Source organism: Siphateles boraxobius, unplaced genomic scaffold (assembly GCF_051911475.1).
Source record: "Siphateles boraxobius isolate OS27281-9 unplaced genomic scaffold, OSU_SipBor_1 7, whole genome shotgun sequence".
NCBI classification, from domain to species: Eukaryota; Metazoa; Chordata; class Actinopteri; order Cypriniformes; family Leuciscidae; genus Siphateles; species Siphateles boraxobius.
This window is the reverse complement of record NW_027509197.1, coordinates 4,204,353-4,276,441: the sequence shown is the minus strand read 5'-3', so window position 1 is coordinate 4,276,441 and position 72,089 is coordinate 4,204,353. Positions and strand designations below refer to the sequence as shown.

The 72,089-nt window shown below is 40.5% G+C and overlaps 1 protein-coding gene across 1 annotated transcript; it reads right to left on the bottom strand.

Moving 5' to 3' along the window:
• Positions 1-26,242: 26,242 nt before the first annotated feature.
• galnt5 (polypeptide N-acetylgalactosaminyltransferase 5) lies at positions 26,243-68,456 on the bottom strand. The gene is made up of 10 exons (XM_077215782.1): positions 65,917-68,456; positions 65,629-65,795; positions 64,980-65,099; positions 64,619-64,754; positions 63,229-63,348; positions 31,588-31,705; positions 30,924-31,253; positions 30,674-30,754; positions 30,433-30,576; positions 26,243-26,784 (listed from the first exon to the last, which is right to left on the bottom strand). The coding sequence occupies exons 1-10, from the start codon at positions 66,960-66,962 to the stop codon at positions 26,647-26,649; spliced, it is 2,400 nt and encodes a 799-aa protein (XP_077071897.1). The 5' UTR covers positions 66,963-68,456; the 3' UTR covers positions 26,243-26,646.
• Between the last annotated feature and the right edge of the window lie 3,633 nt (positions 68,457-72,089).

The window sequence follows — 72,089 nt, the reverse complement described above, 5'->3', positions numbered from 1 at the left end:
TTACTAACGTAACCTCGGTTCTCTCTAGAGAGGGAACTAGTACTGCGTAATATCTTACGCTATGGGGAAAACCTCTTTTCTACGAGATATTGAAGCCAAAAATTATCCTCAATTTTGAATTAATGTAAAACGTTGTGCAGCAGCATGCAGACATAGGCAAGACGGCTTGCGCGCCTATTGGCTGCCCTGCGGCAACAATAGCAGCCTATCGAGAGTGGCCCTGCGTGACACATATCCAATGGGGGCATTTTGCGCCCACTTCGTCACGTCTCGCCAGAAAGGGCGTGGTCTCGCCCTATAAATATAGCTCAATTAGGCTGGTACTATGGTTTTCATCGCCGAAGCGAACCAGAGCTGTGTATGCACGGCAAGATACGGAGTACTCATTCCCTCTCTAGAGAGAACCGAGGTTACGTTAGTAACCGAGTACGTTCTCTTACGAGAGTATCTCTCGTACTGCGTAATATCTTACGCTATGGGGGACACAATGCAAAACGGCGTGCGTACTGGGATCCAACACCAAAGTCCCAAGGGCAGTAGCCCGGCGCTCATATAGTGCATAATCACCATAGACTCACAGAGAGTCGGAGAAGAGAGGCTGCAAGCATCATTCCCCATGAAATAGCATCCTACAGAAGCTAGTTATGTTAACAGTGTTTCACACAGACAGGGTGAACGTGTTCAGCCTGAACTGGGCAATAGTACGGGTTATTCACCACGCATGGAGCTGTTTTATCGCTCAGTGAGCGATGCACAAGCAAAACTCAGCATCTGGGCCGGCACAGCGGGGCAGATAGCACTGAATTCTATACCGACAGAAGCTTGGCTTGTAAGGCAGGAACCTCTAGGTTATAAAACCTTATAAATGTAGACGGCGAGGCCCAGCCCATGGCCGTACAGATATCTTGCAGGGTAACCCCACTATACCACGCCCACGACGAGGCTACGCCTCTCGTGGAGTGCGCTCTGACACCCAAAGGACACTGCAGTGTAAGCCAGTCCTATGGCGTCGACTATCCATCTGGATAGGCTCTGTTTTGATGCGGCCAGTCCCTTGGACCGTCCGCCAAACAAAACAAAGAGCTGCTTGGTCTGTCTGAAGATGGCTTCCAAAACCGTAGAAAGGTCCCACACCGGGACTGAAGGAGGCTTTGGAGGGTTCAGCCTCCGAGCTCCCTTGAGGAATCACATGACTAGGTCGTTTTTCGCCAGTGACTGGCCAGACACAGGTTTTGCAAACGTTGCTATGGCCGCCACGTACACTTTGAGCGTGGATGGGGTCCTGCCCTTATCCAGCAGCTCTTGGAGGAAGGAGAGTACTTCCGTGACCCCGCAGTCTACGGGTGAAAAGCCCTGAGCTTGACACCAGGCAGAGAACACAGACCATTTAGAGGAATAGAGCCGTCTAGTAGACGGGGCCCTCGCCTGCGTGATCATGTTTAACACTCCCTCCGGGAGGTTAGCGGATACCCTCAACGGTATTGGCCACGGGGCAGTGCTGGTCAGCCGCAACAGGACTGGGAACCAAGTCTGGTTTGTCCAGAGCGGAGCCACAAGCAGCACTGGGCATCCGTTTTCCCTGATTCGTTCCAGCACTTGAGGTAGTAGCGAGACGGGGGGAAAACCATAGAGGGGACAGCGGGGCCAGACGTGGGCCAGCGCGTCCTTGCTCTTGGAGAAATATTTCAGACAGTGAGCGTTCTCGTGGGACGCGAACAGGTCCACCTGCGCTCTGCCGAATGTCTCCCATAGCAGTTGGATCGTCTGCGGGAGCAGCTACCATTCCCCTGCTGGGACATTGTCTCTGGACAGACAGTCTGGTGCCAGATTCAGGTGACCAGGCACATGCGCCGCTTTCAGTGAAAGCAGGTTGGGCTGAGCCCAGACCGGGAGGCGTTCCGTTAGCCTGTAAAGGTTTCGTATGTAAAATGCCGCCTTTATGTAAAATGCCGCCCTGGCGATTTATGTATGCCACCACTGACATGTTGTCCGACCGGACCAAGACGACCAATCTGGGGACAGAAGCGCCGTAGCGCGTTATCGACTGCCATCATCTCCAGACAGTTTATGTGTAGGAGCTTTTCCCGTTCTGACCACTGGCCAAAGAACGGTCTGCCCTCGAGCATGGCTCCCCATTCCGAGGTGGAGGCATCCGTTGACACCACCTTCACACTCGAGGGAGTCCCCAGACTCACACCTGACTGATACCAGCTGGTTATCTTCCAAGGTTTCAGAGCTGAAACGCATTTCAGATCGACCCGGAGGCGAAACCGACCAGCGGTTCTTGCCCTGGGCGGAACTCGTGCTTTCAGCCACAGCTGCAGTGGGCGCATGCGAAGCAGACCCAGCTGGAGCACTGAAGCTGCTGAGGCCATGAGGCCCAGCATTTTCTGAAACCTTTTGAGCTGGACTATCGAGCCGCGGCGGAAGGATTTCACGGCATGCTGAATGTCCAGTTCGCGCTCTGGTGACAGACGCATGGACAGCGAGTCCAGCACTGTTCCCAGAAAATACATTTTCTGGCTGGGAGACAGCGAGCTCTTTGCCCAGTTGACTGTGAGACCCAGATTCTCGAGATGCTCGAGTAATGTGCCCCTGTGTTCTATGAGCTCTGATTGTGATCGAGCTAGAATCAGCCAATCGTCCAAGTAGTTCAAAATTCGCATGCCCTGGAGTCTCAGGGGTGCGAGAGCCGCGTATAGAACCTTTATCTCAGGGGATAAAGAACCTTTATCCCATGCACTTCGTAAATGTACGGGGTGCCAGGGACCGGCCGAACGGCAGGACTTTGTATTGGTATGCCTGGCCCTCGAAGGCGAATCTCAAGAATCGCCTGTGACGTGACGCTATTTGTATTTGAAAATAGGCGTCTTTCAGATCTATTGACATAAACCAGTCCTCCTGGCGAACTTGCGCGAGGATTCTCCTGGTTGTAATCATTCTGAACTGGCGCTTCGTGAGCGCTTTGTTCAGCTGTCGCAGATCTAGAATGGGTCTGAGACCCCCGTCTTTTTTCGGTACCAGAAATTACCTGCTGTATAGCCCTTCGCTCTGACCCCTTTGCTCAGTATTTTCGCTATCTCGGCTCGAAATAAATGAGATACTTCGTTTTTTACCGTCGTTTCGACTCGCGCCGCGCAACAGCGGGGGTGTCGAGTGAACTGCAGCGAATAGCCTCTTTTTATAATATTCAGCACCCACTTCGATACCCTGGGAAGCTTTGCCCACACATCTGCGTGAAAGGCTAGGGGTAGAATGAAATCTGGGCTCTGGCCGTGGCATAGCGGCGGCCGGAGAGGTCCGGTGTGCTGAGAAATAGACACTGTGTTTGCAGTGTGTGAGGCGGGGGGAGCGCTGATCACAGCGGGCAGCCCGACCGCGCTCAGCTTCTCTCTGACAGGTTGTGGAGAGAAGGCGAGCGGGACGAGCCCCGTGGGGTTCGGCATGTCTGTGAGGGAATGTGGGCGCGGGATAGCGGGCACACTCGCTGCACTGAGAACACTGTCGGCTCGTGCCGACTGAAAATGTGTTGGTTTCGTTTTTCCAGAAACCGTGGGACATGCTTCGTGTAGTGTTTGTGGGCACTGTGTCGTGCGCACGTACACTACATTTATTGCACAGTCGATTTTATTTGTGCTAGCCCTGTATTGTGGCGGGCTGTGTCTGTGTGTGGGAATGGGCACTGAGACGTGGGCATTCTTGCAACACTCATAACACCTTCGGCCGTGGCCGGAACACCAGAAAATACACTCTTTATTGGATGTATCTGGGTAGCCGTAAAAACGGCTTTTGTGTGCAGGCAAGCGGGCAAATGGACCGGCTTGTTGACTGCTAAATACGCTGGAACAGTCATTAAGTAAATTAAAATATATCATATATAAAATAAATAGTTTACTAATTTAACTAAAGTTGAAAAGCATGTTGTTCATTTAAAATCTTACTAAATTACTGAAGTTTGAAAATCATGCCGTTCATTCAAAAATCTTACTAAATTACTGAAGTTGAAAAGCATTCTGTTCATTTAAAATAAATATTTTACAAATTTACTGTACAAATTATGTTAGATTTAGATAAAAATAAAATCTCCATATTGACCATTTAAAGTTGAAAAGAACCCCAGAGTATTTCTCTCTTTCTCTCTCTCTCACACCAGCGTTTGACAGTCAGAGTGGTGTGTTCAGTGATCAGAACCAGACTGTGAATGTTTTGCTAAATTTATTTCATAGTGTATAAGCATTAAAAGTTTGAAATAGATCTTTTTAAAAATATGATTTTAATTAAATTCAATGAATTCATAAAAAACAAATATGCTATATCGATGGTCTCTGGGGAAAACTTGACTATATTTATTTATTTATCAAGGTGCATGTAAAGAACTTTGAAATTTGCGGCTCTCACAAGTTATCTCACACATTGTGTGAAATGTTTAATAATTCCTCAAGTAGTATCTGTGAGAAAATCCCCACATAGGCCTATCTGTAGTGAGAGAGCAACAATGAAGACTTTTAGAATCTGTGTTGCCTCAGGCCGAGCCCCATTGATAGCCTGCTTATAAGCTCCTTCCGATCACCAGCACATCTTCAGAGAAATACGTTACTTTATAATAATGTTAGCTTCAGGATATAGGGTGACAGAGCAGATGAGCCTCTGTGCATCATGTAATGTTAGTCTGCTAACGCCTTTCCAGAGCCAAAGTTTTGTTCGTATTAAATTTATTTCAAAGCATAATCGTAAAAGTTTAAATATGATCTTTTAAAAATGAAAAGATTGTTTAAATTAAATCTTTACAGTTTTAATACATTCATATCTTTTAGAAGATTACTGTAATGATTTTTGTTTAACGGTGACCTAAAGTATATTTGTTATTAATATAGTCATAATGATTTTTGTACTGTAACAGCATATTCTTCCCCGTACACCTAAACACGACCATCACAGAAAACGACTCGGTTACTAACGTGAGCTTGGTTCCCTGAGAGGAGGGAACGAGGATTGCGTAAGTAGCTTACGCTATGGGAAAACTCCTTTTCTCGAGAATATTGAAGTCTTTATGTAAAACGCATTGCAGCTGCACAGCAGTCAGCAATGAGCGAAGCAGCTCGGTCATTGGCTGTGCTGCGGCAACTTGCTCGAACCAATGACGGGGCGACTCTGAATGCGCGACCAATGAGCGCGCCTCGCGCCCGTGCGCGTCAGAGCCCGCCAAGATGGGCGTGGCCAAGAGCTATATATTGGGCGCCCCGTCATGAGAGTTCTTTAGGTTAAAACGACTGAAGCGAACTAACCAAGCACAAGCACGGCAGCTTACGCAATACTCGTTCCCTCCTCTCAGGGAACCGAGGTTACGTTGGTAACCGAGTCGTTCCCTTTCGAGAGGTCTCTCCTATTGCGTAAGTAGCTTACGCTATGGGAACACCATGCAAAACGCCGTGCGTGCTGAACTTCGCCTTATGATAGCCAGAGGCAGGTGCCTGAGCTAAAAAGCAAAGTTATCATCCAACCAGCCGGCAGAGGCGAGCCTTATATCTGGGAAAAAGTAAAGAGCGGCCAGAAGGCGCTCAGTGTGACACAAGCACATACATAATCTAGATACGAACTCATAGTTCTACTAGCATCATGCTGATAGTACATTTGAATGCAATGTCGGGACCTGTAGGTTGTAAAACCTGATAAATGTGGACGGTGAGGCCCAGCCTGCCGCCGCACAAATATCCTTGATCGGTATCCCGCTCGACCACGCCCAGGAAGAAGGGTTCATCATGGCATGAAGGGTTCATCCTCCTAGCGCCCCTTAGGAAACGAATAATTATACTTTGAGCGGCCCGCCTCCAGAAGCCCTTGTAGAAAAGTGAGTACGTTCGTAATCTCGCATGTTTCAGGGTTCAGGCCCTCTGCGTTACACCAGTCACTGAACACTTTCCATTTCTGGGCATATAAGCGTCTCGTGTAGGGCGCCCGCGCCGTTGAGGGGCCATGCATGAAGGGCCCACAGATCGGGGCGGGGATGACCTCAGTGGAATCGGCCGTGGTGCAGATTGCATTTGCAATCAATTCTGGAAACCATGTTTGGTTCTTCCAGAGTGGGGCTATCAGGAGCACTGCGTTTTTCTCCTCTCTGACCCGACTGATGACCTGTGGCAGCATCGCGATCGGGGGAAAAGCATATAAGGGGCGGCTCGGCCAGCTCTGGGCGAGCGCGTCCGTGCTTTTCGTGAAGAAAAGAGAGCAGTGTGCATTCTCCTTGGAGGCGAGGAGGTCGACCTCCGCCGCGCCAAAGATTTTCCATAACCACTGAATCGTCAGCGGGTTGAGAGCCCATTCTCCTGGGAGAATCTTGGATAGCATGTCTGCCCCTTGGTTCAGCGTGCCTGGCACATGCGCTGCTCTCAGCGAGCGCAAGTTGTGCTGGGACCATAAGATGAGTATCCTGGCCATTGAATGCATGGAGCTCGACCTGAGTCCACCCTGGCGATTTATGTATGACACTACCGTCATGTTGTCCGTTCGGACCAGGACGTGTTCGTTTTTTAGATGTGGAAGCAGGGCTCTGAGAGCCAAAGCGACCGCTTTCATCTCCAGACAGTTTATGTGTAGGCGCTTCTCCGGGTCTGACCAAAAGCCGGAGACAGGCCTGCCCTCGTAAAGGGCCCCCCAACCTATTTTGGAGGCATCTGTTGTGATCATCTTTCTCCTTGTTATCACACCCAGACTCACGCCTGACTGGTACCAGTCGGCGGCTTTCCAGTGCGTCAGGGCTTTTATACAGCCGTGGTTCGCTCTGATTAAAAGGTGGCCCGAACGCCACGCGTGAGCAGGGACGCGGCTCTTGAGCCAGCGTTGGAGAGGACGCATATGCAACAATCCTAGCTGGAGTACGGCCGATGCTGAGGCCATGAGACCCAGCATCCTCTGAAACCGCTTGACGGGGGCCCGCGCGCCCGCCCTGAATGATGTTGCAAGGCGCCGGATGGTGAGCGCGCGCTCTGATGAGAGACGAGCTGTCATTTGCATCGAGTCTAGAACTATTCCCAGGTAAGAAATCTTCTGGCTGGGAGATAGTATACTTTTTGCAAAATTGATTCTTAGACCCAGGCATTCTAGATGGCTGATAATCCAAGATCTGTGTGTTATTAACTGACTCTCTGATTGTGCTAGGACCAGCCAATCGTCGAGATAATTCAGTATTCGCACTCCCCTTCGTCCCAAGGGGGAAAGTGCTGCATCCATACATTTCGTGAATGTACGGGGAGCCAGGGACAGGCCAAACGGAAGTACTGTGTACTGGTAAGACCTCGAAAGCGAATCTCAGAAAAGGCCTGTGATGAGGCGCTATTGGAATGTGAAAGTAAGCATCTTTCAGATCCACTGAGAGGAACCAATCTCCTGGGCGTACTTGCGCGAGGATATGTTTGGTTGTTAACCTTCTGAACGAGCGAATAATTAGTGCTCTGTTCAGGTGTCTGAGATCTAGGATGGGGCGGAGACCGCCATCCTTTTTCGGGACGAGAAAATAGCGTCTGTAAAAACCTGCCCCGCTCATAGAGGGGGAAACAGTTTCCACAGCGCCCTTTTCTATTAATTTGCGCACCTCGGTGCGTAGAACATGCGAACACTCCTTTCTCACTTTCATCTCGACCACAGTCGTAAAACGTGGTGGTCTGCGAGCGAACTGGAGCGAGTATCCGTGCATTATTATATTCAACACCCATTTCGGCATATCTGTAATGTTTTCCCATGCCGCGGCGTGTACAGATATGGGCTGAATACAGGCTAGGGGCGGGCCGCTGTGACGTAGGGACCCGGCCAGCGAATCGCCTGAGCTCGTAGCTCTCAGAAGCGCGGGCGCGCGCTGAGCAGCTGAGTGAATGGGCGCGTGTGTGATTACAACAGCGCGCGCTATGTCTGTAAGACTCGCAGCCTGAGCTGGGGTTGTGTTTGACACTGTAGGGACAGTGTTTATAAGTGGGGGTACATAGACAGTGGTAGGCACACGCGTCACTTTTATAATGTTTCCCGCTTTTACTGGGGATGAATTCATAACTGTGTGAACAGTGCTTGTGTGTAGTGGTGCGTACATGACCGTAGGCACGTGATCTACATTCATGGGGCGTGCAGCCTGGGCTGGGAATGAATTTGGCACTGTTTTGACAGTATCTGGGAATGCACACTTTGTGGACATGTGAACCCTTAGTGACACAGGCAGAAAAAGACTCTTTTTGTGTTTTCTGTGTGTCGCCGTAAAAACGGCGTTTGTTTGCAGGTGAGCGAGCTCTGTGACTGGCCCATTGACTGCTGTATAGACATTTCCAGCCGCCTGTACGGGGACTGGGTAATGTTTGAGATTTTGCAGAGAGAGTGGTCCGGCTTTTGCGAGACACGCACTCTCTCTTCTCATTCCTGTGGCTAGGAAGGCTTTCGAGGCTCAGGGTTCAACACAATCTTGGGCCGAGGACCCCGTCGCTCAGGAGGCGACTTGCGGTTGTGGGAGCGCGAGCGGCGTTGAGCATCAGTCTGAGGCGCGGGCTGAGAGGCGGTGGCGGCTGCTCTAGCCCGCTGCGGCTGTGGCGGCCTCTGTCTCCTCTGCGATGAGCTGGAGCGTTTAGGCAGGAAATGGCGCATAGCTTGTGAAGCATTCTGGGCCTCAGTGAAGCGTTCGGCAAAACTTTTAACTGCCAGTCCAAACAGCCCGCTGGTGGAGATAGGCGCGTCGAGAAACGGGGCCTTATCCGCGTCCTTCATCTCCGTCAGAGTCAGCCACAAATGGCGCTCGAGAACAGTCAAATTAGCCATGGCGCGGCCAATAGACTGGGCGGTGGCCTTCGTGGCTCGCAGGGCTATGTCAGTCTTGCTGCGTAGGTCCTTGAAGGCTTCGGGTTCGGGGCCAGACTCGTCCAGGGAGCGGAGAAGCTTGGCTTGGAACACTTGAAGTACCGCCATTGAGTGAAGTGCTGACGCAGCTTGGCCGGCGGCGGCGTATGCGCGACCAGCGAGAGCCGAAGTAGTGCGGCAGGGCTTCGAGGGGTGGGAAGCCTTGGCTTTCCATCCGGTGTTGGAGGGCGGGCAGACATGATTGGCCACGGCCTCCTCGAGGGGCGGCGTTCCCTCGTAGCCTCTTTCCTTCGCGCCGTCCACAGAGGAGAGCGACGAAGAAAAAGAAGGCTTCAGACGCGCAGAGTGGGGGGCTTTCCATGACTTGGTGAGTTCGTCGTGAACTTCCGGGAAGAAAGGAGAAGGCCTTTGCCGAGGGGCCTGCTGGCGCCTCTGCAGAAACCACTCGTCCAGTCGGCTTCGGGTTGGTTCTTCGGGAGAAGACCAATCGAGCCCGAGGTCCTCCACGGCCTTCGAGAGGATGCGGACAATCTCTGTATCCATAGAGGAGCCCCCACTCGTGTTAGTTAGCGTCGACGGGGCGGGGTCGAAAGTGGAGCCCGGCCAGTCGTCAGATGCAGCGTCGATGGACAAAAGAGTCATCTACTCCCCCGTCGTCCTCGGACGCGCCGAAAGTCACAAGGCCCACCGCTCTGCTTGAGGGGTGTGGGTCCGGCTGAGTGAACTGAACCGGCGGTGGGGAAGACAAGAGCGGCGGTGAAGCACGCGAAGACTGGCTCGGCGTGACGTCACTGAGCTCAGGTTCAGGAAGCCTCTGTGAGCGGCGCTTTTTCTTAACAAGCGGCTCAAACAGAGGGGTGTCGGCGATGGGCTCGCGCGCGGCGAAAGCGGCGAAGCGAGCCCGCAGTGCGGAGAGACCCAGGTTGTCACATTCCGGGCATCCGCCCTTGGTCAAAGCAGCTTCTGCGTGGTCCCGGCCCAGGCAGCGAGCGCGATGATGTGACGATCCCCGTCTGGAAGAAGGTCTCTGCACGACACGCAGGAAGGCATTTGAAACAACTCCTAAGAAAATTGCTCTTTTACAAATGTCGCGGGGCGAACAGATGTAAATACTTGCGTGTAGCGCGCCGGATGGCTCAGTAGGACGACGTTCTTGTAGCAATCCCGCTGGTATGCTTTTCCACGGCGGCGAAGGCTTTCAATAATCCGGAGGATCCAGCGAAGAAGGTGTTCGCTGAAGGAGATTAAATCTAAAGAACTCTCATGACGGGGCGCCCAATATATAGCTCTTGGCCACGCCCATCTTGGCGGGCTCTGACGCGCGCGGGCGCGAGGCGCGCTCATTGGTCGCGCATTCAGAGTCGCCCCGTCATTGGTTCGAGCAAGTTGCCGCAGCACAGCCAATGACCGAGCTCCTTCGCTCATTGCTGTCTGCTGTGCAGCTGCAATGCGTTTTACATAAAGACTTCAATATTCTCGAGAAAAGGAGTTTTCCCATAGCGTAAGCTACTTACGCAATAGGAGAGACCTCTCGAAAGGGAACTGTATTTTTAAATTGTTTTTTTACATACTGTTTTGCACTCTCACACACTAAGTTGGTTCCATAAAATCAAATAAAGTATATAACTCAATGTATAATGACAAAATCTATTCAAACAATTTAACCTTAGTTTTAGCTAAATTAATATATATATATAAAAATTATATATATAAATATAAAATATAAAAACTCCTTACATTTTCATAGAACTGAAGAAGTAGTAGAAACTAACAATAAAAAAACAAATAGTTTAAGATGTCATAAACAAAAACCCTCCCAGATCCTTCAGGGATAAACTACAGGGTGAGATGAAGCTTCACACCCTCACAGAGATGAGAGGAGTGACAGGCCAGATGAGCCTCTGGGGTCAAAATGCCCCAGCATATGCAAAGTTAGTCTGTTTTCCACTGTTTTATTCATATTAAACTCATTTAAAAGCATAATCTTAAAATTTTACATGAGATCTTTTCAAATTAAAAGGCCGTTTAAATCAAATCTGTAAAGTTTTATTAAAATCGTATCTTCTATTTATCTTCTACTTCTGTATGATATAAATGATTTTCATAAATTTAACCTAAGGTATTATTTTTACTAAACATCGTTTGTTCAAAAAATAAAATATTTTTTTTTATAAATCAAGAACTGTGCTTTGGCGTCTTAGATCTTATTTCAAACAGTATTTTTGTCCATGCGACATGAAACGTGTTGTCACAATGTTTTTGTTGTTTTAAAAGAAATCCCAGGACTCTACATTGCTCTTATTTAGATGAAGTTGTATCATTTAGAAAATCACCACACATGTTCAGAGACGCGATGTGCCTCTGTGGTCCATGACGCTGCATAAGTAAAGTTTGTCTTGAGCGAATATTTAATTTTACTTGTCTTAATTCAAAGCAAGATCTTACTTTTTCTACGGTAGCTATGATCTATTGTACGTATATGATCATTTTTACTTTTCTTGTATCTCCCAAACTATCCTTATTCATTGTGGAAACACACAGGGTGAACCCCTTTACTGAGAGTTATCTACTCAAAATATATGTAGAATTTTAAAATGTTATCATTTGTTGATGCGACAGTTTATCTGTAGGCTGCATGAACAGCCTTTGGGAGAGCTGATGATACTATATAGCAGGAAACATGTCCTTTGACCTACTCCATCTTGGAGGCTTTTTTGTTAAAGACCCTACAACTTAGTCCTTAAGCGGCTATAATAATTTATTGCCATGTGTAACCTGAAAAAAACAAGAGGTGATAAAAAATGTCAACATGGACCTTATGGCTACGGCGGTGAGAGGACCCGATGTCAATGCAGTGCTGAAGTGCCAACTAGCCTCTCCCTATGGAGGATCCCTAAACCACTCTACAGATAAAGCGCTGTGCAGTTTTTTGGTTCGTGTACCTACCCGAAGTGATAAGATAAAATAAAATTCTGCATCAAAATTTATAGACAAGACAAGTTTTTTGTTTAGGCATGGTTTGTAAGGAATTACAAACCTGCGCACATATATTCAAACGCACATAACTATAGAATCAATTCTTAATGCGCATGTGAACGCCATCAGCGTCTATCACAGGTTCGCGTTTAAAGTCTGTTTAGAGAGAACGGTGTCGTCTTAGCGGCCCCTAATTTAATAACAAACTATCATTTAGACGGAAGTGAATCAATCAAAACTAACTTTAGCTGGAAAAAACATTTTTCAAGAACCACTATAAAACTAAACCAATCTCTGTTACCTTAAATTATATGTTTATCTCTGTAAAGCTGCTTTGAAACAATCTACATTGTTAAAAGCGCTATATAAATGAGGATGACTTGACTCCATACTGAAAGAACATTGTGGACACACAGCTCTGACGTTTTCCAAGAGTATTTTGCCCAGCCTCTTCTGTATAAATAGCCAAGAAAAATCATTTCTGGACCAAAAACTTTTGCACCCTCACTCCTCTTACCACCTCATCAAAAGACATGTCTAAAAGTGAGTATTGTCTCTATAATTCATTTATTCTACGGTGTTTTATTTTAAAAGATTTTTTATACATAAGGAAAAGACGGTATAATTCATTAGTGTTTTAAACGTGCTATTGCTGTTTAGCTTACCCTCTAGCATGCTTTGTTGCTCTCACACATTGTTATATGTTCTATATCAAAAGTTTTTGGCGTCATATATGTTTCAGAAAAAAATATATATATTTCCCCCCATCCAATCACAGTTTACTGTAGTTGGCCGCTGCGGGATTTCCATAAAGGACTTTAAAATAAATGTTTTGGTTTTTTATTCAGTTTTAAATCTTATTTAGATTATTTTAGTCAGACATGGTTATATGTGCATAGGCCTATTTAATTATTTAATCTATATTTAATTCCTCTTCAGTTACTTACTTTTTAAATTTCGGTAGGCTACTTTTTAATTCTTCTTTTACTTTGTCTTTGATTTTTAGCACTTTACATGATACAATTGTTTAAAATGTAAGCTATAAATATGAATGGCACAATGTGATAACCAAAATATATAAAAGTTAAGTGAAAGCTATTTATATAGCCTAGGGTTTTTCACAATACACATTCTCATAAATTAGTTGTACATTCTTTCAGATGGTTCAATGTTTATGATATTATGCTCCCTTGAATGGAAAAGAACTGTAAACTTCATCAATGTACTGTAATGCACTGCGTTACTGCCTATAGGATGATTGCATGATTTTTTCCATTTAAAATAACATGGTCTTTCCTTTTCTCTCTCTCTATAGAGACAGCAAACACTGCAGGACAATCGGGCATCCAAATAACATGTTAGTGTGGTTTATATTTATTTTTAATGAGAAACATTATAGAGTACAACAGGCGTTTTCTGGAAGTAAAAACCCTTCCGGTAACCAGCGACTGTGAAAAAGGGGGCAGGTTCTCTATTGGGTGTATAATGAACAATTGACAGATGAACTGACAGATATTTTATGTAAACAGGCGAAATCTCTTCATCTGATGGTGGCCATGTGTTTTCGCCTATCATAACTGGTTTAACTGGCTCCTCCTTTGAGATCAACATGTCTTCTGCCAAATCAAATGTACCGGCAAATTGTAAGTGAAATAAGGTCAAAGGTAACAAGAAGGGGCGGAACTAGGTCAAAGGTAACAGGAAGGGGCAGAACCGGAAGGGGCGGGGCAAGGGGCAGGATCGGAAGGGGCGGGACCGGAAGGGGCGGGCCAATATCAAATGATAGCCACGCCCTCCTGTCAATCAATCATTTTTGACAGAAGGTGTGGTATTACTACTAATGAAGATCATGCAATCATGACCATGCTGATTAATATGACACAGTATGTCCCTCAGGCTTCCCTAATGTGATTAGTGCCATATACTGCGTACACAGTGCAGTGAAAGGGATTCTGTGAACCGAAAGGTGGATCAAAATGTAAATTTTTAGGCAAGTTTTCTATAGCGATTCTTAATATTCCATATTATTAATATTATATCAAATTTTAAAAAAAGGCAGTTGTCAGACTAAAAACTCTTAGATGATGTGTGACTATGTTCCATATCACAAATGTGGAAGCAAAATGGATCTGTGCATGACTCAATAATTCACATTACGCACATTATTTGAATGTGGTAAGGAAAAATATGAATATCAAGCTTTCTGTGTTATATACACAAAGGCAAACAGGTGTTTTATGACCCCATTTTCTAACCCAAACCCCAGACCAGTTACAATGCAGCTCTAGCCAGGACAAGGGCACACAATGAAATTAACCTTCCCCAACTATTGCACCTGACAGGGCCTGTGACATTGCATGTGCCATATTACACAACATTTGCCACCATCAGAAAACAAAAAACAAAAAACATTTCATTAACAAAAAAGACAAGAAAAAAATTGTTAGTTCCTCGATTTTTATTTCAATTGTTCATTGTAAAGAAAAGTTTCCCTGCAATAAGAGATATTATGCGAGGTCAGCAATAGTACTCTGTGTGATATAATATTAGCACTTACTCTGAAGTTCCTTTGAAGCAACTCTATCTCTAGTGCCAGTTTTTCTTTTTCTTTAAATTGTCAAGTTTTTTTCAAAATACTCTATTTTCTAGGGGTGGGGTGGTGGGGCAGGGGGGCTTGGTGTAAACCTGTCAAAGCAAGCCTTATGCAACAAACATTAAAAGGAAAAGTACAACACTGGCCACCTCGGTATCACTGCTTTGTGTAGACTCTTCTGTAGATGTGGACTCCTGCAACTCATATTGCATTCAGAAATAATAGGTAACTCAAGTGTAAATGAAGTAAAGTTATCTAAGCACTTACAGATACTTTCTCCAAAAGACAGTCATCTGTGTTGGTTTCTTCACTGTCCTGTGCATTGGGGAAAAATGAGCATTACAAAGTGTTGTACTTTCTTCCCTTTTGATGTAAAGTTAGAAAAAGTCTTCCTGCACATGCTTCAGCCAACACTTTCTTGGGAACAGATAAAAGTGTTGGTGTATTGTTTAAAACTGCACAAAAGAGGAAAACACAATTTCATTGTGATCAATAACTCATGGCAACATATATATTTTTTTACATTAACTACATGTAGTTTCACAATTGTTTCACAAGTCAAAGCAATTCATTACTACTCAACGTTTAACAGTTAATATTAATGGACAGCCATTGGGCTTATAGGCCTACTTAATTTAATTACTAACTAATTATTTTACAGTGTACTAGGATCATTTAATGCTCATTTACCAGTAATGAAGGTGTTGCTGCGACTGGCCTCTGGGTCTGAGGAAGAGCGGTCCCCAGAGATGCCCTCCACAATGGGTCGGTTCACATTTAACCCAAGGGCCAGCTCTTCTGCCTGGGTATAACGTGGGGGTGCAGGACCACCACCTGTTTGTTTTTCTTTTCATTTTTTCTCAGCTTTTTTCTTGGTTGCTTTAATAAACAGGCAAACATTTATTAGCAGTGCCTTATAAGTACAAGTTACCATTAAGTAGAATATTCTAGTAATTTACTTTTACTTGTTCCCATGTTCTAGTAGTGGGTGGGTGATGACTGACATTACAATGAACATAGTTATTAATTATTTAGATATTAAAATACAAAAATATATATGCCTACTTTTATAGGCTAAGTGATAAAAACATCTAACATGACCACTACACACTTAATTTGTTACTTTTTGCCAGCCCTCTCTCCTGGCTTTTGCACATTTGAGGTTAAAACCTTTAATTAAGTTTTCAAATTCTGCATATCCTTCAAGCAATAACTCTTGCTCTGCTGCGGTGAAAAACTGAGTGCGCTCTTTGGCCATGGTGAACAGCCAATAGCAGCGTTGCTGATCAATGTTTCTACTATCGATACATATCCCTTTTAAACCAACGCATGAACGCGCAATTATCTCAGATAACTCAATCCAGCGATACTAATCATAAACAACAGGTGTGTTCGAAAAACTCAATTAGCCGGATCACGATTAGCACGATGATATCATCTTGGATGTCTCATTTGATCTTGGATGTTTTAAGCAACGTACGAAGAACGGGCCCCTGGTGTTTGTGTAGCAAATATTTACAACCTTTTGTTCTGGTCTGGGTATTTAAAGGAAGGTGGCAGAGCAGCCATTTGGTAATCTGTATCCAGAAGACCCCTGTACAGTGTTGTCTTGAGTTTCTGCACTTAGAAAACTCACACACCACTGTCTCTGTCAGGTATGCATTTCTACTCATAGAGTCATCTTTGAGCAATTGATGTTATGTATCTTATTATTATTATTTCTAAATTGGCTTCTAATTGTTTAATTGTGTAATTGGCATGATACATTTTTACCTGACAAATAAAATGTCATATTTCATTTATTTTGTATTATTCTGAAATCATTATGACCAGTGGATTACAAGAACACTGGTGCTACCGCAGATCTGTATCCAGGATAGGTCAAATTAAAGGCGCATGAGTAAACGGAGCAGTAGGCACGTCATCTGAAGACCTATTGATTTCTGTCTATCACTGACTTGGCAAGTTGTACGGAAGTGGCTAAATTAACTACACTTTTTTTTTGTTTTCTTGAGTAAGCAGTAGGCAACCAACTAAAGAGGTATTAGCCAACTCTACACACTCTGAAGATCAGACTGAGTGAGTTTGTGTCCGTGTGATCCATGTAACCCAGGGTGTGTGACTCTGAGTGGCATTGGGTCCCAAATGAACAAATAATTTAAAAAGTATGGGATACCCAGAATCACCAAATATCTAAATTAATCAATAACCAATGCTTATGATTAGTTTCTAATTAGAAACACAATCTAGATTAGATTATCATTCAAAATTGGAGTCAGATTAAATGCGGAGCTACAGTTAAAGTGAAAATAAATTCTAAAAATGAAGTGAACTTCACCGGAGAGCTGAAAAGACATACAAGCATTATATCTTCGCCCACGCCATTGGATCCCACTGTTGTGCTGACGGGTGGTCCTTTGTAAGTGTGACATTTTTTGTCTACGCCACCTTAGGAATTGCACCCAGTGAAATATTAATAACACCTAAAGAGGTGTTATTAGGTCACACACAGGTTTGACTCTCTCATAATGCGAGGCAAGAAACGTGGGTAAAGTAGCTATACAAATATAATTTTATTGGTACAAATGTTAAATTTAAAAGAGGAAATAAATCACTTTAAAATGCCCTCAGTGATACTGTACAGCAACTGACAACTCTTTATCTCCAATAACATTACAAAAAAATAAAATACAATAAAAGAACGTTACATAAGGACTAATTCTGTCAAGACCACTATCACCAAATACGATTGTCAACTGCATACAGTTACGATTGGTGGAATGGTTCTGTTCTGGGCAAGAACTCCCTGCGCATCCATACAGCCTATATGGATAAGAGAGCAGTTCTGTTTCCCTTAGGGTAAACAGAACAGAAGAAGCTGGGGATGGAGGAGGGCAATTAGCTCCCGAGAAACGTGATAGCTGCTGATAATACTGAAGGAGCTTATACATGTATACAGTGATAGGCGTTGTATCCTATATGTAGATGTGGATCAGCTGAGCGTTAACCTAACCGTCCCTAACCCTAAACCCTTGACTAACGTGACCTGCCAGAACTGACGCTACGCTTAATAATTTACAGTTCACAGGAACACAAATTATACTAAATCAAAAGAATAAAAATCACAAAATGGCTGGCAACTCTGTTTCAAATAATCAGAAACAACAAACAAGAACAGAAAAAATACATAAACTCATATTTACACAACTCACGAAAAGAAAAACGTCAAAAACTACAGGGCTGAGGTTCCCCACATGAGTGATCACCAGAGCTAGTTATCCAAAAGCACACTTCCAGACACTCCACCATGAACTCAGATCACACAACCAAACACTTCAAAAGTGGCAAACGTTGAAGGAGCACCACCACAATGGGACCCCAGCTCCTGAAGGAAAAATCAAAGATAGATAAATAAAATCAAAACATAATTAAATAGAACCACAGTTTGATGATTACACACAATTCAGTCACGTGGCAGACAACAGTGATGGGTAAATCACAAAAATAACAGTAGAAATAAAACAAAGAAACTCAATTCAAACAGCAAGGGAAAGTACTCACAAGGAGCAACCACGTAGTTTATGCTCCTGCTCAAGTTATCAAATAAGCAAGCCTCAAAATAAAACAAAAAAATAAACAAATGAAACCAGACAACAATCCCCTTCTTTTAGTTGCGAAATAGCTGTGTTCTTGCAGCCAGGGCTGCCCTCAATGATCGGGGGAGGTGATGTACATTAATATATGTACACCAATATGTAAAGCTCAGCCTAACTAAGGCAGGATACACCACAAAAATAAACGTTCAGAACCCTTTATAAAAGTATATATTGAGTTGTTCACATCGTCCATATAACCACAAGCAAGATGGAAAGATAACCCAGAAGTGTATTAAATAGCAAACACCAACAATCAATATAAACAATACATACAAAATGTCCTGTGTGTGTGTGTGTGTGTGTGTGTGTGTGTGTGTGTGTGTGTGTGTGTGTGTGTGTGTGTGTGTGTGTGTGTGTGTGTGTGTGTTTCAGTCCAATGTATGTGGGTGATTTGAATCGGCCTCACTGGTAAGCCGTCAAAAGTCCGTGCACACGAAGAGGAACAGCGCTGTCCTGTGTAGCGATGTCCAAGGAGAAATAATCCACTTTGTATAATAATTGCACATTTGTATCCACTGCCCAGCAGTACAGAAAGTTAGAAATGTGGGTCATTTATAAAGTGAATTTTACATAAAAAGCTGTTTTTTAAAATAAAAGCTAAATATTTTTGATTTATTTTTAAGTCTCTGGAGACCACCAAACAGCCAGGGTGTAGGCTAACTGCAAACGAACAGCACACAAGGTTTAAGGCTCAGTTTTTCTCTACATAGTGTCAGGGTTCTGCCCTGGCAGCCTTGTCTGTGTTGTTGTGGTTTCATGTTTCTGTGTTCGTCTTGTGTTTGAGCACATGGCTCTGTCTTGGTCTGAATTTGCAGACTAAGGGGGCTTTTACACTGGGCTCGTTTGCTGCGGTCCGAACCTGGGCACGATTGTTCCCGGCGCCCCCCGCAGTGTTGGTCTGGTTTCACACTCAACTTGATTCTATCGAACTCTGGTGCATTTGCGTGCATCTTACGTCATTGCAAACATGCACGGCGCATGATAGAAAACACGACGTGGGTCAATATATATATATTTTTTAATTAATTTGGTGCTATTATTCATAGCTGAGTAAACAACGCAGGTTAACTGTGTGTGTGTTTCACATAATCTGTCTTTCCGCTGCTTGCAAATGGACTCTTTTGAGGAGACAGTGGATTTCCATTAATTTGTTGCCCTGATTGCACGCACTATGCGCGAATACACTGCAGACTCACTCTTGCTCGTATCCAGGGTAAATCTTCATGTGTGTTTTATTTAACTAAATACATCATAATCAGCTAAAACGCATGCGCAGGATACTTTACTGCCTGAACAAGTGCGCATCCGAGTCCGTGTTGTTTTCACATACACGCGAATCGCAGCACGGTTCGGGAGCAACCGAACTCAGACCACCTCCTCCAGGCAGTCTCGAGTTCGATACCCCAGTGCGCACCCGGGTCCCATCACAGGGTTCACATTAGCGATTTTTCATGCGAACCGTGCCCCGTTCCGAACTAAACTGCCAGTGTGAAAGTCCCCTAAGTGCTCCATGTGCTACACTGTTACCACGCCCGCTTGTTTAGTCCACGCCTTGTCCTCATTTCACTAACTGTGCTCACCTGATCCTCATGTGCTCTGGTCCCTTTATATTGTGCCTCTTTCCCTCATATATTTGCTGATTTGTTTTGGGTATGTACTTTGTGATTTTGAAATTATCTTAGTGCTTATGCTGGTTTGTTATCCTATTCCTTGTGTCAGATAATCTTTGTTGCTATTTTATTTTGCTTAGCCTTAGTTCTTATGCTTTATATTCTAGTTAGAGTTTTCTTTTGTTTTAGAATTTTATTTTTAGTTATTTCTTTTAGTTCTTATTTTCCCTGTCAAGTGGAAGTTTTGCTTCTCTTTAGCTACTCCAGTTTTATCTTAGATCTTTAGTAGTTTTCATTAGTTTGCTTTTTATATATTTCTCTACTTTTTGTTTCTCTAGTCATTGATCTTGTCTGCTTAGTTTTGCTTATCTTAATTGTTGCCTTATCGTGTCTGTCTTTGTCTTGAGCCTCGTCTTGTATGTTCTCCTGTGTGTCCCTGCCCTGTATCCTGAGTTCCCTGGCCACTGGCTGGCAGCCTGAATGGTGCAGTTGTCCCCTGTGTCGAGCCTCTGGTTCTGTGAGCCTCTACCTGGTGGCAAGACTGGAGCTACATCTGAGATCTACATCAAGCTGCATGTTCCTTGTGTTCCTGCCTGGTCTTTCCTTCAGAGCTGCCTCTATTGCACTCACGCCATCGTCATCTTACTGACGGTCTCAGTCATCCATCCATCCTGCCTGTCATTGTGGTCTGCCTTGCTACTGTGGTTCACGCTTTACTCTCCCTGCTGTCTCAAGTCTTCAGTCTTGTTAATAAAAATTTGCGTCTGGGTCCTATATTTTGCAGAATTGTGACAGATAGTTCTGGTGTTGGAACCATAGTATATTGGTGATCATTTTTCTGTATAGATTCAATGTTTTCTTCTGTTTCTTTACTTTATTACGCAAGGCAGAGTATGAAATTATTTTCCCCCTGATTACAACCTTGAATGTCTCCCATAATTATGGTGATATAGAGTCTGATTTATTCATTGGTAGATAATTGTCAATCGCACCAGATTTTAATTGTGTCTGAAAGTAAAGTTGTGTTTAGCCTCCACACAGGGCAATTATAAGAAAAAACAAATATCAAGAATTACAGGGGCATGGTCTGATTCAACAATAGCAAGAGTATTTCTATCTTTTGTTTATTGCGGGGATAAGCCTTTGATCGGTAAACAAATAATCTATCCTCGAATACGTCTGGTCGACGTGAAAAGTAAGAAAAATCTTTTTTTAATCGGGAAATAAATCCTTCATGGGCCCACACACAGCCATATCGAGTCATATAACCTGCAAAAGTCTCAGACATTTTTAAAACGGGTACAGTTTTAGGGTTGGAACGATCCAAAGTCGTATCCATCACACAATTCAAATCTCCAACAAATATAATCTGGCAAGTCTTTACATTTTTTAAGAAAGTTAACGTCATCCCAGTTAGGTGCATAAACTGACCAAGACTACTGGTGTATTAAAGAGATGACCTGATACAGTAGTGTACTGCCACTGAGGATCTGAAATCATAAAGCATAAAAAAAGCATAAAATGCAAAATCAGGCATACAAATAAGTGTATAAGCGAACCACAAGCACTGTTACTAGACACAATGCCACATTAACAAAACTGTAAATGCAAAAAATAAATTCTGGTCCAATCACTGGTTATTCATCAGTACTACTGAATAACCTGTAAATTAGCACAGCTAAATAAAGAGTGTTTTGTAATCCTCAGAATGAACTCGGAGTCAAGCTGAATGAAATGACTAGATTCGTACATTCTTCTGGTCCAGCAACTGTTTGATATTTTTAAAAGTGGCACGCTTTCATTGTAGACAGCTGGTCCAAAATGCAGCGAGAGTCAGATCCAGGAAGTATGACCATTTTAGCCCCGTTCTGTCAACACTGCATTGGCTCCCTGTTAAACATCATATACATTTTAAAATGTTGCTGATTACTTAACAAAGAACCAGTAGTTGAGCCACTACTGTTATAGTCCTTCACGTTTTTTGCAATCTTAAAATTTCGGCCAGTTGATAATACCTAGAATATCAAAATCGACTGATGGCTGTAGATCCTTTTCCTATTTAGCACCTAACTTTAGAACAGTCTTCCTAACATTGTCCAGGAAGCAGACACACTCAGTTTAAATCTAGACTAAAAACACATCTCTTTGACCTAGCATACACATTTATTTTTTTTATTATTTTTATTATCAACTTCTAGAATTCAATGTTAAGCCGGAACCGGGAACACTTCCCATTAATCCCTATGTATTCGTTGCAACATCAGAAGAATGGTGTCTACGCTAATATTAGTCTTTCTGTTTATTCTGAGGTTTACCGCAGTCTGCTGGATCCAAGCCATATCCAGATCTGATGAAGGACACAACGACAATGCAGCTCTGAAGTGTCAACTAGTCTCTCCCCTGTGAAGGCTTCCTTCCTTTACCTGATTTCAGTTCACATGGATACGCGGAAGCGACAAAAATTATGTATTATGAATTTTTAAGGCCAGACAAGTAATTTGGTAAGGTCAGTTTGTAAAGAAAGATTATGCGCCTGTGCACATATATATGTAAATGCGCTTACCTATAGACTGAGCACGTAATATGCATGTGCACACCGTCAGCGTTTTCACAGATTCGTGTTTTTGGGGTTTACAGATAATCACGTTTTTAAAAAAATTTTGAATGCTTGCACCTTGAAACCTATTTCAAGGTTTGCTTCCTCAAGCCACCAGGCACTGTTGTTGTGCGGATGAACAGGCCGGAGCGTATTAAGGGTTTTCTGTTAGAATGATGTCGTGTTAGCTGCCCCTAAGTTAAAAACTAATGATCTTTTGGGGTAGTGAATCAATCAAAACTAACTTTAGCTGGACAATAACTTCTACTGATGCTGTAAAGCCAAAACAATCTATGTTACTTTAATTTCTTATTATCACTGTAAAGCTTCTTTGAAACAATCTATATTGTTAAAAGTGCTAATATTATAAATGAAGGGGACTTTACTGGCCTTTCTTTCTGTTCTCCAAAACGTTTAAGATATTTAAGATTTGCTGAGATTTGCACTCCGTTTTCGAAGTCATCAACTCGTTTCAGAAGTGAAGTGTTTTGCTCTTTCAGAGTTTTGATAGTTCTTTCGGCTGCATCCAGCACAGTGAAGTTATCACCCGCAAGTGTCTCAGTGGCACACAAGCGGGACTGGAAACTTGCCAAAGTCGCAGGGAAAGGGCTTCTTCAGATTTCCCTGCGCTAGCCATCTTGGCTAACTTGCATTTGCTGCAGATTTGTTCTTACTCATCTTGCTGTATCAGTATGACTATCATAAGCACCACTTTAACACTTATAAATTGATTTAAAGGAAATATTTTTTACCTTCAAGGAAATCCCTTATATGGACAAAGTCATCCAGATGCACAGACATTGCACATGTACAGACATGACTGATGAAACATGAAGACAACAAACACACAATTGAGTTAGAAAACATGGTTACCTTTGTTCTTTTCCCAATTACCATCTCAGGCATTTTCATATGAATACATGATATACTGTATACATCATGTGTTTAAGCCATGATCAAATCCTGTTTACATTAAATAAGCCTGCTCGCGAGCAGGTTAAAGCTAGAGCACATGTTGCTAGGACAGCAAGTCTAGCATGAGCTTCGAAGAACCAAACAATCCAAGATCATGCCAAATCGTCAACAATCAAATCAAGCTAACTGTTAGCGACGTACGAAGAACGGGCCCCAGGGGCCTATACCATGAAGCCGGTTTAGGTGGCTAGCCAGCTATGTTTCAGTTTAGTTTGCGACAACCCTGGGTTTTAGGGACCATGAAAGTGGTTTGACTTTAAGCAGTGTTCATCGCCATAGTAACTTACACATGATACATGTGATACATGCCTGATGTGATAAAGTCACTCCACCTGTTTCTACTCCAAATTAAAGGTCACTACATAGCAAATGATTTTTAAAGACAAAATCGTCTGTTTTTTAGTGATACTTATTTAGAATAATAAATATGTATGATTTAGATATTATTTATGTAATTATTATACCCTTAATCAATCACAGATGTAGAGTTTTAGTTCATCAATTATTATTACGCAGTTTAAATGAATAAATATATAAAGGTAATATAAATACGCTTTAGCATCAATAGATGAAGCTATAAAATAACTACATGTGATCTTAAATGTTCAATTCTCTCTATACCTTTATCAGCTGTATAAAATAACTTAACTTTTACTTGCACTGATATACAGTAGCAAGACTTTTTCTTTTAGTTGTCCTCTTTCATAGACAGCTTTTTTCTTCTTGCTGTGTAAATTTGTTTAAATTCTTCCTATTTTAATACTTTTATTTAATAATTGAATTGCGCTGCTTCTCTCGCGAGAAATTAATCTCAGTTTCACTCTTTCTCAACGTGTGATTGGCTGTTCGCGCAACTGATGTCACACTTAAACTCCTAAACTCAGGATCAAGGGGTGGTGATGGCGCAGTGGATAAGACACATGCCTTTGGTGTGAGAGACCCAGGTTTGAATCCACTGTGAGACACCAATGTGTCCCTGACCAAGACACTTAACCCCTAATTGCTCCAGAGGTGTGCGACCTCTGACATATATAGCAATTGTAAGTCGCTTTGGATAAAAGCGTCAGCTAAATGAATAAATGTAAATCAAAGCCTGAGTTGACAGAAAGTTGGTGATCAGCATCATGGTACAAACAAAGCCTGGTTGGATTGGTTTGGTTTTGTCAACTCAAAACTAATCCTGTAACCCTGAGTTTGTTCAACTACCATCATGGTACATGCCCCAGGTTTCAGGGGAGAGGAGAGGATTCTGATATATTTTGAAGAGACACCACCCAAAAAGGAGAATATAATTATCCTAAGTTTTCCATCTTTCTTATCATTCCAATCTCACTGAGACATTTAAAATGATACCAAATGTGAAAGGGGAAAAAACAAAAAATTCACAAGAAACATCATATATAGACATTCTTAGAGAACTTTCTTTAACTTGATTCAGGGGGAAAGGAAGGGAGGAGGGAGAGGGGGATGCATAGATAAGCAAGGAGAAAAGTTTGGGCAAGGCGGTGTCCTGTGTTCTTTCTTTGAAAGAAAAGAAAAGAAAAGTTCTTTCTTTCTTTTTCTCGGCAGGAAAATCAAGTTTTACAGAGTTAATATTTACAACAAAAAGCACTAACTTAATATTCAACAACATTGATCTGCCTGCATTGACACCATTATATGAGAAATTAACTGAGCTAGACGATGACATTACTGCTTTCTCCAGAGTGGCTGTATAGATAAATTAACTAAATTAATAATAACGTTTTTACAACAAAAATGAACCATCACTGAAGTTACTTAAGCTGGACTATGACACTATTTTCTTCTAGATCTGCTAAACGCATCACTTCGCTCCAGAATGCCTTTATTAACCCCCTGGAGCTGTGTGGAGTTCATTTATGATGAATAGATGCACTTTTTTGAGCTTCAAACTGATGGTTACAATCCACCGCCATTATAAAGCGTCAGGGTGTTTATTAATATAACTCCGATTGTATTTGTCTGAAAGAAGAAAGTCATATACACATAGGATGGCTTGAAGGTGAGAAAATCATGGGGTAATTTTCATTTTAAAGTGAACTACTCATTTGATGCAAAAATTGTTAGTTCATGTCTCCATTTGTAGAATGTATTGTTGGTCTGGGCACTTAAGTAAAAAGGTTGCAAAAGGCTCATGGTGATGCTGAAGCCAGAAGACCAGTATGGAGTGCATTCCATACATTCAGCACTATGTAGCTTTCTGATGTCAGGTATCTTCTACTCTTAACTTTAGGTTTGATCATTTGATGTTTTGTATCGAGAATCTTTGAATCAATTATGCAACTGGCATGATACACGTTTACCTGACTAATAAGAAAGTGTTACATTTAATTTTATTCTTATCTACTCTGAAATAATTAGACAAATTAATCTTTGCAAATTGACTTCCGACTAGAAATAATGTTACTCCAATTAAGTGTCTATCTAAAGGGACTAAACAAAGTACTTTTAGAAAAAAAGCAAACATGGACGGCCATCTAAATAATATTGTCTATAATATTGTACTTCTAACTAATGACCAAGACCAGCAATTAATCTAAGATTGGATACTCAATAATAATAATAATAATAATAATAATAATAATAATAATTTGTTACATTTATATAGCACTTTTTTAGGTACTCAAAACGCTTTACATAAAAGGGGGAATCTCCTCAAAAAATGTCAAGATAAATTATTATATAAATGACCAATTATCAATTGGCATTCCAACCTAAATTCAAGTAAACTAAATAACTTAAACTGCAATAACTTATGCAAAGTAGTGCAAGGAAAATACAGAATGTGCGGAAAACCTTCAGCCACACCATTGGATTAAGTCGTTGGGCCAGTGGCCCTTGGATGTATGCAACACTCACTTTTCACAATCCAATCAAATGTTTTGTTCTTGTCCAAAAAGCAGTTTCACTTGGAAATACACAATACGATAATAAAGTCAGTCATTTCATACCCTTTTCAACAAGAGGTAAAAAATGAAATCCTTGATAGTGTTCAGAGAAAATGTGTACTTTATTGTAAAAAATCCTCACACAGGTTTTTAAAAATGTTTTTTGTGTTACCCTGTGTGTAATTGCTATCAATATCCAAAAGTATTTCTCACAAAAAACCTAAAATATGAATAATCTGAATTGGCCAATTGGCCAAAAGAGACACCTGAATCAATCCCCAAACAATTATGTGTAAAAATTTGAAATAAAATAAAAATCAAACAACAAATGCACATCTGCATTACAGCTATGGACCTTACATAAAACCTTTTCCTCAAACCACACATATTTAATGACAAACAAAAACAAACAAAATAATAATAATAATAAAAAATAAAGAAATCTCAATAGACAGAGGAGAAAGTTGTGATGGAGAATATGTGAGTGATATTCTGGAGCTTCTCACTGAGCGTAGTAGTGTGTGAACTGCCATTTTTGAAAAGTATTGATGGGATCACAGTTCTTAAGGTAGATGCCAGCTTTAACTCCAGCTTCCAGACAGATGGGTTGGGAATGACTCTCTATCATCACATGCTCCGTCTAGACAGATATAGAAGGTAAACTTTGGTCAAAACATTATTACACACTTGAACTAATCACACTTAAATCTTGAGCTATACCCGAGAGTACATACAACTAGGGATGCACCGATCTGATACTCAGAATCTGTATAGGTCCGATACAGACCTTTTTTGCCAGACAAGACTAATCTAGTGAAGCTCAAACAAAAGGACAAAAAAGCAAAAAAGGTTTAGTGAATTATATTCCAGGTGTTCTGAAGCCATTAAAATTGCTTTATTTGAGGAACAGATAAATTGAAGTTCACAGAACTTTCATTTGCAGCAGCTGTCAAATCTCATTCTCCATTCAGCATCTTTAAACAGTGTCACATACATTTTACTACAGTCAGCACAGTAAATCTCTCTCCTAGATGTTCCAATGTTCCCACTATTACGCATAATCTGAACATAAAGGTCAGGGCTTTTGTCATTCACACAATTAGAATATAAAACTCAATGAAAAAGTTTCAGTAAACAGTTGGACAGATACTCTGTGTTGCACACACACAATATAACATATACCTGGGCCTCCATGTGCTTTAAGCATTTCATCATATTCAAAAATGCTTTAGTGCCACTCTGTATTGGAGCCTTTTATACTGTTTTGCTCAATAAAAGATAATTAATATATATATATATATATATATATATATATATATATATATATGCTATTTATTTATTCTATCATAAAAAAAAAAAAATTTACAAAATGATTTTTGAATTTAAGATTTTATTAATGCTGCGTCTCAATTTGCCTACTTATACTACACCATAAAATTCTGTTCTGATTTTGTGAAGAAAAAGTACGTACATTTGAGTTTGTAGCAGATTAGTAGCCAAGCTTTGGGACATACCAATTCATCATAATTGCGTAACTGAGCTACAGAATGGTCCGTTGTCACGGTTTAAACTACCCTGTCAATCATCGTGTCACAGTTAAAATCATTTAATCGTGTCACAGTCCAGTTAAAATGTTGATATTCAATGCAGAGAACTCTCCTTATTATTTTTGCATAATGATACATTTAAAAGTTAATGACCAAACGTATCTTTATAAAAGTTCACAATTAATTTTTATGTAAATTATTTCCTGTACTGACTAGAATTACTTTTGGCTGAACTGTTTACTTGTTTATTTCCTATTGTAAAAACGTCCTATACTTGTATGCTATTGTTGTTCATTTAAATATTATTTGTTCAACAAACAAAACATTATATGTGATAATTTAATTTGTTTGATATTACAGTTTAGGGCTTTGCTTAAATCTCCTGTAAAAGTTATTTTAGGTATCAGAAGTGGAAACGGTTTGGTTGATGACATTTAAAATTACCTTTGGAACTCTGTTTTACCATGGTAATTTTTAACCCCTTAACTGTCACCCAGGGTGACTCACCCCCCTTTTTGACAATAGACGTCAAAATGCACGATCCAAACTTAAATGGTTGTTATTCAAGAATTCTTTGGAATATAGACCTAAGTTTGGTCTTATTTTAAAGAAGACACTCAGCAGACTATTGAGCACTTCAAAAAATGAATGTATGAAAACGTTTTTGGAAGTTTAAATTGACTGTAAATCAAATGTACTGTACAAAATATTTTATTTTATTTTATATACAATATAAATCTAACAAAATATTTTTTACTATAAAATTACTATAAAATAGTAGCTAATTACTTTAAATATATATAATTTTTTATATATTTACTACTATAAAAGCCATGTGTCTATTTCATCAAATTTGAAGTTCCTATGAGATTTTGTTTAGGCGCTGTACCAAAATATCCACCAGGTGTCACCCACATTCCATTGACACTTTTTTTGATGGGTTCTCCTGTAACAAATTGATCGATTTCTATCCAAACTTCACTTCTATAACAAAGCAGACACCAAACATGGAAACTTGAGACTCAGAACATGAATATGTTTTGTCAAGATTAGAAAAGGTTTTGATTATAAAGTAGTTAAAATAAATTTTGTAAAAGTGGGAATGCATCAGCTGGACTGAGCGGCAAAAGAGCTGCTGCATGACTGGATTTAATAGGGGAAACTGCGAAAACGTGAGAAAAAAAAACAACAATTATCTGTTTAAACTAAAGGTTGGACTTGATACAGTTTTCCTTAGAAACTTAAATATCCAGGGATCCATGGTTATTGACATGCAACCAGGAATCATGTTTCCTGACATTTATATGTGCATGATTTGACGCCAGGGAAATACATAAAGCAAATTTGCCTGTCAAAGTTTTATATAAATAAAAGGTCTAAATCCCGGTGATCACTTATATCAATGCTATAAATATCGTCATATCGCCCACCCCTAAAACTTGTATAGTTTTTGTCAGTGTATATTTAAAAACATCCAATTATGCAGAATATACGATGATAAATATTTAATTGAGGAATTGTCAATACAATATATAACAATAAAATGTATAGCGTATGATTTTACCCCAAAATAACAATATCATAACTGCAAATACACGTTTCACTGCCTGAAGTCCAGTATTTCTATGAATTGCAACAATCTATTTGCTTCTCTGTTCTGTAGCTTTCAGGCAGTCTGTAAAAATATACCAGTTTCTTGTCAAATCTATTTGTACAATCAATCTCAAAGCTCTTTCCCATTTTAGATGTGATTTGTGTGTCTCTCCCTCCTTTTGCCCAACCCCAAACAACATTGATGCAGAGCAACAAAAACACGGAAATGCTGTTCAGTCGATGGATGTAGGGACCTGCACTCCCGCGGGACCCAATGTAACAGTGTGCGACACGGGACAAGATTTGATGGCCGAGTGCGGCGGTAAGGTACTTGTGTGTGCGGGTTGCGTAAGAATAAAAAGATTTGCGGGACTCCCGCAAAATAGTAATATCTAAAAATAAAACATCTAAAAGCAAATAAATTGTTATTCCTAAGTTGCACAAAAGCAACAAGAACAACTAAAACTAAATAAAAACGAGTTACAGGCCAGAACGAGTTTCTATTTATAACATATTTGCAGCGTTGAGCAATGTAGCCAATCACAGACATATGTGTTGATTTCTTGAACGCAATGGCCAATGAGATGCATTTAAGATAGAATCCACTCACCGCTCAAAATTGAGTTTTTTTTTAGTGTTGAATTCTGCATGCTGGCAAATCCTCTGATTATAACAAACAAAGTGTTTACATTATGAAATAATTATTGTGCAGTCAACTTCACTGATAATAACGGAGCTTTGTGAGATCGCGATGAACTGAGATGTCAGCTTTTTAGGAATTATATTCGTGTGGGTTTTAGTTTTCTTAACTTTATATTGTGGCACTCTGCTGCAAAACTGGTGATTCCCTCAATACGTCATTCCCAGAATTCCCTTGTGGTCGGGACTCTTAATGCTTAATAGACTAATGCAGTGATGTAAAAGACCAAACTCACACCTTTTGGTCGCAAAAGACAAAGAATCAGAACGGTTCCTAACCGGGTTTATTTGAGCTCAATGAGATGACATATTTTTGGCTTTAATATTTGTATTGTGTGGTTTTATAAAAGCAATAAGGTACTCAAAGCTAGTGCTGTATGGTGAATAAGTCACGGCTGAAGGGTATCAATGATGCTATACCTAGAGATTGTATTTTGCCCAGAACTTACCAAAACTTTACCAGACTTGTGCATCCAGCGCAGATGTGGCTTAGTGTTGTCACATGGTTCCATGATAAGCTGTGTTTCCTGAGGAGCCAAGCAGGAAGTGTTCTGTCGAAGCATCCTTAACCAGGTGTAGCTAAATTGTTGACTCTGTGAGGCACGAGAAAGCAGAACAGTGCTTTTATGATGAAAGATTATACAGCAGAAACGAATATCCATGTGAATAATACATCTGAATTGGATTTACCTTATTTGTGAGCTCACATTTATCAAAAGAAAATATGCCATTTTGAAATACTAAACACTTTCTGGCTCCAACATTAAAAATCTGAAAACAAAAAGAGACCTAAACATCAACAATTCCTAAACAGAAAACAATAGAACTAACAAACAATGCAAGGAGAATGTCTCTACGATTAGTTACAGAAGAATTGACAAATCAAATAATATATTTTCTATAATAAATGTCCTCTAAAGTTTATATATTTTCTACCTACCACTCCTTCAGCTTTGACCAGAGGGGCGTCTAGGTCTGGGTATACATTCTCCAAGTACCATTTAAATGGTTTACACTTGAGTTTCTCTCTCAGCTGAATCTGTTCAGTCAGATTTCCTATATCAGTCACACTTTTGTCCAGTAGGTGGTGGTAGCCATGACCATAAAAGAGCTCTTTATATTCATCCAGCCAGACCTCTACAACCCTGGCCAAGTTTCTCTCGACTGTCTTCACACGGTCTTTAGGGAACTTGTAAGGATTATCGCCACGGAAGATGTGGCCAACACGTGAGCAGGGGATGATTTCAATCTCACCGCCACACATCCAGATCTACAGCACAAGTAACACATTAACTGCTACCACTGGACAATCTATACAATTATTTAAGTATAGCTTAATAAAAGTTTAAAAGGACTCATTAAAAAATCCCCAGATTTAGACCAAGCAGAGTCAAAATTATGTTTTTCATTAAAAGTCCATCCTGATATGTCTACAAGACTGTGCTCAATAATTTAACTCAATAATAAAAAAAAAGGAGGGGGAGAGAGAAAAAGCGGCCAAAAATGCAATACAATGAACTATTTTATCAAAAAAAATAAATAAATAAAAAATCCTTTTAAATCTTTGGTCTTTGGACTCAGCTAATGCACCTTTTCTAATTTACCTTGAAAGAGATTTCCATGTTTTCACCACCCCAGACATCAAGGCCTGGGTCGTATGCCCCCAGCTCATAGAAATAGCTCTTATCTATAGAGAAAAGACCCCCTGCCATAACAGGACACCTGTGCAAGAATAAAAACACAATTAGAAACCCAATTAGAACTGAAAGTACACATAAACGTCTAGGTTACTATTGTAAACCCCGTTCCCCGAAGGAAGGAACAGAGACATTACGTCAGAACTGAACTGACGAATTGGGAACTCACTGTAAGGACTGGGTGAGGGGGGAATCTGAATAACTAAATACATCCTATCTAAAATCCCAATGCCTTCAGGCCCAAAAAGCCTGGATGTAAATTGACACACACACACACACACACACACACACACACACACACACACACACACACACACACACACACACACACACACACACACACACACACACACACACACACACACACACACACACACACACACCAAGGTTATAATCGTTAACGAAAACGAACGAAAAAACGAAAACTAGGTGGGAAAAAACATTGTCGTTAACTAAAATAAAAATAAAAACGAGGCATTACAAAAAAACGATAACTAACTAAAACTGTAATGTGTGTTTGGCAAAACTAACTAAAATAAAATAAAATAATAGAGTAAATGTCCTTAGTTTTCGTCTTTGTCAATGTCTTTCATTTTTAACGCTATTTAAAACACGCAGTGTATTCGTTCAGCTGCATTTCCTTTCCCTGCTCTCCCTCCGTCTCTCTGTCACATGCACGCGCGCACACACACACACACACACACACACACACACACACACACACACACACACACACACACACACACACACACACAGCCCCTCCCCTCCGTGCACACCGCATCTCCATGAAAACGAGGGTTCGACGTTGAAAGCAAGTTCGCGAAAGGTTGGTATCTCGTGAACACCTTTACACAATCACACATTAAAAAGTGGTGCAAAAATATTTTTAATTCTGAATACATTATTGTCTGTGTGTTAATGTCGACCCGAGAAGCGATTGCGCCTTCTTTAGAAAGTTAACTAGTCGCAAATTTGAGGTAAAATGCACTTGGGTTCAGAGCCGGATTAACGCAAAGGCAAACTAGGCACGTGCCTAGGGCCCGATTGGCGGGATGGGGCCCAGACAGAGGGACAAAAAATAAATAAATAAAAAATGTACAAATGTCCTACAATTTATTTCAATATTTATTAATTAACTAAAAATAGTGACGATGTTTATCTTAACCATAGACTGTTACATTACGTCACATTAACGCCAGCCCATCAGGTGCTGCGTAGCAAAAGCCTAAATAGGCATGCAAAGAAGTAAAGCTCGTAATGCAGGTGTGTGCGTTGTCGTCATCTATTTTGGAGTGATTGCAATGTATTCTAAATATAAACTTGTACTGTAGATCAGCGTCATTTCTGGAAAAATCATTCACCGCTTTATTACGAGTTTAAAAGACCGCAAGCGTCATTACCGTGCCCAGACGCGACGCTTTGAATTTGCGCGTACAATGAATAACATCGCGACGGGAGCTGACTAAAAACGCTACAAAAGTAAAAGTCAAGACGTTTGTATTCAAAGTTAAAAAGCCAACTACAACATTTTTAAATGTTTCAAATAAAGGATCTCATGGGTCTATCTTCTAAATTCTCCTGATGATTAGATTATACCCTGTCTGACATCAGCCTACTTACGCCAATAATATAGCCAATAATATCAGTTTAGATTTTTTTCTCTAATCAGTAGCGATCGTGTCTTTCTCGTCCACTTGATTTGTGTATAGCATATTTAAGGTAGCAATGCAATGCATGATATCATATTACTTATATTAATAATATGACAATATCTGCAGTCAATATTGATTAAATGGGAGGGGAAAATCCTGCCCATACCAGCTATGAAAAAAATGATAAAAGCATATATCACTGAAGTGCATGGGCGGCGCTAGGGAGGGGCTAGCAGGTGCTTCAGCACCCCCAAGAAAGACCAAAGCACCCCGATAGCACCCCCGAACATAATGTCTGGAATCAATTATATTCAGGCTATTCTATGGAAGCCGCATGGTGAAGAAAAAAGAAAACGTATCTTGTTATTTAGAGATATTAAGTCGTTATTTCAATATAATATCTCCTTATTTCGACACAATAACAGGGGTTTCCCTGCATTGAATTTTTTTGGCGGTTGCCAAAGCAAATTTTTGTCCCGCAAAGCCTTTTTTGATCGGTGAGTAATGTAGAATAGAATGACTGCTGCTCTTGACAGGGCGCAAACGAGAGAGAGAGAGAGAGAGAGAGAGAGAGAGAGAGAGAGAGAGAGAGAGAGAGAGAGAGAGAGAGAGAGAGAGAGAGAGAGAGAGAGAGAGAGAGAGAGAGAGAGAGAGAGAGAGAGAGAGAGAGAGAGAGAGAGAGAGAGAGAGAGAGAGAGAGAGAGAACACGCACCGGCCGCGCGCGAGCACTCTCAAGTCTTCAAACAACACGAGCGCTGTGTTGCTCTCTCTCCCTCGCGCATATTAATCAAAATCAATTGACACCATAGTAAAAGGTTGGCCAGATCACCAGACCGCTGAATCGGTGTATAAAAAATCGGTAACTTAATTAGATTAGTTAACATTTACTATTAATAAACTGCACTTCTACAGCATTATTAATGTTAATTTCAATATTTCGGAGTCTGCAGGCCCACTATATGTGCCATTAAATAAGCGCATTTAGTTTCATATTTGTTAAAATATTATAATGTTATTTTTTTTTACATCTATGCTGATTATGGAAATAGAACAGCATGAGTAAGATTCGCAAAATATCGGAAGAAATGATGGGTCAGACATGATTTTGACCACTAAATTAAGTTTTGTTTTGTAGAAAGCCTTTCTTTAAAGTGAATTTCGTTTTTTATAAATTGTATCTTAATTTTAATAAATTTTTCATCAACCAATTGCCTGGATATAATAAATAAGAAGCAAATATGGCAGACAATATGATCATGATATGGAGGCGCCGGTGCGATTTCATTGCACTGCACGTGAACTGGAGCACATCTCATCATCAATTTTGCTCATTTAAATAATTGTGTGTGTGTGTGCAGCCTAATTTTATATATATATATATATATATATATATATATATATATATATATATATATATATATATATATATTAGAGGTGGGCATAGATTAATATTTTTAATATTTTAATATATTTTTAATATATATATTTACGCAGCTCCCCCTGTCAATGATCTAGCACCCCCTCAGCAGCTGCCTTAAACATTATCTGGCGCCGCCCCTGCTGAAGTGGTATTCTGGAACTGTAAATAAATTAATTAAAACAGCAAAATAACAATAACAATAACATCTTCATTAAACAAAAAAGAGATTACCTTAGATGAAGTTTGATTAATATGCACATACAGTAGCCTACTGGTAAAAAGTCTGAACCAATTACTAGTTTTAATGTTTTTGAAAGAAGTTTTTTATTATGCTCTACAAGCCTGCATTTATTTGATCAAAAATACAAAAAAAAACAGGAATATTCAGCAAGGATGTGTTAAATATATAACAAGTGATAGTGAAGACTTTTTTAAAACAACTTTTTAATAATAAAAAAAAATCCTGAAAAAAAGTATCACAGGTTATAAAATAAATACTAAAAACCATTTCTAAAATTTGATAATAAATCAGAATATTATAAAGTTTTCTGAAGGATCACATGACACTAAATTCTGCTTTGCATCACAGAAATATATTTTAAAGTATAGTAAAATAGGAAAACCATTATTTAAAATTTTTATAATATATTATTTTTCTGTATTTTTGATCAAATAAATCCAGGCTTGATGAGCATAAGAGACTTCTTTAAAACACATTAAAAATAGTAATGTGTCCAAACTTATGTACTGTGTAAGTAAAAACATTTAAAATTAAATGTTGTATAAATTAAAAGGTTAGGAATCATATTTGTTTCAATAGTTTTTTATTGGGGGTGGGGGGCCTCGAAGATGAATATTGCCTAGGGCCTCCAAATGTCTAGAACCGGCCCTGCTTGGGTTGTCGATGTCAAATATATAAGCTGTGATTCAAATATTAATTAATGTTATGTCATTATTCAATACAGATGAGTAGCCGGTCCGACATTAATTTTATGGCCCGCGTCATGCAAAAGATGAATGCACTTTTTATTTTATTTTTAGTTCAAAGGTTGTGCGAATGTTAGACAGTGTGCCTTATATGTAGCCTATATGTTTAATACCGCGGAGTCGGACGCTTTGGATAATCCGTGGGTCAATTAATAAAAAATAACATTTATCATCGTCATTGCGATGTGTGTGGAATGTTTAATGTAGCTTTATATAGCTACTTGATATCTCCGAAATGTAACCATTAACTTGATAAGCGCAACAAATAGCGAAACAAGCGGTAAAGCTGTCAGTTTGTGTGTGCTAGGCAGAGCTCGTGCATTCAGAGCTGCGCACTTTCAATTGCGTATTTTAAATATCACACTTTAATTATTTATAGCTCATAACTTATAAAAAATAAAATAAAACAAGGTGTTATTACTATATGACAAATGATAGACAGCTATACAGCGCGCGAGGACTAAATTGAGCTCTCTTTCGCGTCTGAATGGACAAATACACAGCATTATGTATAAATGTCCGTTTTGGAGAGTATTCATGCAAACACAGTCAGTTATGTCTTTACAGAACATACAGTTGTGAGAATATCGGATGTGCATAAGTGCAATTGGATCTGCACTCGGTCTTAAAGTGACAGTGCGTAATAAACCTAATGCCGTCTGTGCACTTAATATCAATCAAACAACAAAATAAAAAGAGAAAAGAATTCACTGCTCTTTAATGAGAAATAGCCTGTATTTGCTCAATGATTTTCTCCATGTATTTTGAGTTTTTTAATACTCTTGAGTATTATTTTTGTTTTAATACATTTTTAATCTACTTTTTTGTTCCAGATTTTTTTAATTTTTATTTTCATATTCAGTATTACTTTAAATCGGACAAAGACTAGCAATACTTACCTTGCAAGGAGGTTTTTAATACTCTGTTTGGGTATGAACTCTTTTTTTGTGCTTAATTTTAATAATTAATATTGCTAGAAAACTGTTAATCCACTTTTTTGTTCCAGATTTTGTTTCACGTTCAGTATTAGCCTATATGCAAAAACGATGTGATCATCGCAACTGGCCCACCTTTACAGGTACTCTGCCCTGCCCCATCTGTGAGCCAGTGGCATCGCTCTCTCCTCTCCTTCTCCTTCCAAGCACCAACCTTCTCCCTGGGCCAGCTCAAGGTTTGTTTACATCTCTCAACACTACAAGAGTTAGGTGGTTACAGCCGGTCATCAGATGGGCACCCCCCTTCCTTGGTGTTTCGTCGATTTAAGCCCATAACACCTCGGGAGGGCTCGACAGCAGATCCAGCGTCCTGGATCTACCCCTGCTGACCACCACCCAACTCTATGCCGTTTTTAGTCCTTCAACAGGTTTGCTCTGCCACCGCACCTCCCGCTGTATCCAGATCCAATTTGATGCTGTTTCCGCCTGTTCAGTGACATTGCCTATCAGCCGTTTCCTGGCCATCCCTTCAATCCCCAAAAATCCGAGTGTTCTCCAGAGCGACTGTCCCGCAAAACCTCTGCAGCCGACCTCTACTGGTAGATTCCAGGCCTTCCATCCTTTTTGCTGACTCTCGAGGATAAGGCCTTGATATTTTTTGAGCTTACGCTCATGTGCCTCCTCCATCCTTTCTTCCCAGGGTACAGTTAACTCTATGAGCACCACTTGCTTTGTACCTCTAGACCAGAGTACAATATCTGGTCTGAGGCTAGTGAGTGCTATCTCCTCCGGGAATTTGAGCTGCTTTTCCAGGTCTGCCAGCATCTCCCAGTCATTTGCTGAGGCCAGGACCCCTCTGCTCCTCCCTACTGCTGCAGTGCTCTCTCCAGGCCTGATGAAATGAATAAAGTGGTGCCCGTCAGAAAGCGGTTTACGATTCTTCCTTGCCTGTTCCACACCATCCGCCAACCGAGACAGGATCTTATCGTGACGCCACCGGAATTTCCCGTCTGCCAAACTTGACCGGCATGCTGAAAGGACGTGCTCAAGATTGGCTGTCTTTCCACACAGCGTGCAGCTGGGGTTCTCTGCTATCCCCCAAATATGGAGGTTTGATGGGGTAGGCAGGACATCATAGACAGAACACATCAAGAACTTTATCCGACGTCCTTCCATGGTCCAGATCTCCTGCCAAGTCAGGGCCCTTTCTTGCACGCCCTCCCACCTTGTCCAGCTGCCCAGTTTTTTCATGGCAACAGCCTTGACATGCCGGGTTTCCTCCTCTGCTTTACGGACCTCCCTCTGCACCATGCCGCGACGTTCTTTTGGGTCAGCTTTTTCCCAGCTTATTCTGGTGAAGCAACCCAGTCCAAGCCTGCCCAGAGCTACTGTCCCAACGATGTCGCATGATGCAGTCGATCCTCAGCCTCCGTCAATGCTCTACTGGCTGACCATTTACGACCTGTCCTGACCACAATACCTGCTTGGCGTACTCTTTCGTCTTTGCTGTCTCGCAGCATCATGGCCTGGCGTGTCTTTGTCGCCTTGTACTCCTCGACCACTGATGTTACTGGCAGCTGCAGCTTGCTGCCTGTGCTATACAAGCCAATAGAGCAGAAGCTTCTTGGGACGCCCAGCCACCTCCTCAAATAGGTGTTAATCCTCCTCTCCAATCCCTCGACGGTAGAGACAGGTACCTCATAAACAAGCAATGGCCAGAGCAGCCTAGGAAGTACCCCGTGTTGGTAACCCCAGGCCTTATACTTGCCAGGTAGGCCACTCTTTTCTAGGGATGTCATCCAGGTATCTACTTGGATAATCATCTCCCTCACACTCTGCTTATCATTGAGGTCTGCCCTGTACCATTTCCCCAAGCTCTTCACGGGTCTCTCTTGGACCGTTGGGATGATGGTATCTTTGATCCTGAAGCGGAACCGGTCCTGGATACGCCCCTTCCTCAACACCAGGCTTCTGGACTTTTCTGGTTTGAAATCCATCCTTGCCCAATTGGTGAGTTCAACCAGATCCTCCAAGATCCATCTCCCTTCAGGTACCGATTTTGCCGTGATGGTGAGGTCGTCCATAAATGCTCTTACAGGTATCTGCTGGATGCCACTTGCCAACACTGCGCCTCGGCGCAACTTCTCTGCTGATTTAACGAGAAGGTTCATCGCTGCTGAAAACAAAATCACTGAGATTGTGCATCCAGTGACAATGCCCACCTCTAGCCTCTGCCATTCTGTGGTAAAGTCTCCACAGGAGAAGCGCATGTTGAAGTTGCCATAGCAACGCTGCAAGAGCTTCTGGAATCGCTCTGGGACATGGTAGGTCTTCAACGTCAAATGCACCAGCTTGTGGGGTATCGTCCCGAATGCATTTGTTAAATCCAGCCACAGAACTGCGAGGTCACCACGGTTCTTCTTTGCATCTTCGATAATCTTGGTGATCATGCTGGTGTGCTCAAGACAGCCTGCCACCCCTGGAACTCCCCCTTTTTGGACGGACGTGTCCATGTACCCGTTGTCCATCATAAAGGTGGTCAGTCTCTTCGCCAGAATCCCAAGAAAAATCTTGCCTTCAACATTAAGGAGTGAGATGGTACGGAATTGCTTAATCCCCATAGAGTTTTCTTCCTTAGGGATGAAGCAACCCTCAGCGACCAGCCAACTATCAGCAAGGAAGTCCTTCTTCCATGCAACTCTCAGTAGCTTCCAAAGTCGTCTCTTGAGCCTTTCACAATACTTGTACACCTTATATGGAATGCCATTCGGCCCTGGGGCTGATTTTGCTCTGGCCTTCCTGAGAAAGGTGTTCACCTCCTGCCAGCTCGGTTCCTCAGCTCTAAAGGGGGTAACTGGTTCTGCTGGTTGTATGAGTTTCTCCATTTCCTCCAGGCTGTCCTCCCTTCTGGGGTCACTGTGGATCTGACGAAGGTGCTCCTCCACCTCCTCCTTTGTTGCTTTCAACTCCCCTGATCTTACGTCGCCCAGAAGTTTTGACAGATATTTGAAAGGATTCTTGGTGAAATCTGTCCTCTCCTTCATTCGTCGCTTCCTGTCCCTACGGTGACATTCAGCTCTTCGCAAGGTCTTAATGCGCTCCCTCAAGTTGTCACGGATTTCCTTGAGTGCTGGTCTCTCATCCCCTGCTGCTTCACGAAATGCCTTCCTCAGCCTCCGCAGATCCCCTCTAAGGATTGCTATTTCCTTCAAGCGTCTGCTTTCCTTTGGCCTGGTGTTTGTTTTAGCCTTCAGCTCTTTCTTTCCGAAGCGATCAGCCCCTATGCTCCAAATAATGGAAGCCATAGCTTTGAGCTTCTTGCCCACATCTCCTGCCAAGGCCGTTTCCAGCACGTCATCCACATCATGATCAAACCTCTCCCACTCCTTCCTTGCCACTGCAGCGGGCCAGTTCACTGATTCCTTTCGGGCCACTCCTACCCATATGTCCTGTCCAGGTCGTCTAATGTCCTGTGTACCCTCCTTTTCTGTCTGGTGCTTTGTGTCCTCTGACACATCAGTGATGCCGTTCCTACTCCCGTCTTCATCGTGTGCCTGGAGATTCGGGGGACTGTGGTTTGCCTCCTGCCCCGGCCTCTCCTCCGTCTCACCAGGTTTCCCTGTGTGTTGCACATTATGTTCCGGTTGCAAGCACTTCATCTTTGACTGATGTATCTTCAGACCCCTCCCATTTTTACATATCTTACCACATCTGCAGACCCGGGATAAATCGTTTACCTGTTCCATAGTCGAAAGTCCATTATGAGTGGTCATACCAAAGGTCTGTCCTGTGGGCCGATCATCCTCCCCCGCTCTCGCTCGACCCTGGGGGTATCTTATAATGTACATTTCCATAGCGATTAGCAATGGGTCCCTCCTCGCGAAGGTTGTGCTTCGGCCTGCCAAACCTCCACACCCCCGCTTTGGTCTTTCCCAAATGTCAGCAGTCTTTCCTAGCCGTCACCGTTCTTCCTCGGTCGCCAACTTGTCTTTCCAAGTAGTCACCGGGTCAACCAGAAAAGATATGCAAAAACGATGTGATCATCGCAACTGGCCCACCTTTACAGGTACTCTGCCCTGCCCCATCTGTGAGCCAGTGGCATCGCTCTCTCCTCTCCTTCTCCTTCCAAGCACCAACCTTCTCCCTGGGCCAGCTCAAGGCTTGGTTACATCTCTCAACACTACAAGAGTTAGGTGGTTACAGCCGCTCATCAGATGGGCACCCCCCTTCCTTAGTGTTTCGTCGATTTAAGCCCATAACACCTCGGGAGGGCTCGACAGCAGATCCAGCGTCCTGGATCTACCCCTGCTGACCACCACCCAACTCTATGCCGTTTTTAGTCCTTCAACAGGTTTGCTCTGCCACCGCACCTCCCGCTGTATCCAGATCCAATTTGATGCTGTTTCCGCCTGTTCAGTGACATTGCCTATCAGCCGTTTCCTGGCCATCCCTTCAATCCCCAAAAATCCGAGTGTTCTCCAGAGCGACTGTCCCGCAAAACCTCTGCAGCCGACCTCTACTGGTAGATTCCAGGCCTTCCATCCTTTTTGTTGACTCTCGAGGATAAGGCCTTGATATTTTTTGAGCTTACGCTCATGTGCCTCCTCCATCCTTTCTTCCCAGGGTACAGTTAACTCTACTTTAAATAGGACAAAGACTAGCAAGACTTACCTAGCAAGATAGGCAATACACAATATTTCTTACTTATTTAGAAATGCAGTTTATGTCATCTTTAGTCTATTTGCTATTTAGTTTTTTTTCCTGGCACACGTCACTTACACATTTTGCACTTTACTGCGGAGTCTTGTGCAGACTGTTTACATATTTGTGCCCATATGTACATTTTATGTACTGGTTTTATTGTTGAATAGATATTTCTAAAATTGTATGATGTTTTCGTTGAGTTATTATTACTAGGGCTGCAACTAACGATTATTTTGATAATCGATTAATCGGACGATTATTTTTTCGATTAATCGATTAATCGGATAGAAATTAAATTAGATTTTTTTTTTTTATAACTAAATAAAACCGTAAATCAGGGTATTTATGTGTAAAAGTGTACTTTAAAAAGTGCAAAAGCCACACATTGAGTTTTACTAATATCAATATTTGCATTGTTTTTAATGATAATTGCTGATGGCAAGTTGACAAACATGATTATTGTTAAAAAAATGATATCCAACATATTGTTTTAACACAATTTTTGTTAAAACAAATTTACACAGACATGTTGTTCAGATGTGAATATCTGAACTAAAAACAAACTAAAAACATCTAAAATATATAATTCATTTAATTTTTATTTAAAATTAATTATATATAAGGAATATAAGGATAAAGAATATAATATATATTATATATATAATATATAAAAGAATATAATATAAGGATAAATTGATTAAATAAATATAGAAAGACTGAAAACAATTGTGTGAATGTAGAGCCGCAGTAGATCGCGTTTGAAAAACAATTAAAACTTAGTAGACAAATGCTATAAAAAGAGAACGGAATGGAGGTAACGTTACCCAGCAAGCTAACAGGCTTGAGTAAAGGACAGGAGAAATTATGCATTAGTGCACAAGCATTCGCTGAAAACCACTGAGTACAGTGACTAAAAAACAATATTTTACTGCTGCTGTTATTAACTGCCTTTATATTTAGTGCTTCGCTTTGTAAAGACCGTTTTAATTTAACCTATTTCTGCGGTACCGCTATTTTAATCCATCACTTACGTTGCGAGCGAACTGATTGCACAACCTGATGCTCGAGACAAAATACAGACATCCCAAGATCCCGGAAGTCCCGGGAGTCTCCCGCATATTGATTGCGGCTCCCTGATGCCCGCGAATTAGTTCAAACTCCTGAAATCTAGAGCGCGCAAGCAAGAGCGCACATGCGAGACAGAAGAGACTGCTCCAAACCGTGTAGCGCGCGCGCTCGGCAGAGCGCCTGAGGGAGAGAGACCTTGCGTGTGTGTGCGTACCAGTAAACGCTCCCCGTGACGTAAGCAGACCAACTAATCGATAATGACATTCGTTGACAACGATTTTCATAATCGATTATAATCGATTTTATCGATTAGTTGTTGCAGCCCTAATTATTACACAATTCTTTTTCTGACCTTTTTGAATCTTGCCCCTGACAAATAACCCAAAATCCAAAAAAAGACTAAAACTAACATTAAAACTAATAAAAATTAAACTAAAACTAAGCATTTTCAAAAAATAAAAACTAAACTAAACTAGCAAACCCACTTTAAAAACTAATTAAAACTAAACTGAATTTGAAAACAAAAATTCAAAATGAAATAAAAATAAAAACTAATGAAAAATGCAAAACTATAATAACCTTGACACACACACACACACACAACCACACAGAACCACACACGCATCCCCCACAAGTGAAGCCCGCTCAGGACAGAGCGTGGTGTCCAGTTACGAGACATTTTTATGACTGACTGGAATGTTCCAAAGAAGGTGATTCTAAAGAGAAAGAAACTTCTCTTTTTAGACATTTAACCAGATATATTCGATGTGTTTTTATGTGTGTCCATTTGCCTAGTCACATTGGAATGACTATGATTTTATCGTAGCTTAAAGTGAATTATAAATACCTTCATTATGCATTTTAAATATAACTGTCTACTCCCATAACTTGTACACATAGTTCTGGACACCTCCAGAATGCTTTCGGTGTGATCAATCAGAATACGTACAGTAATATCCAGTAAAATATAGTTTACTATGTTTTCCATCTTTGGAGTGAAAAGAGACCAAAACTAACATCACTGGTGTTCTTAGATAACAGCGTTTACGACCCAAAGGAATGTTCACAGAACTGTGGCTCTCTCTGAATTCTAACCAAGGAGGAGAAATGAATCATGTATTCATATTTATATATATATATGCTATTATATATCCACTTGAGAATTGTATGAACAATGTATCTAAGTCCCCTATTTCATGAGTTGCCTTTTTGTGGTTTGGTCTATGTTTCTCGACAACTCTAATGCGATAATGTTTTAAACTTTGCCAACTAATGTTTAACCAAATCCATTTGTGGCAAGTTTGGTCTCGATAAACTCCAATCTTCATTCCCCATTTGTTAATTGACATTACATTTTGCTAAACGTTGTGACACATTAGTATTAGAAGAATTGTGAAGATACTTCTCTTAAACACCCAATGAAACTAGAGATTTAAATGCCTGGTTATAACACAAAGGGTCATAAAATCTCCCTCCAAAGGGACAGCTCCTGATTGGACCCTCTTCCAAAAGAAGGCGGAAACGTCAGGTCTTCAAAAGGACTGAATACCAGTTTATCCCTCTCTTACCCTCTTGTCCTCGTGTCATAATGTAACGTCTCGCCTCAGGGCGAGCTCTTCGCCTTTCTTTTATTTGTTTCTAGTCTAGTTTGTGTTTTTCAGTCTCAGATAAGTCTCCGTGTTTAATTCCAATCGACGAGTGAAAAGAAAACCGCGTGACATATCTCTTCAGCAAATCCATCTACAAGGGACCTTTAAACGAGCGCGCGCTCGCTTTGAAGGAGAAACACGCGCACGTGACGCGCCGGACCGAGAGACACACACGCTTCTTCACAAGCCATGCAAAGAGTTACCTGTGCAAGTATCCGTGTTTTATCACGCTTTATGATTTGTTGAAGTCTTGTTGTCTCTCAAAGTCCGTTGTCTATGTGAATTTGCTATTTAGAAAGGTCCTCGGGTCTTTCTAAACTCCCTATTGCATTCCTGCAACTCTCTACATTTCCTCTCTCTCTCTGTCTCTATGCATTCCTCGTTCATCGATGCCTTATCGTGTTTTGTTGTTTATTATGTTTGTAAATACATATATCCCATGTAACCGTAGTAAATACATAAGTAGTTCTGCCTTATTAAATTCATTATATTCATTTGATTGATGTACTGCCTTTTTGCTCATTTTCAAGTCCCTTAAGTGTCAAAAGATCTTATAGCAACAAGCTTAAAACTTATAAAGATACTTTAAAGAGTATGTGTTTATAGGGCAGGAAACCCAATTCTTGTGGCCACAGAATTGCTTTTCCTGAAATTCTATAAAGTAAGATGATATTGTGGATTCCCACAAATACTAGTCTGACAATTGAGCTAATTAATTTAGCCTGTTTTGTAAGACGTGGTCCGTGTAGTTAATTGCAATCAACTTGTGGTTAAGTGCAGGGATACACAGACATGCATGCAGGTAAAATGACATATCATCCCTTATCAGGAGATTTATTAACACGTAAGACTGATCTAATCCAAACATGTATGAATAATTATTAATTACCAATTATTAATTATGATATGCAAATTCCCCACGGATTAGATCCGCCCCTGAGTCTTTACATAATTGGTGGAGAATATGCTAGGCACATTTTAAACTTGTTTTTGAGCAGTTCAGTTTCAATCGATGTCTATATTGTGATTTAATATTGTACGCGCGCCTCGAGTGAGCGAACTCAACGCGAACTCACTGGCTGACTGATTAAAGGCACAAAGCCGAGTCCATTTCAGCACATTAACAGCTGCAAAATAATGTCTAACATTCCTTTTGCCATTGTTAATAACTAAAAGTAAAACTACAGTTTCATAGTATTAAATTTGTCCTACAAAAGACGAAGAAACCTCTTTTGAATTGTGACATTTTAATGTTAAACTCCCCTGTCCGAACGAGATTCCTCGGTCAGGGTGAAGACTAGATTTAGTGAAACGATGCTCTTTCACTATTCTTAAGAAAGGCCTGATATTATAATCGTTAGATTAACGATAAACTCCTGGTTAAACATTGACGTAGCTACTCAATTGTAAAAAACCTAAAGCATATTTAATCATAAGTGCTATTTGATAATATGTCATGGGAGTCGAAAAAACAGACGAATATTTCCTGTTTTGTTTTGCACGACGCAGCGAAGCAATCCCGCCAGACGTGTTTGTTAAAATATAGCACCAAAAAAATCCAAAACCTAAAAACATTTTTAATCATAAGTGCTATTTGATAAATGTTATTTGGATCCGAACGACAGACGTATAATTCCTGTTGTCCATATTAGTGTGTGGAAGCGAAGAAATCCTTCCGTGCACACGTGTGTCGAATAGAAAAAACCCGCCGAGGTTTAAAATTCATAAGCGAACACGTGTGAATCATAGCGCTAAATGTTGTATGTGGGAATCGAAAAACCGATGCCTAATTCCTGTTGCCCTATGTGTGTGTGTAGAAAAAAAAATTCCTGCCACGCCGTTTTGTGAAATATAGCCGAAAAAAAAAAAAAACTCCTGAGATTTTATTTTGGATAAGTGTGATCTTACAGAAAACAAAGCGTCTGCACGCTCAAATTTGAATCACACATGGAAGCAGGCTGGTTGTTATTCCGCTTACAAACACTAGAGGGCCACCCTAGGCCTAAGTGCTTGACAGTTCTCGAATTACGCACCGCCCCCTGACTTTACCCTCCATGAGCGAAATAGCGCCATCTCGTGGACACTAGTAAAGAGGTCGTCCTTTCCTAAACAATCTCTCTCATCACAATTTCAGATTTTTCCAGTGAATTTCTGAAATTGTGCTTCTAACTTTCAATGCATGTGCAAGTTCCAGTTTTACTAACATGATTTCACTCCTGACTGTGTACACTTATTTTGAATTTGGTTCAAACCACAGTTGAATTTAAAATTTAAAAGTAAGTAGTAGCAGTTTCTGATGACCACTTAGGAGGAATGCGCCCCTTGTGGCCTCCCCCCTCTACGTCAGCTCATCACTTAGTTCCTAACATCATTCTTTTCTGAAGTGGCTTTCTCCCAGTTGGTTTTATTTTGGTTATTATCATTGATACCTCACCGTAGTCGTGATCATCATCAAATATAATGCCAACCTTTAATTTCCTACACTTATTCAAATTTGGTTTGAAACAAACAAATTTCAAGATCAATTTGAATTCAGTCTCCTTTCCTGTTGGGAATGGTTTTATGGCTTTATTTCTATATTTCCTTTTTCAAATTATTTTCAATAATTTTGATTTGATACGTTACGTTATGTATTTGATACGTTATGACAACTGTTTCCTTACTATTCTAGAAGTTACTTAACATCTATGCATACACTTGATTTGAATTGTATTTAAACCAGTTTGAATGCAATTGAAATCAAGTTCTCTGTCAGCCAGGTTGACCACTAAGAGGAAGTGGCCCAAACCCTTTGTGGCCCAAACGCGCCACTACAGCTTGCTTCCTCCTGTGCTCTTCCTGCTGCACTTAATCTCTTCTCTGAATGGAGGCTAGGTTGTTCTGATAATTAACATTGTCATAATTCCCTTTTTGTTTGTACCATAATTTTAGTAAAGCCGTTGCCTTTGATTTTTCTACAAAAAATAGACACTCAATTTGATTTAGATAGAGAGAGCTTTAATTCACGTTGAGGTTCACTTGTCCTTCATCCTGTTTTGTGTTTGTAGGTAGAAATTTCTCTCGTGCTGTGGTGATTTGACAGTCATCTCTGCTTGGGGTCCAGCAAGCTGGTTCGTCTGACCTGCGTCACCAGCGCTGACTGAGCACGAGTCTCGGACTTTCCTGTATTTCTCCGTTGGTGCGGCCCGCAACACGACATCACCAATTTGGCACTGCCGGTTGTGTTCAAGGTCGAGTTGCGTGAGGGCACACATCGGTACAGATATGCGGAAGGGCCCGGGACACTGCTGTCAAGTGTTTGGGGACGACAGAAAGACCAACCACAATGCTGACTCCAACCCGAATGACCTCAGTTCACCCCAGGGAAACTAGAAAAGGTATTAAATCCATCACTTAGTATTGGCCACAGAATCTAGAGATTCCCCCGGTCATTGAAGTGTTTGGCTCCCTCCTCCTCTCCGAGCCACAAACCGCAGGCTTAGGCCTCCTCTTCCCCTGTAACACTTCCTGTGTACTATTAACGCCATTTCATTACAGACCTTTCCATCTTGGATGGTTGCATGTTACTTCAAACTTTGCTATCTTGCCATTGCTCTTTTCTGTTGTGCTCTGTTCCTTTCAGTTCACCTAGAGACAGAACCTATCCGAGACAACAAGGAACGCTGAATAATAGTTTGAAAACCAAGCCGTTAGCATCAACAGGTGACCCCTAAGCTACCGCCCCGTTAAAAATCTTTATTCAGGCCCATGCTGACCTACCCAAATTGTCCCACCAAATGATTTAACTGTCGGCATCAGTTAACCAAAATGTTCATACACGGCATAGCCCGTATTATAGCTTGTTAAACGTAGAACGAACTTGCATTGGTCTCTCTGTGTGTGTTGTGTTCCTCTCGCCCACAGTGAAATCAGTATGTTCCGGTCCTACAGTCCCACAACCCGCTGGGACAACCTGGAGACATGGCTGAGATTCATGACACCTGCATTCCTGACCAAGGTCGCCAGTGACTCAGAGCCCCGAGCCAAGAGCATCGCAGACGTGGACAAGCTGATGGCGCACAAACCAAGCCAAAGCTCCCACGACAAAGACCGGTCAGACACGTCAACCTCACTTGCCAGCTCATCGCACAAGCACGTCTCCACGAAAGGAGCCGCATCGCCCTGGAGCACGAAGTTACAACGCTAAGGATGCAAGCCGAGGATGACAACGACCCCGAGCTACAGAAGGAAGTGGAAAGACTTCAAACTGCCCTATCTGATCTTCATCTGCACATAGACGAAAGAGTGCAGTCAGAGAAAAGAACCAGAGAGGAGCTCAACGAGAAACTCCGACAAAAGTGAAGCCCCTTGCAAAGAGCAGAGACTGAACTTAAAGAGACTCAAAAGCCACGGCCTGCGAAAGAAACTCGCAAGAGGCCCGTGCTACCATCCACAAGCTCGTTCAGCAGAGACAAGATCTCAAACACGAACTTGACAACGTTCACACAGAGTTGCAACACTCTTATAAACTGCAGCATGACCGGAAAAGGGGAAACGCACACCACAAGTTTCCCCTGACCGGTCCGCACCTTTCAGCCAAGAACCCAGAGTTCTACAGGGGGGTGAAAGCCCACTGTTCAAAACATCACCAGTCAGCCCACAAGAACCCCCGTCAGCAGCGAGGGGGGAAGAGCCTTTCCAGGAGAGCCCCTGCCACTAACCACGGCATGGCTCCCAAAAGACTTAACAAGCTGGCCAGAAACATCCCTATGTTCACTCCGAACCCTGCAGGAGGCCACAACGTGCACGCCACCCGCAGGACATTGACTTTCACTTACAAACTGTTACCAACGTCACTGCGTGGGACAGATTGTACCTGCTCAGAATCACGTCCAGTCGTGATGCTCGCAGCTTCCTCGACCGTCAACCAGAGACAGTCAAGTCGGACTACCAGCCGCTGCGGTATGCCTTCACTAAAGAATTCTCTGATCCAGAATCAGACCAAAGACTAATCACAGCCATGGACCTCAATCAGTCCGGCATGGAGGATGATTTCAACTTCAGAACTTTGTCTCTCCGAAATCTGCACCCCACAGTGAGTCATCACCTAGACATCCTGGCCTGACCACATAGCATGACTACTCAACAGCTAAAAGAAGCTTACACCAAGCAAAAGACTGTGTCCAAAAAGACTTTGAAAAACCCCACAATCTACTCTGTCTCTGAGCCCTATTCAGAGCTGCCTCTAGAGGGCGCCCCACAACACCATAGCCCTGTTTACAGAGAGCCAAGACCGTTCCAGGCCAACAGAGGGCAGCACTACTGCGATGGTGCTCGTCAAAGCGCTCGCTCTGGTGTCTTTACCAGAGCGAGCGCTTTGACAGATTCTGGGACCTGCAACAACCACCCGACCACCCAAAAGGTGGAGCCACATGGGAAACCGACCAATGGCCCAGAAAGAGCCGAGCCCCATCGACCAGACCATCAAGCCCAGACAGCCCAGAGCGGAACCCCTCTCGACATGCCACTGGTAAGCACAAGTCTGAACCCACATCAGTAAAAAAAACAGTGCCGCCACATGTGAGACAGCTGAGACCCTGAAGTCGCTGAAAGAGCTTCTTCACAAAAGACTTTCCAAAGGAGACAAGAGGGACGAGACAGACATCCTATGTCTAAGCGTAAGACCTGAACCAGGCAACCAGAACACTGCTCGTCAGCCTCAGAGCACAGCGCTAACTGTCACATCACAAAATGACAGCATCACCCAGCCACCACAGCTGACAGCTGCCCAGCCTGAGCAAGACGGCACAAGTTCCCATGTTTTGGCTACCTGCCTCCGCAGCAAACCACATGAGACCGGCCCTAACCGCCCATCGATCACCACACCAGCCCCTACGCTAAGACTCCTGGGGAACCTGATCGAATAGGGGGTGGCCCGGAAACTCTACCTAGCCTTCACTTTGGAAAATGAGGTGAGCCTGGAAGCCCTGGTAGAAACCGGCTCAGACCTCACTTTAATGTCAGCTCAGCCCTTTGAAAGACTCGGCGCTAAAGTTAAGAGCAAAGATCGAACTCTTATACCCCAAACGTGACAGCTGAATGTGCAGTCGTACAGCCAGAACAACATCCGGCTCGAACAGGTAGTTCCCATTCACCTGACAGTCTGGGCCCAAGTTCAAGAACCCCTCCAGTCACACAGGTCACCGAAGCCAGACTGGCCGGTCACAGAGGTCATGAGAACTACAACACAGCCAGACTCCAAGGTCACAGAGTTCCCAGGAACTCCAGCAGCCATCCATGGGTACACAGCCTCAGCACCAAGTCAAGATTCAAGTTCGCTACCCTGCACCTTCCAGCTCGCCAAAGACCAAGAAATGCTGCTCAACGATTCGTGAACTGATACAGAAGGCCTCTACCACAGAAGGCCTCCTCAGAAAGGGTCCCTAAGATCCCATTGATTCCGAACTGCAAAACCAGAAGGCACACAGAATGAACACAATGCAAGACTCTGTAAAAGGGTCCCTGGTCAGCATAAAACATAAAACTTTTAAAGTAGATGAAAATGTGTGCTCGAAGAGAAGCAAGACTCTGCATTACACAATTTAGAATTTAACTGATTTAAAGAAAATCTTGAATGGACGTGTAAGCCTCACCTGCCAACACACTATGCACAACTTTTTCGAAACAAACATTTGCTACATGCTGGTTGAAATGACACTGCTATACATTAGTTTCCATGACAATAAAGGGTTACAGGAAACACTAGCTCCCAATAAGGCATATGTCACCTTTACGCCATAGGGTAGGAAAACCACCTGAGTTTTAAACTACTTTTAACCTACAGGTGTGCTCAGTGTGATCCAAACGGAACACAACATGCGATACGCATTTTGATCACTGGTTGCTGGCTTGTCTAAATGCAGATAAAATAATAGCTGAAATTGACATCCCTACTGTAAGTGAAAGAGTCTTAGATTTCCAACTAATATCAGTAAGTTCAGCAGTAAAGCGTAAGTCTGTTTGACAAAGAAATCTCATATCAGCAGCCTGTAAACTGTACCGATATCTATTCTGCTTTGGTTGAAGAAACCCAAATTGCAGTATTGCTAAACCTGTTCCTGACATAGAAAGCTCAGGAGTTATATATATGTAGACCGGGGTGATGCTCCCGTTTCTACAATGTAAAGGCCTTACAAATTATTGTTAGATTGATGTAATTCAACTAAATTCTAGCTATAAGCAGAGAGCTACCTAGCGATCAAAACTGTTTACTCACGGAAAAACCAGCATTTGTGCATGAGAGGGACGTAACTATAGATGCTTAGACAACCTTTGACTTACAGCAAATCTATTTCCTCACTCGGTAAACAAATAGAATAAGTTGTGTAAAGTAAAGAGAAGAGTTACATGAGTAAAACTAGCAAATGCCAAAACACAGTCGCATTTTACTTAATGTAACGTCAAGTTCTCGAAAGACTTTAAAGTATAGGCGCCCCCTTATAACCCGTTTAAACATGCATAACTCATTTAAAAGGTGCAGACATTCTTCAGGTACTGTCGAATTGTTCTGATATGCTCTGGTTCCCATGACAACGACTTGTCACAGGAAGTGCTAACTCGTGATGTCACTTTGTAAACAAACCAGCCTAGGTGGCTAAGCTAACCTAACCTAGCATCCATCCAGCTTAGGCTAAGCTAACCTAACCTAGCATCCATCCAGCTTAGGCTAAGCTAACCTAACCTAGCATCCATCTAGCTTAGGCTAGGCTAACCTAACCTAACATCCATCCAGCTTAGGCTAAGCTAAATAATAACTTCTACAGTTAGCAGTTAGCATCATTTACTTGAAGCCTTAATTACAGCTGCTGTTTATACAGCCCAAAGTATTCTAGAATACTTTCTTTAACCCCAGTTAGGGTTTGTAATTCTTCACTTTCCGTACTTTCAATTCTGCTCAGCTAAAGTTCACTTTCACTAGTTTAGGCATAGTCCTTGCTGAGCACTGTAGGCTAAATCGCCAATTAAACTTAAGCTTAAGTACATGTAAAATGTGTAGCTAGAGAAGAATCTGTATAGTAATGAGAATTTTAATCAGCATGTTGACTAAACCTTTGAAGGGACACACAGAGTGGTCGTGAACACGCAACCGCTGTAACCCACCATGGAGTGTTGGTCCAAGCAAATTCAAAGTTTAGTCACTAGTGCTACTGACTATTCTCACATTCAGATCATTCCCGCTGTTTTGACCACTCACCTACGTTTTATTTTTATTTTTACTTTAATAATAATAGCAGTCAGCTATTACCTTGTCTTTTCGGTCATCTATATGATTCAATTCCATTTCCTCTCTTGTTGGAATGTGGTTCCATTTCCCATAGGGCCCAGAAAGGAAACAGAGACACCTTTATTTGTGATTTTGTTTATTTTCAACAAGTGCACTCATTTTTATGACCCTGCAACACAAGTAATTTCAACGATTACTAGGGCATAACTATAGTCCTGAGGATTGATAATAAGCATAATTTGAATAGGAAAGCTGTCCTTTTTCCCCCTATCATTCACTTCGTCAAGCCGTAGTGAACCACTACAAAAGTCCAGAGAAATAATTTAGTCATAAGAACCATCTTAAGTCATTTATTTAATCTCGGCTAGGACCTTTCCAGGAAATACTATCGGAACCAACATAAGTCTTAGCCTCCTAACATCCACAGCTAAGATAAGGATACGAGACACACTTCACTAACTAGCTACACGTGAAACGCATAGCTTTATTATACATTCCTAGCGAACCCATTAAACCTTGGTTCTGAACTTTTAGGGTCATGCATTAGTCTCTCACCACAAGTGCGACAAAATGTCACAGAGCCTCTGCTTAACCTGACCTTAACCTTCCAGCTTACCAAAGACTATGACAAACAATGGACACTATGAGAAACCACCTCTCATACCCCTCCAACCACCCACGAACGCCGTCTGCACCCACCGACAACCAATGCCCCAGACAACCGACGTCAACCGGCACATGCTGCGTGCACAAGACAACATTCAGCGTTCTGCACCTGATGCCATCACTGCGCCACAGCTTGTGGTGCCACAGTGCAAAAGGAGGGTCATGCCAATGTATGCCCATGACGCACCATGTGCTGCACACCGCAGCACCAGAGACACTTGCAAGACACCGAACCAAGTGGCATACCGGCGTCCTCAAAAGCGGAAAGACTGTCCTAGCCAACCAAGGACGACACTCGCTGAAATTTTTCCTCCCTTTCTCTTTCTCTCTCCCTTTCACTTTTACCAGGATGCTGCTGTGCCTCCAGCCAACCAGAGGGCAGCCGCAATCGGACATCTCACCAGGTCCGGCATCAGGCATCGTCCTAAGAGAACAACCAGGACTCCTTTTCTGCCGGACCCGCACTCAGAAAGTGTATGTGCCACCTGATCCTCGCAACGCCTACAGAACACAATACAGCTGGGTAGGGGCCGATGGACAGAAGACGCCCTCCCTCACGCTGAGGCCGATGTCGAGCACATGCTCAACGAACTTGAGAAAATTACTATCACACAAGCGGAGTTAGGTGGACACAACCACCGCTCCAAACAGTTCCGGGGAGCTTTGCCCGGAGCCGCCGCCGCTCTGTTTAACACTTGTATGTCCAGTGTGAATACAGTGAACCTAGCCACCGTGAGGCGGCATGCAGCCGAAATTCAGACCGAGATTCCACAGATAAAAGAGCAACTCACAACACAGAGTGCATCCCTGCAGACCATCGACAAGACACTAAAGGGAATTGTGGTAATTTTCAACACTCACAGCGTTCTGCTGACCCAGACAGTGAACTCCATGAAACAGCTGTTTACTGTCTTCCAGAATGACTTTGCTCAAACTCAGCTGGTAACAGCCCTGATGACAGACATGCTGCTGGAGGTGAACTCCTCCATTGACAGCCTAGCCATGGGTAGAATTCCACCGTACCTGATACCCTTAAGCCTTGTGCAAACCGTGCTGGCTTCCGCCATCACCACGCCAGCTGACTCTCTACAAATACACCTTGCCTACTCGCTGGGTAGTGCCAGCCCACTCAGCGTCGACCCCAAGCAGAGAGAAGTGGGTTTTGCTCCGGAACTTACCCATCATAGAGCCAAGCCGAATCTACTGGCTCAAGAACATTGTCAATGTCAGATTTTGAAAAGTAACACTCACATCAAGATCCGCACGCCGGACGTGGTTGACTTCAACGACAGCTACACAAAGCTGTCCTTAGCTCCGAACCCGTACGTGTGCACATTGACCAAAGACACTCACTATCTCTGCCCTAACAAACCCTTCCTCGGAGACAACACTGACGGAATCTGCAGGCTGCAGATCAGCGACACCCGCTGCCCAGCCAAAGCTAAGCCTCGCACTCAAGTCATCGAGACCCAAGCAGAGATTGTAGGTGACAGTGCTCGTTAACACTCCTGTGCGCAAAGCTGCACTCAATTACGACCAGAAAGACACTGACACCTGTGTCACCTCGCTCCACCAGAGCATGTGAATCCAAGTACCGAAAGGCGCCATCCTTCACCTTGACGACCTGGCATGGTACCATCTTCCAAGCAAAGAGTACAAATTAGAACTGGAAATCCCATCCTTCTCCAGGAACCACACTTTCACCCTAACTCCAGAACGGGAGTTGTGGTTTGCGAAAGGGGGGTCCCAGCAAATTGACATTGCTTCTATCAACACAGCCCTCCAAGAGGCTGAGGCTTTTAAAAACTCCCAGCCTGTTTCATTACTCAAAACCGCAATCATGGGTAAGACTGCCGACCTGACTGCTGTCCAGAAGGCCATCATTGACACCCTCAAGCAAGAGGGTAAGACACAGAAAGAAATTTCTGAACAAATAGGCTGTTCCCAGAGTGCTGTATCAAGGCACCTCAGTGGGAAGTCTGTGGGGAGGAAAAAGTGTGGCAAAAAACGCTGCACAACGAGAAGAGGTGACCGGACCCTGAGGAAGATTGTGGAGAAGGACCGATTCCAGACCTTGGGGGACCTGCAGAAGCAGTGGACTGAGTCTGGAGTAGAAACATCCAGAGCCACCGTGCACAGGCGTGTGCAGGAAATGGGCTACAGGTGCCGCATTCCCCAGGTCAAGCCACTTTTGAACCAGAAACAGCGGCAGAAGTGCCTGACCTGGGCTACAGATAAGCAGCACTCGAGTACCCACAGTCAGTGATGGTCTGGGGTGCCATGTCAGCTGCTGGTGTTGGTCCACTGTGTTTTATCAAGGGCAGGGTCAATGCAGCTAGCTATCAGGAGATTTTGGAGCACTTCATGCTTCCATCTGCTGAAAAGCTTTATGGAGATGAAGATTTCATTTTTCAGCACGCCCTGGCACCTGCTCACAGTGCCAAAACCACTGGTAAATGGTTTACTGACCATGGTATTACTGTGCTCAATTGGCCTGCCAACTCTCCTGACCTGAACCCCATAGAGAATCTGTGGGATATTGTGAAGAGAAAGTTGAGAGACGCAAGACCCAACACTCTGGATGAGCTTAAGGCCGCTATCGAAGCATCCTGGGCCTCCATAACACCTCAGCAGTGCCACAGGCTGATTGCCTCCATGCCACGCCGCAATTTCTTTCTGTGTCTTAGCCTCTTGCTTGAGGGTGTCAATGATGGCCTTCTGGACAGCAGTCAGGTCGGCAGTCTTACCCATGATTGCGGTTTTGAGTAATGAAACAGGCTGGGAGTTTTTAAAAGCCTCAGGAATCTTTTTGCAGGTGTTTAGAGTTAATTAGTTGATTCAGATGATTAGGTTAATAGCTCGTTTAGAGACCCTTTTCATGATATGCTAATTTTTTGAGATAGGAATTTTGGGTTTTCATGAGCTGTATGCCAAAATCATCAGTATTAAAACAATAAAAGACCTGAAATATTTTAGCTGGTGTGCAATGAATCTAAAATATATGAAAGTTTAATTTTTATCATTACATTATGGAAAATAATTAACTTTATCACAATATGCTAATTTTTTGAGAAGGACCTGTATATATATATATATATATATATATATATATATACTTATGTGTAGGGTAGTCTCTCACTAGGGGGGTCTGGTAATAAAATTTTATTTTTATTTATGCCGACAGTAAAATATTGCCAGATATTGCTACGAAAAACAAGCAGAACAAAATAATAATAATCCGAAATAAGTTCAAAACTTTTTTGGAAAAAACTGTTTTGGAAATAAGATTAATATATCACTAAACCTAACATGCAACTTTCCACTTTAAAAACTTGGCAACACGGAGGTTGCACCCGCACCCTCACTCACAACGCGCTCTCAAGCCCCGTTCACTGCGCTAGCTTCTCGCAGCAACATGAATTGCAAACACTCATATGAGGTGGTTTAAACACGGCTAATTAATCATTCAGAGAGTTTGACAATTTATTTTTGAATGTAAAAAAATGACCGAGGTGACCTCATTAGGGATGGGCATTCGATTAAATTTTCTTAGTCGATCGTCGGGAGAATTAACGATCGAATATCGATTAATCATTAATATTTTTATATTCAAATTCATTATTTATTTAACTTTTTATAAATTAAAAATGCAATGAAAATACAGCGTGTTTTTCCTCGATTAGATCTTTATTACAAGATGATCAACTTGTGGCAGTAAAACTGGACGTTCGGTTAGGCTAAACTTGAAGATATATGCGCTGCGGTGCTCGAAAGCAACGGAACCTGCAGCTGCGAGTTGGCATTCTTAAACTGAGACCCTCGTTTGTTCCAAAAAAAAAAAAAATCATGTTAAACAATAACTTAACCAAAAACATAATAATACTTAGATCTGACAGGTTTTGTCAAAATGTAACTCAAAACTATCCAAAACTATCCAAGAACGGAGTCGAGAAAGAGGGTGAGAGAGATTAGCCTACCTACTGTAACAATCAATTAGGCTAGGCTACTTAACAAAGCCTCATAAAAAATAACTAGTAACTCACATACAACTTCTACACCAGTCCACTGATTTTTGTTGAGAAAGATAAGCATGTTGATGACATGATCTTGGGTCAGACGCAACCGCAACCTGACCGTCAAGCCTCGTTTACACTTTTGCCTGGCTCTGCAGCGCGATTCTCCGCGGACTGCGCGCGCACCTCCCCAAACAGACGAGGCGTTTATACTCGACGCCCTCGCCTGTGAAACACGGAATACAACAATGACTTCATTTTTGCCGCGCTCACCTTCGCGCTCGTGCGGACGCGTCGAGTGTAAGCAAGGCTTCAGTCCAGCCGCTGAAAACACCCACTCTGAGGGGACTGACGTTGCCGGGATGCACAGGTACCTCCGCGCTAACTTGACCAGCCCGGGGAACACGTTCACTTTCCACTCACACTACACAACGCAGCAGCATTAGTTTAATGATAATCGATAACAAATTAACGTGATCGACGAAATTCTTAATGATCAATAATCGATCGTCGATTAATCATGCCCATCCCTAGACCTCATAGCTGTCTACGGCCATGCTTACAACATCAAGCAATATTCCAGTAATTTATATAATTAAAGCTGCAAGCAGCATTTAGCGGTGTTCAAGCAGATTTTTAACCACACAAGCATCAAAAGACATTAAGTTTTATGTAGCAAGCATTTAACCACTGACATCATGGATGGAATCGACCATGTTTTTGCATGATTTACCATGATATACCCCAATTTAGTTTGATTTTTCATGATTTACCATGTTCCAGTATGATTTACCATGAATCTAGCATGATTTACCATCGTTTACCATGATATACCAAGCTCTAGTATGATTTACCAGGATTCTAGAATGATTCACCTTATTTACTATAATTTACCATGTTTCTATCGTCATTTACCATGATTTACCACGTTGCTGGCAATTATTTGAAGCATCAGAAGAAATTAAGTGATAAAGTCTGACAAAATATGATTGTGTTATAATAGTAATTGTTATATAAGGGATTTTTAGTGTCTACATATATGAATGCAAAAGCACATGTGAAAAGACTATTAATAAGTAGAATGGCCAGCAGAGGGCAGTAGAAGACCACTTATTGGCTCACTTTCATTTTGAACTACTTGGTTTCACCAGTATTCTGCACTAAAGCAAACCAGTTGTCCATGTTAGCTCCATTATGCATGCTTACACACACACACACACACACACACACACACACACACACACACACACACACACACACACACACACACACACACACACACACACACACGTCTGGTTTACTATCTTTGTGGGGACTCTCCATATACTTAATAGTTTTTATACTGTACAAACTTACACTAACCCTACCCCCAAACCCCAACCCTACCCCCAAACGCATGTCTGCATTTTTACATTTCCAAAAAAACTAATTCTGTATGATTTATAAGCTTGTTTACCCATGGGGACCTCTATTTAGGTCCCCACTGTGACACAAATCCCCATGAGTATTTGTGCATTCAGGTTGAAGTCCCCACCGGGATAGAACATGAACACACACACACTCACACACACACACACACTTGAACTTCAGGATCCACATATCTCAATGTGACACAATTGTCATAGTAATACTTCACTAGATGATTTTTGAGTAAATGTGATTGTAAATTTCAAAATATTGAGTTTATAAAGTCTAAATATGAATTATAGTTGAGTAGTGTGACAAAATGACTATTTTAAACAGCAGGGGGCAGTAAAATACCACTTTTTGGCCATTATTTTCATATAATTGTCACCTTTTTAACTGTTATAGAGGTATATTTTGTGTGATCTGTCTAAAATGTTTCATGATTATTTAGAGTCATATGACACATGTTCTGACTTGTTTTTAAGACTATCTGAGCATTCATTGAAGAGATATAGGCTTTCGGGGACACTTGGTCAAGGCCACATTTTGAAGTGATCCTATTAAAGTCATCCAAATGCAGAAGTTCAACTTTTTCTGATAATTATTGATCTAGAGAGTCCAGAGTATTATACTGCACTGGTTTTGAACATTATGATATGAACATTATATGATCATAGATGGAAAAGACCATTTACAGCTAATACAGGCAATTTACCATAGGCAATACATGGTTTTGAAGCTTTTTAACAGTTATAGCGCCATCTATAGTCCGATCTCCATGAAACTTTGCATGCTTCTTCACCATGTTATGACACATATGCTCATACATTTTTGTGAAGTTTTGACTTTTCGTTTAGGATTTATAGGCTTTTGACTCTATTTTGCCCCGCCACTTTTCTAAATTACCCTGTTACAGCCACCCAAATGCAAAATTTCAACTTTTTTTCGATAATTATTGATCTAGAGAGTCCAGAGAATAGGCCTGGACAGGTTTGGCTCCGATCGGGTGAAAAACCAGGGACTAGTTCGCAAAAGAAGGTTTCGGACAAAATTCGACATAGCGGAACATTTTTACTGTTTAAATAGTTTAAATACTGTACAAACTTACACTAACCCTATCCCCAAAACCTACCCATCGCACACAACTGTCTGCATTTTTACATTTCCAAAAAAACTAATTCTGTATGATTTATAAGCTTGTTTACCCATGGGGACCTCTATTTAGGTCCCCACTGTGACACAAATCCCCATGAGTATTTGTGCATTCAGGTTGAATTCCCCACCGGGATAGAAAAACATGAACACACACACACACACACACACCCACACACACACACACCCACACACACACACACACACACACACTTGAACTTCAGGATCCACATATCTCAATGTGACACAATTGTCATAGTAATACTTCACTAGATGATTTTTGAGTAAATGTGATTGTAAATTTCAAAATATTGAGTTTGTAAAGTCTAAATATGAATTATAGTTGAGATTTTTGTATAGATTGTATTATAGTTGAGATTTTTGTATAGATTTTTGTATATCTAACAAAATTCGACATAGCGGGAAATTTTTCTTGCCTAAATCGAAATTGGAGATATACATTTCCACAAAGCCTTAAGGTTTGGGCTGCACGATGCGTTTTAGGGGATTTTTTTTTTTTCAAATAGCAATTACAATAGGTTTTCAGCACTTCGTGCTTGAACACCTAATAATAATGAGATCTTTTTGACAGTTATAGCGCCACCTATGGTCCGATCTCCATGAAACTTTGCATGCTTCTTCACCATGTTATGACACATATGCTCATCAATTATTGTGAAATTTTTACTTTTCGTTTAGGATTTATAGGCTTTTGACTATTTTGCCCCGCCCCTTTTCTAAATGACCCTGTTACAGCCACCCAAATGCAAAATTTCAACTTTTTTTCCGATAATTATTGATCTAGAGAGTCCAGAGAATAGGAAATCCGATCGGGCGAAAAAACAGGGACTAGTTCGCAAAAGTAGGTTTCGGACAAAATTCGACATAGCGGAAACATTTTCTTGCCTAAATCGAAATTGGAGATATACATTTTGTCCGTCTTGGGCCAAGGATCACAGAGGTGTAAAAAGCTTGAGTAGGGGAATTTTTTTTTCAAATAGCAATTACGCTACGTTTTCATCACTTCGTGCTTGAACACCTAATTATAAGACTTATATAGGGCCATTTTGGATAATGAGAACTTTCACATTTAGTACATTTTGCTGTCTACTTTTAGATGGAGATGGAACTGGATAATATTCTGATTGTTCCAAACCAATCTGACTTTGACCTATAATGCTGCCTGAATCATAATCATACACTCTTCGTTCATTGGCCAGAGGAGAACTGGCCCCCGACTGAGCCTGGGTTCTCCCAAGGTTTTTTTCTCCATTCTGTCACCTGATGGAGTTTTGGTTCCTTGCCACTGTAACCTTTTTCCACCTTTGTTGCAATTGGCTTGGCTTCCTTAGTTGGGGACATTAAATTTAACATTTAATTTAATATTCAACAAGAATATTGATCTGCCTGCATTGACACTATTATATAAGATCGGAACTGAGCTGGACAATGACATCATGGTTTACTCCAGAGCGGTGATGTATAAATGAACTAAATTAATAACTTTTTTTAAAACAAAAATGAAAGATCACTGAACTTACTTAAGCTGGACTGTGACGCTATTTTCTTCTGGAAACATTTTTTTTGCATTATTTCAAGTTATTTCTGTAAAGCTGCTTTGAAACAATATTGCAAAGAGCTATATAAATAAATGTGACTTGACTTGACTTACCTATACACTGTATTCTTTATACAGTACCAGTCAAAGGTTTGGACACACAAATGGAAAAGTGTGTCCAAACTTTTGACTGGTACTGCACTATAATATACACATAAAGAATATCTGCCTACATATCGATATCAGATGGTATCAGTCCCCAAAAATCCATATCGGTTGGGCTCTAGTGATTGGGCTCTCAGATGAGAATTGAGTAATTCGTCAGTTCAGTTCTGACTTAACATCCAACGTGTCTGACTGATAGGGAACTACTATGTCTAATAGTCTTCATTGTTAATTTGCAAGAGTGTAGTATCTGCATGGACATTGAAAAAAACAAAACAATTATACAATATGGTGTTTCATTTATGAAAGAATCAATCACTTTGATACAACTCTTTTTTTCCTTGAACTGAGATGAGCTGGGTCATCTAATTGTTGAACCAAATGAATGAATTGGGACACAAAACTGAATCTCTCCTGTGAATGAGGATCTGCTGACCAATTAAATATTAAGGATATACTTTATGTAAATCACTTCTTCACAGTAAAGAGAGAAAGGGCGCAGAAATATTATCTACATGTAAAAATGACTGATAACACAATTAAAAATATACCTGGAAGAGGCAATTATAGCAGTCGAAGCACCAACGACCCATGTAAACGATACGGCGATACATGGCCATGTACTTATGAGTCCCTTTAGGGAAGTATTATTCTATGAATTATGTTAAAAGAGACAAAAATATTGTATCTTCATTTAATTGGACAGCAACTCATTTAGTCATGCCTGGCAACATTTAATTTTTAAAAACTGATTATATTAAACTCTCAAACTATATTAAAATAATATATATACATATATATACATATATATATATATAGATTTTTTATCTATGAGACCTAAAAGGCTTTCTTATCCTTTGGCTCTTTCCGGTGGACAACATTAGTATTATGCCTCAATTCCCATTGACATACACTATCAGTCAAAAGTTTTTGATCGGTAAGATTTTTAATGTTTTTAAAAGAAGTCTCTTCTGCTCACCAAGGCTGTATTTATTTGACAAAAAAAAACAACAACAAAAAAACATTAATATTGTGAAATATTATTTCAATTTAAAAGCTGTTTTCTTTGTGAATTTATAGTGTCATTTATTCCTGAGATCAAAGCTGATTCATCAGCATAATTTCTCCAGTCTTCAGTGTAACATGATCCTTCAGAAATCATTCTAACATGATGTTTTGATGCTCAAGAAACATTTCTCATTATTATCAATGTTGTAAACAGTTATTTACATTTTTATTTCAGGATTCTTTGATGAATAGAAAGTTCAAAAGAACAGCATTTATCTGAAATAGAAAGCTTTTTTAACATTGAACACTACCGTTCAAAAGTTTGGGGTCAGTAAGAATTTTTAATAATTAAATTGATCAAGTTACAGTAAAGACATTTATAATGTTACAAAAGATTCTATTTCAAATAAATGCTGTTCTTTTGAACTTTCTGTTCATCAAAGAATCCTGAAAAAAAAAATCACAACTGTTTTCAACATTGATAACAATAATGAATGTTTTTTGAGCATCAAATCCATAATTAGGATGATTTCTGAAAGATCATGAAGACTGGAGTAATGATACTGAAAATTCAGTTTTGATCACAGGAATAAGTTACATTTTAAAATATATTAAAATAGAAAACAGATATTTTAAATTGTCATAATATTAAACAATATTACAGTTTTTTTGTTGTTGTATTTTTAATGCTTTTTTAAAAAGTATTAAAAATTGTACCGATCCAAAACTTTTGACTGGTAGAGTTTGACTGATAGATTAGAAACTGCTGTTTTGTAAATTAATCAGAAATTTGTTGTTTACTCAGAATGTCCTGTTGTCCATGTATACCAAGATTTGTGAAGTTTAGATGGCCTATCTGTCATAGTTCAGATTTGACCAACGCCATTACACTGACGTTACCTGATGGGGTCTGAATCCTTGACCTGGTTCTTTCTAATATATTCTTCAGGTAGAGCACTCCAGCCAAACACCAGTGGCCATCTGAAAATGCCTCTTTGGAAGTTATCAACAAGCATGTAACTGAAACAAAACAAACAAACAAATAAATGCATTTTAGAGCATGAATTTAAACAGTTTAGTGAAGCAGTGGAGGACCTATACACTGGAAATAGCTTTAATCTCATGAGGACATGGACATGTACTATGTTACACCATAGTATTCTTTGAAGTGCCTTGTACAAAAGGGGACCCTTATGGAACGAAAATATATTTCCCACATACAGTATGAATGATCAATATGTTCATTTAACAGTATATTTGAAAATATACAGAATAATATATTACAATTAATATATTACAATATATTGAATAATACATAAGGAATTTATGCTTTTAATACTAATATATCATAATGTATGTAATTTTATATTTAGTAATACAATTCAAAATAAATAAATGTATATGTGATCAGATGCAGATACATTTACTCATACAAAATAAACACACATATATAGAGAAATATATAAAGTAATATATTTCTTATACATTTTTAAATTATTTACATTATAAATGTTCCATATTTTGAAGATAGTAAACAAGTGCAAAAGCACACCTGCATGTTCTATATAAAGTATTTAGCCAAAAGACTATCATTGTGATGAGGAGTGCACAGCCATTACTTTTAAAATATAGTAATTATAGTCTTAATGATGATCGGCCAATCATCAACCGAACCACAGTCTCTTCAGCACAATGGTAACCCCAACAACTCGCACATACCAAAAAAACTTTTAAATTCCAAAATAATAGAACATTAAACACTAACAGATCTCCCCCTATATTAATATTGGGCAAAACACATTACATAAAACTTGCTGGGAACTAGAAATCTGTCGTAACTCGTTCCTTGAATGTGTGTGTGTGTGTGTGTGTGTGTGTACAGTATATATATATATATATATATATATATATATATATATATATATATATATATATATATATATATATATATATATATATATATATATATATGTGTGTGAACATGCATTCCCATTTATATGGGAACATGTAAGTGCAATATAGGCACACAATAAAGGATACAACTTTGTGAATATTACATGTAATGCTATTTTTGTCTTCATTTATAAATATTTTATATTCATTAATATATAGCCATACATGGTCAATGCATGTATTGCAGTGTATTGAAACATATAAGCACTAGTTTCCTATATATGGAAATGTACTATGTAACATATCGCATTATATTTTGCAGTATATTCCCATATATTTTTGTTACGTAAGGGGACTCAACATTTATTTAATTGCAGGACTGAATATACTTCATTACCTCATGTCCTTATCGCTGATGACCTCAATAACAGGACAGACCACTTTTTTGCGGTCCAGGTAAACTCTTTCTAACAGTGGCTCCAGCCACCCCACGTTACACTCAATATGAGAGTCCAGGAATGTCAACACTTCACCTGCAGATGAAACAATATCTGTTGAAACAATCATTACAGCCAAACACTAAAACAACATTCATTGTTTATAGCAGAGATACCAGCTGTCTATGCTATGTATCCCAATTTCCAAACTAATTCAATTAAATAAGCACAAATCCAAGGTCTGTCCCTACACATATTGCTACTGTATGGATTGAAGCTTTCTCAGTAAAATTAATTAAACTGAGTGCGAGTGTACAGTACCTGTAGCAGCACTGGCCCCTGCAATCCTGGCTCTGATGAGGCCTTGTCTCGATTTCAGACGGATGATTTGTACTTTAGGGAACTGAGACATATAAACATCCAGCTGCTCCTTCAGGTAGTCTAGAACACAAACAAATCCCCTTATAGAGAACCAAAACCACAGAAAAGTGAGGACTAACATACCTTCAATTGCTTCTTTAATTAGAGGTATACTTTGACAATTTGAAAGCAAAAATGCTTAATTCTAAAGAACATATTATAATATATGTATAATATAAAAGTCTATAAGTCAGAGGCTTTTACTGACTTTTTCTTCAATCCATGCTTATATTTTTATTCCTGGACTTTTTTTATGTTTTGTCATAGATTAAGCGTTAAATTAAGTTAAACTTTTCAAGATTTCAAGTAGTCAAAGGGGTTCCTTACTGAAGAAGTAAACAGTTACTGTATGGATGACTGTGAAACATAAGCATGTTTTGTGTCATGTTTTCCCACGTATTTAGTGCTGATGACTTGAGAGTTTGGACAAAATGGACCACAATACTGTGAGGTTTAAAGTTTTTAACTATTAGACATAAACCCTGTCACTGATCTCACATGATTCAATTTTTTTAATGCAAGTAAATTAGCACAGAATTGTCCCTCAGACCTTTGGTGCTGCAGTCGTCCACCAGAATGATCTCCTTCAACAGGTGTGGAGGAGACCTGTTGAGCACACTGTGCACTGAGCGTAGTAGAGTTGACCACACCTCATCCACAAAGCAAAAGATCACGCTGGTGTTGGGCAAGTCATCATGAACAAGCTTTTCTGAACATCTAAACAATACAGGGTATGGAGGTGTTAACGCATATATCAGTGCCACATCTGCTTGCCATTACATAAAATTTGCCATGACCTCCCCGAATACAACAAAATTAATCTATGGTTCAAACTCACGTTTGGGGTCTGGTGTCTGGAATGGCTCTATCTATTGGTATCTGTTCACTCAGGAATACATTAAAATATCCTTCACTCCAGCGTCTTCGACTCTCCAGTTCTTTATCTCTGGGAACACTTGCAGGCTGTCCAAACTGTCCCACGGCCTGCGGATCTCTGGGCAGGTCTGTCACATCTAGGGCCATAACCTTATGAAGCTTTCCTGACCTCACTCGCACACTAGGAGAGTGTGGTATTTCTACTGCTTTTTTAGTAATATCTGGTTTAGTTTTGTTGAAAGTATTGGCATGTTTCTCGCTATTGTCAATAATATTTTTCGGTTTATCAGTCTGTGTTGGTTTGAGAAAATCTACATGTACTTTCTTATGTGACATTACTATTGTGTCATTGGTATGATTTATTTTCTCCACAGAATTGTCTTTGAGCGCAGGAGAATACATTTTCTCCTGGACAGCAGGCAGTGCTTTAGTAAGTAAATGTGCATTCACATCTAGATTTGCTTCTATCTGTCCAACAGCAGCATTTATTTTGTTCATCTTTGCAGATATACTGTTCACTTTGCCGTTAATTTCAGTTTTTGTCTCATTTGTTTTTGGAGGGATGCTAAAAATTGTTCCTTCCACAGTTGATTTCACAGTTAGATTATCTTTGCTTTGATTAATTACCCCTTTTTGTTCCACAAAAGACTTGTCAGCCAATAACATTGAATTCATATGTTTATCGTTGTTTAGCAGAGCTTGGGGTTCTGTCCTAAACTTTGGCCACTTTCTGTAAACCTCATCAACTTTCTTTTCAAACCTTTTTTTGTTTTTAAAAAACTCTCTCTTTTCTACGTTTACTTTTTGCAGAGGATGTTTGAAGACATCCTCTACATTGCCTTTACTCCTTCGCTGTTTTAGTACAATCTCTCTTTCTTTGAAATCCTGATTCACATCATTGAAGGATATCCTCAGTGCTGCGATATCAAAGAGGAGCCAGATTACAGATGCTATAAACACAAACGCTAGGACCCTCCCACTGCCTCTGAAATACTTCCTAAATTTCATTTTTTTTTAAATGTTCACACTCAGTGCAGTACTGACTGACTTCACATTCTTAAACTGACGTCACTACCTGAAATATTCACAAGTCGCAACTGAATTAGAAACAGAGAGATTATTTATGTTCTATGTGGGCCAAGATGGAACAAAATGAATGAGTTCAATTGGAACCAACGTTTTAACGTAGCATAGAAGCCGCAAAAGGTGGCAGAATTCAGAACAACTGTCACTTACAGTCGTTATTAAAACTATCGCGATAATAGAAACGGGATTTGATTGTGGTTTACCTGGGCATACAGACGATGTTTATTCCACTTGTATCTGGTGGTGTAAATAGACAATTTAAGAGTACCAAAACATGATTTTGTAAATGTTGTTATTGCCAAACACCGAGTGTGAACGTAGTCATAGAGGGGTACTACTTCACTAAACATCCCGAACTCAAAAACGACTGCGTGGCAACATTTCTGCAGTATAACCTAAAACTCTGTTGTCCTGGCAAACTTCCGCAGGTTTGCACTCAAAGACATATTAGATCCACAATAAATCCATTTGAGATATTTCGTTTCAAAGAAAGCTGAAATAGTCGCGTGCAACTTCCAATTGAGATCGTTGTCGCAAAGTTTGTCATCACACACGTGCTGCTGCTCCGGTCTTCTCAAATGAATGTTTTCTGCACTCGTCTCGATATTCTAAAGTTTCGTTTCGATAATTATCTGGTGCCACTTCTAAGCACAAACACACGTTCCACTGGGTTAAGGACATCCTCCTTTAAGCCCGTAGTTCCTGCTGGCGTCCTGCACATCAGACCTGCCCTGTTTTACACGTGGGCTCAACACAATGTGACGACGTGTCAATTTACAGCGATAAATGAAATCCTGTTCAGGGTGTGGTTCTAGTTAGACATATATGTATAACTGTATGTGTCAATACACTCGTTTAAAACATAAAACATTATCACTACAGTTGGTTTTTGGATTAGGCTACCATGGCAATAGCATAATTGAAGTAACTTGGTTAGAGCACACCTACTTGTTCCATTCCATATAATAACTATTTTACACATATTAGAATAATAATACGGGAATGTAAAATTATCAACAATGTCCTTTGACATCAAATACAAATCTTATTGGCCTATTTTAATTTATTTGACTAGATGTGTGTCTGGATATTCTCTCAACCAACTTAAGCATACATAAGAATGCTTTTTAGCAGGCGATCTGCTGCCTGCAACTCATCCATTTAGTAAAATTAATTTTAAAAAAATAGTTTTCTAAAGAAAATGATCCATGATTCATTCACTATTGCCTGTTTATGTACAAAACTAATTTCAAGCATTAGTCTTTGAAAAAAAAAAAGTTTTTAGGCTTTAAAAAAAAGAAATAGGCTATAAATTAAGTCAAGTGTGTCCCAACCTTGTGCCTCAGTGTAAATTACCATATAACTTGCCCAGTGCCATGGATCAGCATTCAGTTTCATAGTATATTTCAAAGTATCACACTAGTACCACATGATACCTTACTTGTACCATAGTATTTTTTTGAAGAGTAGGAGGAGAATTAACATTAACATGGTTATAACTTATATCTGTGTATGCTCATAGACTGAAAGATTGTGAAAGATTTAAAAGCTGCTATTTAGATCAAGTCTGGTCTAACCTGTTTTGTTGAAAGAGAAAACCTGAAAGCCTAGTCTATGTTTGTTCCTTTAGAATGAACTTATGGTTTTTAAATAAATTGCAAAGTTTTACACTCACAACACACCTTTAAGGAGAAACATAAAATGCTTAAGTGTGGGTGAACTGCTAAAGAAACGTTTTTTTTTTTGGTAACACTTTACAATAAGGTTCATTAGTCTATAGTCTACTATATTAACTATGAACTAACAATGAGCAATGCTTTTGTTATATTGGTTAATCTTTGTTAATGTTAGTTAATAAAAATACAGCTGTTCATTGTTTGTTCATATTTGTTCACATTACATTAACTAATGTTAACAAATATAACCTTTGATTTTAATAATATATTAGTAAATGTTGAAATTAATATTAACCAGATTAATAAATGCTGTAGAAGTATTGCACATTCTTAGTTCATGTTAACTAATGAACCTTACTGTAAAGTGTTACCGTTTTTTATGTGAGACTAGATAATATATAAATAAAAAGTAGATCATATTAAATTAAATTAATATTAAAAGATTAATAAACTCAAGCTGCTTATAAAGGAAAACAGGAACATATAGCAAATGTTCTAAAAACTAACACATTCCAAGCTATTTTTAAAGTTAAACTTAATTATTAAAAAATATGATAAAAATTGTATATGAATTAGAAAAAATTAAATTAGCACTTTGACTGGTGGCTTAAATAACCTTGGAGAGAATTGTAAATTATAATTTAGATGTTACATGTTTATTCCAAATGAGTATAATAGTATAAGATGTAAATGGTTGGAACATGTTATCTTGAAAAGAACCCCCTTAATTGAGATATTTTCAGACCCCAAAAAAGTGACTCTGGCATGTCTTGAGTTGAGCGGAACAATCGTGCAATATGTCTTTATAACATGCTAATTAGGGATTTGGAATTAAAATTACAACAGTTGGTCTTTCATTTGCATAGAGGTCATGTTTAGCTAATGTGTCTCTTGTTAAAACCGACAGCCAGCATGACTATGGTTAAATCTGACCCAGTGACATTTCTTGTTTCAAATTATGCACAATGTGTGAATTAAATTAATTAGAGAATTCATTAAGAAATATGGCTCATGGAAACGACCGTAATATTTAGTTATGTGAAGTCATTCTCTTTCATTGTTGGAGCTAGGCCAATTTGTCTCATAACATTTCCTGTTATACTATCTGCCCATGCTAACTATGATGTATGCAATTTGTTAGGGCTTTAATTAATTTTGATTACATTTTATACTAAATGTGCAGCTTGTTTGGAGAGATGGCTCCCATTGAGAAAACCTTTCAAACAATTAATTTGAAATCAATTGCTTCCCTTTCACTCCCTTTAACTAGTATGGCACTGTGTGGGAAATCTGTATGCTATTTCCTGCTGCTGTGATTAGCTGTAAATAGGCATAATGAGTGATCATCTCCACCTCTGCTACCACAGCAGTCAAATAAATGAATTGGACTGTTGTAATGGTTGTTGTTAGTTGTCTACCCATCCTCACACCACAGCACTCCTTTTAATTAGTCGTTGATTGCAATGTTTGGGCCTGAGATGGTGCATCTATTATGTCCAGCGCTATAGCCTTTAAACAGGACCTCGCCTCGAATATGTAAATCTCTCTTTTGCAGGCAGAGACAAACCCAGCCCATCAGTTTCTGCCAATCAGCTTGAGTGACAGAGGAAGAAAGTAACAAACAAAAAAAAAGTCTAGTTATGTTGTATAAGGTGACATTCAATGTTATAAATGAACTTGCTCTATTAGGGCATATATATTCCCACCTGCAATTGTTTTTCATTTTGATAACATATGGAAACAGTGTGGCATAAATTGATTTACATATGCTTCAATTAAATCATTGTGTTATAAATTCTCAAAACAATTATTACAATCTATTTACCTGTATATTGCACATTACAGGTATACTCAACAGAGATAAGTAAAGCACAATTGAATACAATAAATGCTATTGTAAACACACATCAAAACATTTTAAGTAATTGATTTTTTTTTTGTTTCTTTGTCTTTTGTCATGGCAGATTTTGATGTAATCACTGTTTTATCCATCAAACGCATTTTGATGCACATCAAAAAAATATGGAGACGGTAAATCAAGACTAAATATATAATACAAATACCTTATTATGCAATATGAATGTTAGATAACAGGTTAGAAACATAATTTATCATGAGCCCTGGGTAATTTCTGATTACATTAGGGGTGAATTTAAGTTGATTGGGACACATTCCCATACATCTCAAAGGCAAAAAGTATCGGATAAAGGTGTGTTTAAATTAAAGAGGGAACGCTGCAGGGAAGTGGGGAGATGTATTCCTTTATCAGCTGTTGAACACTCTGTCACTAGATGGCAGCTTAGTTCATTAAATAACAGGTAAATATAAACGTACCCAGTGTACCCGAAATTTGGTGCTAAGAAATGATCACATTAAGACCCCTTTTACTGGGCACAAGCCTAGTGAAATATTACTTTTGAATATAATAAGTTATATTATTACCTATAAATATTTATAATATAAATGTCTGACAATGGAGCAGTACACCTACCTGAAAATGTACATCTCATGTGTTTTTGCTGTTTAGAACACAAAAGCAGTTTTTAGGACAGCAGCCACTGGGCAGAAGTGTGGGCAGAGCCTATGCAGTCTTAATAGAGTCACGCCCAAAAATAACCGTTGCATAAGTCAAGTGCGTTTTATTTACATAACGCTTTATACAGATTGTTTCAAAGCATTTCGGCTGTTGTTCAGCTGAAGTCAGTTCAGTGTTGATTCAGTTCTGTTGTAAAGATAATCAATTATTAAATTAGTTCATTTCAAGCAGTTCTAGAAAAAAAACACACAACACACAGTATATATATATATATATATATATATATATATTCTGGTAGCATCCACCTCATTTCAGTTCTCATACAACAGTGTCAGTACAGTCAGATCAATGATGTTGAATATAAAGTATCTCCAACTAAGCAAGCCAGAGGCAACAGTGATCTCCGTTTTGATAGTCTAAACTACAACGTGCAATCAGCGTTTTCAAATTTATCCACTTTAGAGAATGTTTTCAAAAAGCTTAATTTTCATTAATAAAAATGCTGTCTCAAGAGTGGACGGAAGGCCAAAACGGAATAGTTATTAGTCATTAGGTAGTAACTTAGGGGCCGCTTACACAACACCGTTCTAACAGAAAACCCTTAACGCGCTCCGGCCCTGGTGCCTGGTGGAGTATTAGTGTGGACAAGGCCTGAGAATGCTGGCCTGGTGCTGCTGTCCTCAGACTGCTGTATGACTGTGGTTGGATGAATGTTTGAATGCTACCAATTCCGATCTGAATTCTGACTTTTGATGCAGCCTGAATCACATTGTGTTCGTTCATAGGTAAACAGGCTCTGATCCTGGTTTCTCCCAAGGTTTTTTTCCACATTCTGTC

Excerpts from the sequence above, each read along its gene's own strand:
- galnt5 (XM_077215782.1), bottom strand. The coding sequence starts at position 66,962 with ATGAAATTTAGGAAGTATTTCAGAGGCAGTGGGAGGGTCCTAGCGTTT. Across the intron at positions 31,254-31,587 it reads ACATGGAAATCTCTTTCAAG|ATCTGGATGTGTGGCGGTGA; the intron begins GTAAATTAGAAA and ends CTTGTGCTGTAG. Across the intron at positions 30,755-30,923 it reads TGGTCAAAGCTGAAGGAGTG|ATTTTTAATGTTGGAGCCAG; the intron begins GTAGGTAGAAAA and ends TTTTGTTTTCAG.